Source organism: Spinacia oleracea, chromosome 4 (genome assembly GCF_020520425.1).
Source record: "Spinacia oleracea cultivar Varoflay chromosome 4, BTI_SOV_V1, whole genome shotgun sequence".
Lineage (NCBI taxonomy): Eukaryota > Viridiplantae > Streptophyta > Magnoliopsida > Caryophyllales > Amaranthaceae > Spinacia > Spinacia oleracea.
In genome coordinates, this window is record NC_079490.1 from 48,042,738 (window position 1) to 48,114,826 (window position 72,089).

The following is a 72,089-nucleotide window of genomic DNA, read 5'->3' on the forward strand; positions in this document are numbered from 1 at the left end:
ATGGGTGAATGGTATATATTGTATATATACTGTTTTGCAGGTTATGAAGTGACTAGTATGGCCCAAATAGGATAGAAATATGGTCTGCGTACCATTAATTTGAATGTAATTGGTCTAAAGTACCAAAGTTATTTTTCAATTCAAATATGGTCTGCGTACCATCAAATAGTTGTAATTAGTTATAGCTTATCTTATTTGAAGAAAATGGTGCCTCCCACGGAGATTTTCAAGACAGACTTTGAAGTCAAAGCTTCAAGATGAAGTCGGGCCATACTAGATCACATTTATCTTATGCATGTTTTAAGTTATTTATTGCTTTTAAATATGTCTTAAAATGCATGAGATCAAAAGCTTGATTATGTTGCATGATTAAGGATTTTAGTTCACTTAAAATCTAACCAACATAGTAAGAGCCTTAAGTTCCAAACTTAAAAATTGAGTTAAAAGGTGCCATGCCAAAATATACACTTGCTTGGATATCCTTTACATCAATCTAGTAATAGTTTTCGCTCAGCGAGGTGTTACTTATTGGTCCTAAAGGGGCAAGGTACACAAATAATTGTGAGTACATGTTAGTTTTGGTGAAACTCAACGATATAAGTAAGGAGTCCTTTTATGTCGTGGCAAAATCGATAGGTTTACCTAATAAGTTCTTAGACGTACCTATCAACCAAGAATAGTTTCTAGACTATTAGCAAAAGGCTTTTGCTTACCTAAGATGTTCTAGGATTAAGTTGACAAACTGTGCTTAGTTCTTCAATGATTTTAGGATCTTGGAATCATTTTATTCACACCTGCCGGAACACATAACTTGAATAAAATGCTTAATAAACATTGAATTATGCATGTATGCTAGAATTTAAGTTTATTAAGAGAAACTGTGAATGGTTATTTATTTGTTTATTCTTTTCAATTGTAGTTTTTAATATGGCAAACAACAATTCATTCAACATTCGATCAATTCTCGAAAAGGAGAAGTTGAACGGGAAAAACTTCCTTGACTGGCAAAGGAACTTGCAAATAGTTCTTATGCAGGAAGAAAAGGAGTATGTCCTAGATGAGGCGATGCCCGAAGCCGCAGGCGACGGGGTCACTCAGGCAGCCCTCAATCGTTGGATTGATGCCAACAAGGATGTGAAATGTCTAATGCTCGCCACCATGAGTGCGGATCTGCAGAAAACGTTCATCAACTCAGATGCTTTCACAATCATCAGTGAGTTGAAGAACATGTTCCAAGATCTGGCTCGAGTCGAAAGATTCGAGACTCATAGGCAAATTCTTGAGACCAAGCTTAAGAAAGGCGAGCCCGTAAGTCCACATGTTCTCAAAATGATTGGACTCATTGAGAATATGAGTCGGCTGGATCAGCAATTTTCTCAGGAAATGGCTATAGACACCATCCTCCATTCTCTTCATAGCGGGTATGATCAGTTCAAACTGAACTACAGTATGAATAGTCTGGACAAAACGCTCACTGAGCTTCACGGTATGCTGAAGACCGCTGAAAAGACGCTCAAAAGTGATAAGCAGGATGTGCTTATGGTGCGTGGGGGCAAGTTCAAGAAATCTGGAAAGAAGAGGAATGCTAAGAAAGGTGGCAACAAGGCCAGCCCAACTAAGCAAACTGGCGCCAAATCTGTAAAGAGGAAGGTCAGTCAACCCACTTCTGAATCCGAATGCTTCTACTGCAAGAAGAAAGGGCATTGGAAGAGAGATTGCTTGAAGCTAAAGGAAGATCAGAAGAACGGAACAGTCGTTCCATCTTCAGGTATTTTCGTTATAGACTGTATACTTGCTAATTCAACTTCTTGGGTATTAGATACAGGTTGTGGCTCACACTTATGTTCCAATCCACAGGGACTAAGAAGAAGTAGAAAGTTAAGCAAGGGTGAAGTCGACCTACGAGTGGGAAATGGAGCACGGATTGCTGCATTAGCTGTAGGAACTTACTATTTGTCGTTGCCCTCCGGGCTAGTTTTGGAACTGGAAGAATGTTTCCATGTTCCAAGTCTTACTAAAAACATCATTTCAGTTTCTTGCTTAGATGCTAAGGGATTTTCCTTTTTAATAAAAGACAATAGTTGTTCGTTTTATTTTAAAGAGATGTTTTATGGATCTGCTAGATTAGTCAATGGACTTTATTTATTAGATCACGACAAACAAGTATATAACATAAATACCAAAAAGGCCCAAAAGGATGATTCAGATCTCACCTATCTGTGGCATTGTCGATTAGGCCATATAAACTTGAAACGCTTAGAAAGACTTCAAAAGGAAGGAATTCTAGAACCATTTGACTTAGAGGATTATGGTAAATGCGAATCATGTTTACTTGGCAAAATGACAAAGCAACCTTTCTCTAAAGTTGGAGAAAGAGCAAATGAACTATTGGGTTTAATCCATACAGATGTATGTGGACCAATGAGTACAAATGCTAGAGGTGGTTTCAGCTACTTCATCACTTTCACTGATGACTTCAGTAGGTATGGTTATGTCTACCTAATGAAGCATAAGTCTGAATCCTTTGACAAATTCAAGGAATTTCAGAGTGAAGTAGAGAATCAATTAGGCAAGAAGATTAAGGCACTGCGGTCTGATAGAGGCGGTGAATATCTGAGCTATGAATTTGATGACCATCTGAAAGAATGTGGAATTCTATCAGAATTGACTCCTCCTGGAACACCACAATGGAACGGTGTGTCGGAACGGAGGAACAGAACCTTGCTAGACATGGTCAGGTCAATGATGGGTCAGGCCGAACTTTCATTAGAATTTTGGGGACATGCACTAAATACAGCTGCACTCACTATAAACAGAGCTCCGTCTAAAGCTGTCGAAAAGACTCCATACGAATTATGGTTTGGAAAGTCTCCAAATGTGTCTTTTCTTAAGATTTGGGGATGTGAAGTATACGTCAAACGATTAATTTCATACAAACTTCATCCAAAATCTGACAAATGTATCCTTGTGGGCTATCCAAAGGAAACAAAGGGGTATTACTTCTACAATACATCTGAGAACAAAGTGTTTGTTGCTCGAGATGGTGTCTTTTTGGAGAAAGATCACATTTCCAAAATGACAAGTGGGAGAAAAGTAGACCTCGAAGAAATTCGAGTCGAACAACAAACTCTAGAGAATGCTCAAAATGACATTCAGGATGAAACTCAGAGATCTTTAGAAGAATCTGGTGAGAATCATGATCAATCTAGAAATGTTACCCCGCGTAGATCGCAAAGATATAGATCTCAACCGGAAAGGTACTTAGGTATTTTGACGAACGAGAGCTATGACGTTCTATTACTTGAAAGTGATGAACCTGCGACTTACAAACAAGCTATGACGAGCCCTAGCTCCAAGCAATGGCAAGAAGCCATGCAATCTGAATTAGACTCCATGTCTGAAAACCAAGTATGGGATTTGGTCGATTTTCCAGATGGCTACCAAGCCATTGGAAGCAAATGGGTTTTCAAACTGAAAAAGGACAAGGATGGGAAACTTGAAGTTTTCAAAGCTAGATTGGTTGCAAAAGGTTACAGGCAAGTCCACAGTGTGGACTACGATGAAACCTTTTCACCAGTTGCAATGCTAAAGTCTATTCGGATAATGTTAGCAATCGCTGCATATTACGATTACGAAATATGGCAGATGGATGTCAAAACTGCTTTCTTAAACGGCGTTTTAACAGAAACTGTGTTTATGACACAGCCTGAAGGTTTTGAGGATCCAAAGAATGCTAAAAAGGTATGCAAGCTAAAGAAATCAATCTACGGATTGAAGCAGGCATCCAGGAGCTGGAACATACGCTTTGATGAAGCAGTCAAGGACTTTGATTTCATCAAGAACGCGGACGAATCTTGTGTATAAAAGAAGGTCAGTGGGAGCAAAATTGCTTTCCTAGTATTATATGTCGACGACATATTGCTTATCGGAAATGACATTCCTATGTTGAATTCTGTCAAGATTTGGCTTGGGAAATGTTTTTCGATGAAGGATTTAGGAGAAGCACAGTACATATTGGGCATCAAGATTTACAGAGATAGATCTAAAAGGATGATTGGACTTAGTCAAAGCACTTATATCAATAAGGTGCTTGATAGGTTCAAGATGGCGGACTCCAAGCGAGGCTACCTACCCATGTCTCATGGAATGACTCTAAGCAAGACTCAGTGCCCAAAAACACTTGATGAGCGTAGACGAATGAATGGGATTCCATATGCATCATTGATTGGTTCAATAATGTATGCTATGATATGTACACGCCCGGATGTTGCGTACGCACTCAGTGCTACGAGCAGATACCAGTCAGACCCAGGAGAGGCGCATTGGACTGCTGCCAAGAACATTCTGAAGTACCTGAAAAGGCACAAAGATGACTTCCTGGTCTATGGTGGAGATGATGAATTAATTGTTAAAGGCTATACGGACGCAAGTTTCCAAACCGACAAAGATGATTTCAGATCGCAGTCTGGGTTTGTCTTCTGCCTCAACGGAGGAGCAGTAAGCTGGAAAAGTGCTAAGCAAAGCACCATTGCGGATTCTACAACTGAAGCGGAGTACATTGCTGCACATGAAGCAGCAAAGGAAGCTATATGGCTAAGGAAGTTCATAGGTGAACTTGGTGTAGTCCCCTCCATTAAAGGACCAATAGCCCTGTATTGTGACAATAACGGAGCTATTGCACAGGCAAAAGAGCCTAGACACCACCAGAGAGTCAAGCATGTACTTCGTAGATTTCACCTTCTACGAGAGTTCGTTGAAAGAAAAGAAGTCGAGATAAGCAAAATTGGAACTGATGACAACATATCAGATCCATTAACTAAACCTCTGCCGCAGGCGAAGCACAACTCGCACACTGCAGCTATGGGAATCAAGCATATTGGAGAATGGCTTTGATGTCTCTGTTTAATGTTTTAAAGTTTTAGAGTTTAAATCTTTGTAAATCATTATTGGTTAATCATTCACAATAAATGAAAGAATTCATTTTTCCATTTAATTTGTGATTTATTAAATGATGAGTCCCTTCAATTTGACGATATATTCAAGATAGACTGTCAGGACCAGTCCTGTGACTAAGAAATGTCTATCAAGTGAACTTGAATGTCAAAGGTTGAAAATGGTCCCTAGTCGGAGTTTTCTATAAAATTGGACGCATAGAAAACGTTAGACGACTAGAATGCAAGATGACTAGTAGTTCTGTTTCTTGAACTATGTGGACATGGCAATGTCATAATCATTTGCATAGATACTTACTTTGGGAAGACTAGTATCGGACAAGACCTATGAAACTTTACTGTAAGAGATGAAAGTCTGTCATAAGTAAATTTCATTAAATTATTAGACACTAAATCCTCAATACCTGAGTGATTTGAGATTACTTGTTTGAGAACTGGTTGCTTTGACGTTGACCAACCGTCGCACCGTAAAAGGAGGCTATAAAGGCAACGCTCAGGTAATCACCTATCAAACTAAGTCTAATCTCAAGATCGCAAGATTGGGATTGTCCTCCCATAAATCGGGATGAGATGCTTAAAAGTTGTACAAGGCCACTCGGAGAGCTAGAAACTGTGAAATGCATGGCCGTGCTCGGATGAATCATAGGCTATGATTATCTGTTTATTTGATCAGTTGAACTCTGAAACCGAGGAACACCTCTGGACATAATAAGGATGACAACTCTTACCTTATGTTCAAGAGCAAGCATCGAGCGACAAAGGAATTAGGAAATGCACACTTGTCCCTAAGGACAAGTGGGAGACTGAAGGAAATAATGCCCTTGGTCCAAGTATGCATTCTATGTTAAGTCTAATAAATGCGGTTCAGTATTAATTAATAAGTTAATAATTCAGTGAGATCAAGTGAGCTGAATGCCTAGCTAGAGGCCGTTTCAGTTCAAGTGGAATTAATAATATTAATCCACAGCTTACTCTTGACTGAACCCGTAGGGTCACACAAATAGTACGTAAACGGATCAAGTATTTAATGGCATTAGATACTCCATCTATGGATATTCGGAATCGACGGATCTTGGTTTCAGTGGGAGCTGAGATCGTCACAGGCAAGAAATGAATACTCCGAAAACGATGATATTGCCGAAAACGGAAATATGGATCGTATCGGAAATATAAATATTATCCAAGTCGTAGATGTTGCCGGAAACGGAAACATGGTACGTATCGGAAAATATTATCGGAAATGGAAATATTACCAGAATCGGAAATATTGCCGGAAATGGAAATATTGTCAGAATCGGAAATATTATCGGAATCGGAAAATAATTCTGGAAACGGAAATATTAAATATTTGTTCGAAACGGAAATTGATTCCGGAATCGGAAATATTAAATATTGTTCGTATCGGAAATGAATTCCGGAACCGGGAATTTAATCGGAAGCGTATCGTACGAATTAGCATCGGACGAGGCCTGCCGGACGAAGGCCCAACACGAAGTCGGGCCATCGCCCAGCAAGCCAAACGCGCGCCCAGCCAAGGCAGCGCCCAGGCCCACCGCAAGGCAGGCCCAGCGCGCGCCTAAGGCCACGGGCCTCGCTGCGTGGGCTGCTGCTCGCACGCACGCATGGGCGGCCCTCGTGGCTGCCGTGTGTGTGTGTGAGTTTGTGTTCATGCACGATTCCTAAAACTATTAGAATTAGTATATGATTAAATTCCTATTCCTAAAAGGATAAATTAATTAATTAGAGTTCTTATAGGATTCTAAGTTTAATTAATTCGTATCCTACTAGGATTCCAATTCCCTTTCCATAACTATATAAATACGTGCCTAGGGTCACATATTTTCAGAGATTAATTCAAGTATTCAAAGTGAGAACATTCCTTGCTCAATAGTGCCGAAAATTCTAGTACCTTAAGGGCGATTCTAGTTGGTCAATCTTAAGGCGGATCCAGACGTGCTGTGGACTATCTACGGAGGGACGACACTTGGAGTCCTAAAGACTTGTTCTTGTTCGGTTCGGGCGCAGCTAGGGAAGGCACGCAACAAAGAGTATGCATCTAAATTATGCTATATGATTATGTGTAAATAATATGTATTCCTGGCTTAATGGTTGTTTCCGCATGATTTATGTATTGTCATATGTATCATAACCTAACACACCGAGGCTGCTGTGCCTGACCAAAAGGCCAGGCAACAACTTCAGCGCCCAGCGGAGGGCGTTAGAAATAATGGCGCCCAGCCAGGGGCGTTGAAAATGCGTGCCTGGCTGGTTTTCGTTTTCTGTTTACGTATATTTTTTGTTCATGCGACTTTAATTTTGCGTGCTTGCCTTATAACGCCCTTTACGCGTTGTGCAGCGTTTGTGGGATTCGTTACAGGCCATCCCGAGCGTCGCTTATTTTTGTGGCGATCGTTCGGGTTTGCGGAACACGTATTTTGGTATAACTCTTTGGCCAATTGGTTTATGAATGTTTGGGCAATTTTTAAGGTCGTTGGTTTTCTAACATTGTTTGTCACACACAATCACATATTTCGCTACACATAACTAACATTACATCATGAGGCAATAATATAACGTCATGTAGTTTATGATAGGCTTCTATGGGTAGTATTTGCGCCTGGCTTGGTACCGCTTCTATCGCAGATCCAACACATGCCCCGGTCGAGGTAGTGCCTTCAACAGACGAATTTCGCCCAAGAGGCCAATCACGATGTAAGCCAAGGGGGCATGCACCAATGAGAGGGACCTAGTGGGCGAGCGATTGGGTTTGGGACGGGTGTACTACTAGCGAAAGTGCCGAGTGGACAGCATTCGAAGCGTATGCACCCCCCGGTTGACGATGGGTATCCTTAGTCCCAACTCCCGAGATGAAACATCCAAAGGAGCCAAGATTCGTTATGCGGTTCTGTCCGTTCACATTAATATGCTGATTTCCAGGTCGTCCCAACTTGATGGGGAAATAAACGCGGGGTAGGATCGTTTCACCCTTCGGCTATTTTGATTACCTACGAGCACGAGTATTTCCTTCACTATCCCCAGCGGAGTCGCCACTGTGAGGGGGTCGAAAAAGCACGAGGCTAGTGCGTGACCTTGTCCCTCGTGGGTGTGACATTTCTTTTTGTCAAATCAAGTGTAATTGGATTTCCTGTGAGTTTACACCCAATTGACTAGTAATATAGGAGTCGCCATTCAGTTTTTAACGACAATGAGAAAAACTGACAAAACCCGGTTATCGTGACATAAAGGGAGTGCAATTATGTTTGACCACGACGGCCGTAGGTTCCCTTGTGATCCCTGGTGTGGGGATCTCTCAACATACACCTGCAAGGTAGAGATTGAGGGTTCGGGGGACTGTAACTACCGAGAGGAGTACTCGCTCTTCGATAACTCCAGAGGCAGGATATCCTTACTAGCTCAGCATAAATAATTGAAGGGACATGCGTTAACTATTAAACTAATCTGAGTCGATTTTAACAATATGCAACATATAATACTAGATCGAAAGCGATTATCTGATTTAGATTGTTTTAAGGGACCTAGCATGATAATCCAATTTCCCAACATATTATCTTTATTAGGCGTGATAGAACAATCAGATTTAATTAGTTTAACAGTTCATAAAAGGGCGAGGAAAGCAATTAAACCATGGAAAAGGGACACATTACGACGCACCCTTGAGAGGTGCGTCACGGTTCTCAAAAAACTAACCACTTTGACTTTGCTATTTCTCCTTTTATTTAACGAGTCTCAAATTATAGGACAGGATACGTTCTGTTCGATGTTTGGATCGATTGCGACAGAACGCGTGATCAGTTTTGCAGCGTGAGGCTTAGGCTTAGGGGTTTAGAGTCAATACTCAGAATAATAATTGTGTGTTGTTGTTTTCACGTCGAACTTAGGGCCCTATTTATAGAAAAGAGTTCGTGGAAAGATAGAATTGTAGAACTCTAATCCACGAGGAATTAGGAAAGAACACGTCCCAGGTATTTTCAGCGCCCAGGGCTGGGCGTCAAAGATTTCGGCGCCCAGCTCTGGGCGTTGAAAATAGGATCCAGGCAATTTCAGCGCCCAGGGCTGGGCGTTGAAATTGATGTTTGGGCCGTTTCCTTGTCAGATTCGGACTCTTAGAATCCGGAGTGTATGAGACTTAATCGAGTCTTTTAGTGCGTATTAATTTTATGACGGGATGCGTCTGGGCCCGTTACGAACTCTAGGCTCGTTAGGATTTTAATTTAATACGTAACTCTTATTTTCGAATCGTATTAGGAATAGGATTCTCTCGCAACTTCTATCTCATTTAGGATTTATGTTGGAGTGCAACACCTAATTCTGACAGGTTTCTATCTTTTATGACTTGCCACTTTTAACAACTACCCATTACGGCAGTTACTATTTTTAACAGGTTTCTATAAATAGCAGGTTTCGGGTGAAAAGAAAAGGGGAATTGAGATTCGTTATTTTATAGGAGATGCGTTGTCAAGTGGAGATTTATGTTCTCATCATCGAACCTTCCCTTTCGGGAATGGGGACAAAAGTAGGTGTCTACAGGGTCCGAGAAAGTTATTTCGCCACGGGCATTGTCTGATGAGAATTGTACAGTCTCGTTTCTTATTCATGCTACTAATCGTTGCTGGAGGAATGATGTAGTGGAGGAGCTCTTCTTCCCAATAGATGTGTCTAGAATAAAAGACATCCCGATTAGCTTACGGGTACCGGCGGATGAGAGATGTTGGATTGGGAGTACAGATGGTGTATTTAAAGTACGTGATGCGTACCGATTAGCGATGGACAATGAAAATACCACTACTAGCTCGAGCGGCTCTGACCCACTATGGAAAGTAATCTGAAAACTTAAAAATCCCCCAAAGGTAAGCAACTTCATATGGAGAGCATGTTGGGACATTCTCCCTCAAAACACCAATCTGAGAATGAAAAAGGTAATTGAGGAGGTAGGTTGTGTCAGGTGCAACAAACATGAAACTACATTACATGTTTTGCGTGACTGTGAGTGGGCTGTTACTTTTTGGAATCTGGAGGATAACCCCTGGGTGTGTGGAGCTGCAATGTCTTTTAAAGAGTGGCTTGCGTGGGTTATTGAGAATCACCCAAGGGAAAGACAAGAAGCATTTGCAATGAAATTATGGCAGGTATGGAAAATAGAAATGATATAGTTTTTTAGAAAAATTATATTACTCCTGAGCTAGCAAATGCTAGAGATATTGCCTTGTTACAAGAGTATCGCAGAGTGTGGTCCAGTACTCATAAACCATCAGCTCGTAGGAGTGCTAAGTGGTCTCCCCCAATTAACGGTAGTATAAAGGGGAACTTTGATGCAACCATTAATACTGAATTGGGGCGTGTGGGAATAGGTGTAGTACGTAGAGCGAGAGGTCGACTGTAATGTTGTTGGTGCTATCGCTCGTACTATCATGAACAATTGGAGTGCTGAGCTAGCTGAATGCATGGCTGCTTGTATGGCAACAACAATCGCAAAAGAGCAAGGGTAGAATAATGTTGTTACTGAAGGGGATGCACATGTGGTTATCCATGCCTTGCAGAACGTGGGTACGAGAAGTGGCAATGTTCAACTAATTATTGAAGATGTGTTGGCTTTAATTCCATATTTTGAGAGTTTATTATTTTCTTTCTGCTATAGAGAATGTAATGAGGTAGCTCATCGTCTTGCTAAATGGGTGGTGTCTTCCTTTAGTGATGAGGTTTGAAGGAAATAATGCCCTTGGTCCAATTATGCATTTAATGTTAAGTCTAATAAATGCGGTTCAGTATTAATTAACAAGTTAATAATTCAGTGAGATCAAGTGAGCTGAATGCCTAGCTAGAGGCCGCTTCAGTTCAAGTGGAATTAATGACATTAATCCACAGCTTACTCTTGACTGAACCCGTAGGGTCACACAAATAGTACGTAAACGGATCAAGTATTTAATGGCATTAAATACTCCATCTATGGATATTCGGAATCGACGGATCTTGGTTTCAGTGGGAGCTGAGATCGTCAAAAGCAAGAAATGAATACTCCGGAAACGATGATATTGTCGGAAACGGAAATATGGATCGTATCGGAAATATAAATATTATCTAAGTCGTAAATGTTGCCGGAAACGGAAACATGGTACGTATCGGAAAATATTATTCGAAATGGAAATATTGTCGGAATCGGAAATTTTGCCGGAAACGGAAATATTGTCAGAATCGGAAATATTGTCGAAATCGGAAAATGATTCCGGAAACGGAAATATTAAATATTTGTTCGAAATGAAAATTAATTCAGGAATCGGAAATATTAAATATTGTTCGTATCGGAAATAAATTCCGGAATCGGGAATTTAATCGGAAGCGTATCGTACGAATTAGCATCGGACGAGGCTCGCTAGACGAAGGCCCAACACGAAGCCAGGCCGTCGCCCAGCAAGCCAAGCGCAACAAACCACACGCCAAGCCTCGACCAGGCCCAGCGCAATGCCGGGCCCAGCCAAGGCCTGTGGCGCTCGCGGAGCAGTCGTGGGCTGCGACAGTGGGCTGCGAGCAAGTGCATCTCGCGTGGGCCGCAAGGCTTGCGCGGGCTGTGCTCGTGCTCATGCTCGTGTACGGTTGTGTGCAAAACGAATCCTAAAGCTATTAGAATTTTTCATATGATTAAATCCTAATCCTAATTGATAAAGTTTATTTAATAGAGTCCTAGCAGGATTCGAATTAAACTAAACTAGTATTCTAATAGGATTATAAGTCCTTTTCCATAACTCTATAAATAGGGGCCTAGGGTCACAAATTTATACACAATATTGAAGTATTCAAAGGTAAGATTTTGAAGCAAAAATCAGCCAAACACTTGCAACCTATTTAGCCGAAAATCCTAGGAACCTTAAGGGCGATTCTAGTTGGTCAAGCTTAAGGCGGATCCGGACGTGCTGTGGACTATCTACGGAGGGACGACACTTGGAGTCCTAAAGACTTGTTCTTGTTCGGTTCGGGCGCAGCTAGGGAGGGCACGCTACAAAGTGTATGCATCTGAATTATGCTAAATGATTATGTGTAAACAATATGTTTCCTGACATTAAGGTTTTCCGCATGATTTATGTTTTTTCATATGTATCATAACCTAACAGTGGTATCACGAGCCTCTTATTATTTTCATAATCTAAATTGCATGACATGGTTAAATTTTACAAATTTGCAAAGAATTAAAAGGGGTGATTAATTTTCGTAATTGTTAATTAATTGCAAATTGCGTTTATTTAATTATATGTACGCAGTTTTTCGGCAGTTTATTCGTTACTCATCCAAATCAAGTGATTTTTGTGTCAATTCCGCATGTAAAAGGCATTCTAAAATTTTGACAAAACATTTTTTTTCGGCCGAACCCAGAATTCCCAAATTCGAAGCCTAACTATGACTTTTCGGAGGTTTTAGTTTTTTGAACGCAAAAGTTTGTAAATTTAAGATGTTAAATTGAATATTTGCGATTCTTGTTGATAAATCTTAATTTTTTGATTGACCTACAGTATATGTTTAACAAATTTGAATGCCTAGACTTGTTAATTATACAACCTAATTTGTAATTATGATTAATTTGTTGAAATTTGAATAATTTAGAATTGATTTGTTTTTCATAATTAATTAATAATTTAATTAGGTATCCATGATTAAAATCCACCATAAAAATTGTTAATTTATGTTAAATTTTAAATTTTTATGACCTAGATTTGAATCCATGTTAATCGAAAATTAATTGATTAATAAATTATGAGATTAATATGTTTTATTAATTTGTCATTAATTTTGAATTAAAAATTTTAATTTTTTTGAAAAACGCCCATAAATGTTGCACGCACAAAGCAATGGAAGCTACGTGTTACCCTTAAGGGGTGTTGTATAGTGCGGGCACGCGACGACGAGCAAGGGAGCTCGTCGCCCGTGCGGTACGAATGCAGCGAGCAACCAAGCATATGGCGCGCGCACGAGGCAAGGGAGCCTGGGCGTGTGTGTTGTGTGCTATGGGCGAAGGGCGATGTGCGTGGCACATAACGAGGTGCACGCGCGAGGTCGAGAGCTGGGTCGCCCAGCGATCGCTGCTCTGCGCACAAAGGGGCGCTGCCTCGCCACGAGGGCTTGCTTGCGCCAAGCGAGCGAGCACTCCTTCGGTAGCTGCTGCGATGCATGCGGGCGAGCAGGCTGCGCGCAAGCGTGGCTTGGCTTGCTGCGTTTGCGCGTGGCTGCTGCTGCGATGTGCCATGGGTGTGCGATCGGCCGTGCACACGATGGGGCTTGGGCGCAAGCCCAAGTGCTCGTCGTGTTACGATTGAGTCGTTTTGAATTTTAATTTGAAATTTTCAGTTCGGAAATAATTTTAATTAATTTTAAAATTAATAATTTAAATTTTTTTCTCGGATTTTAATTTTGAATATTATAATTATTATAAATTTTAATTTATACTAATTATTTTACTAAAATTAAATCTTGAATTAATTTAAATTCATTTAATTCAACTGAAAAATAACTTAAATAAATGGATTCGATTATAATTTTATATGAGCTTTAAATTTTAATTAAACTTGTATGTTTCCGGTTAGACTAGAAATACATTTTTTATGTTTAAAATTAGTAAAGCATATAAAGTTATTGGTTTAATTGGGAGCCTTTAGTCATAAACTCTTGATTAGGTCTACAAATCCTTTAAGGTTAAAACAACTTGATTAGAATTAATAAGGACTGAATAATTGATAGATTATTGGTGTCCTTGATTAATTGCTGCAAATATTTTTGTGATGCATACAATGTGTTTTACTAACCAGCTATGTGGGCCATTCATGATAATGAATGGGTGAATGGTATATATTGTATATGTACCGTTTTGCAGTTTATGAAGTGACTAGTATGGCCCAAATAAGATAAAAAAGATGGTCTGAGTACCATTAATTTGAATGTAATTGGTCTAATGCACCAAAGTTTGTTTTTCAATTCAAATATGGTCTGCGTACCATCAAATAGTTGTAATTAGTTTAATTATAGCTTATCCTGTTTGAAGAAAATGGCGCCTCCCACGGTGAAATTCAAGACGAAGTTTCCAACCATTTTCAAGACGGACTTTGAAGTTGAAGCTTCAAGATGAAGTCGGGCCATACTAGATCACACTTATCTTATGCATGCTTTAAGTTATTTATTGCTTTAAATATGTCTTAATTATGCATGAGATAATGGCTTGATTATGTTGCATGATTAAGGATTTTAGTTCACTTAAAATCTAACCAACATAGTAAGAGCCATAAGTTCCAAACTTTAAAATTGAGTTAAAAGGTGCCATGCCAAAATAACACTTACTTGGATAACCTTTACATCAATCTAGTAATAGTTTTACGCTCAGCGAGGTGTTACTTATTGATCCTAAAGGGGTAAGGTACACAAATAATTGTGAGTACATGTTAGTTTTGGTGAAACTCAACGATATAAGTAAGGAGTCCTTTTATGTCGTGGCAAATTCGATAGGTTTTCCTAACAAGTTCTTAGACGTACCTATCAACCAAGAGTAGTTTCTAGACTATTAGCAAAAGGCTTTTGCTTACCTAAAAGATTTTAGAATTGAGTCTAAATACATAATGTGCTTAATTCTTCAATGGTTTTTAGGGTCTTGGAATCATTTTATTCACACCTGCCGGAACAATAAATTCGAATAAAATGCTAATAACTTGTTGGAATTGCATGATTGCTTTAATTTTCAAGTTATTATTCATGATAAATGTTTAGACTTTGCATGCTTCAATGTATGTTTTAATTATTGTTTATAATTAAATATCTTGCACTGTAGTAAATCCTTTTAGAAAGGTAACAGTAAATTTCCTCGATTGGTAATGAATCCAAGAACGATTCACGGAAATGAGAGAAAATGAGCAATTTAAAATGTACGTTTCTTTTAGCGACTTTTATGGTTGTTTTCGAATATCAAAATCGAATGGAGAACCGATTGGTGCTTGTGGATTCAAAAATACAATGTAGTTTTGAGATCATAAAGCATTGAGTTTAAACGCTCAGCTTTACCAATGGTTAACAACCTAATATCTTTGTCCATTTAATTCTCGAATGAGTCTAGTCCCTAGACATTCGAATAGATCGATGCTTAGAGAACTTTAGAAGCTTCTGGTAAGATCATTTAGTTGAAACTTAATATTCAACATAAAATGGTAAGAACCTTGTTGGAGTGACATTGGACATGTCTAACAAAGTATAAAAGTCAACACTAGAGAATTCAATTCTTAAGACTATAAGAAAGGGTACAAGAAATAGGAAAACAAGGAACAAATGAAAGGAATTTACGATTCCGTTTCTACCTATAAGTTTATGTTTAAAGAGAAGTGACCTAGCAATCAAACTTCCTTGGTATCATATACCGCTTGAGGTTTTTACTTCGGTAATAACTCATACAATGGAAGTTAGGCTACACTATTGACCTACAAGTGGGAAATGAAGCATGGCAATGCTACATTAGTTGTAGGGTCATCTAGTTTGTTTTAAGTCCTTTCAAAGGCTGGAACTTAATGGCTATTTTGTTCCATAATCAGCATACCTAAATTTCTGCTTCAAACACAGAAAGACTCACATTCAGAAGAACAAAAACAATGCTTGTTTGTTTATTTATTTGAATGAAATGGTCATTTACGGTTTGAGGTAATATGCTTGTTTAAAAACAAACAACTCTTTAACAATAAAAACTTTACTAGGTTCAAATCAACCCCTGATTTGAGTTCCACTAATCTTTGGCATTGTTGCTTAGACCATATCAACAAGTTAACGTTCTACAGCTTTATTTTGATGGACTTTTGAAAGTTGGTTGATTTCTAGATCAATTCAAGACAAGCTAGTCTTACTTGTTGAAAGTAACAAAGAATATGAACTATTGTTAGAATGCCTAGACAATAGAGTTCAAAGCTAAAGAATGATTTTATGACTTTATTATTTCACATGGATTTGAGTGAATATAGGTTTATTTACTCAATGTGATATAAGTTTGAATCTGTTTGGCTAGTTCAAAGATTCAGAAGTATAAATCCCACTTGGCAAGAAATCATAGAGATCTAGGTTGATGATTACTTAAGTCAAGAATGATCATCAATGATTGTGTGTAGTAAAATTCACAATCTAGCTCCATAAGATATGGCATATCTAAGTTGGAATGATCGAAGTCGATTAGTACTTGATTCGATCAATGATGGATCATAAAGACTTTTCCTATAATTTCTAAAACAAAATGCTCAACTATCACCAAACTAACCAAATTTCGTCAAAGCTATTGAAAAGTAATTTCAAAATATCTTTTCATCATATATCTAAAGAGTTCCTAAAATCAGTGGGAGCTTAGTGTTTGTTATTCAACAAACTAAGGCCCAAGTATAGATATACGTTTCATTGTAATTTATTCAAATGAGACACAAGGGTATTGTTCCTACCACGAATTTTTGAGAACATAATGTTTGTTTGCTCAAAATAATGTTCTTTTGGAGATTCGTTTCCAAAATGACAAGTGGGAGAAAATGGACCTCGAAAGTCTTCGAGGCGAACAACAAACATAAATGGACATTCTAGAGGCTTTTCGAAGTTCTTTAGAAAATCCAAACACTTATTCTTTAAGGACTTTAGAAGTGGCTTTAAAGAATAGACATCTCTTAGAAGACTTTACAAGTGCTTCAAGGAGAACAGAATATTCATAGGACTTTCAAGTGGCTATTGATATTCTATTGTTTGATGTTCTATATCCAAGTAGGCATAGAGTTAAAGTCACTGAAACTATGAGATTCTTCTATTAGATAGTGAAGAAACATGGAGTTTAGGTCACTGAAGCTATGCGATTCTTCTATTAGATAGTGAAGAAACCTACAACTTGCAGTCAAACTATTATCATGAGTTTGTGACCTGTGAGAAAGCTATGACGAAACTTAGATTTCCTAAAATGGTTAGAGGCCATATATAGACTCAAATGTTTTAAATGGTTAGAGGCCATAAAACATACTCAATGTTTTGATGACAAAATTGAAATTTTGTTGATTTGCAAGAATAGTTTCACACCTATTGGTTGCAAGTTTGTTTTAAGGATAAAAACCATCAAACATGGAATTGTGTTCACACACAAAGCTAGATTAGTTGCTAAAGGTTACAAGCAAATTCATGGCATGGATTGTGTTGAAACCTCATGCATAATCATAATGCTCAAGTCTATAAATCAAGCAATGATTGAATACTGGTACATATGGCAATTGGATGACAAAACGTATTCCTCAATCAAATGTTGGAATAAACTATGTACATGGTATGTCATAGGATTTATGGATCCAAATAAATGCTTAAAAAGGAAAGCTAGCTTATGAAATTTAAGTACAGATTTAAGCAAGAAATTGGGAATTGGAAATGTATTTTAGTGAAACTAATAAGTATTTTAGATTCATAAAATGTACATGATTCTTATAGATATATAAGAAGTTTAGTGGGAGTACATAAAAACTTAATTGGTCCTATGTGTATCACACACATATCTCTCTATTGTGAAATAACATTCAAATGTAATGACTTAGATTTGAAATTATTCATCAATGATGGACCATGGCGAAACTTAGTACATACTGGGTATTAAGATCTATTTACAAAGATCTTATAATATTGTTTTAGATTAAGTAATGGCATTTACTAAATCAAACACGAAAGACTCCATTGGAAATATTCGATCCATATGAATAAATCTAAGTAATGAATGTTTGAACTACGTATAAGCATTTACTAAGTTAAACATCAAAGGATCTAAGTGAAGATTCTTAACCTATATTATATGTCAAAGAATCTAGCTGAATTCGGTGTCTACTGAAATTGTATAGCTAAAGTTACATGAATAGAATTCAATTGAGAATAATTCTGCAAAAGAATTTATCATGTATGATATAATATGAGGATCGCCAAAAACGTATCGTATGGCTTTAGGCATGACGAACATATACCAATCTCTATTGATCTAAGTGAAGACCAACTAGATTGAGATCAAGAAAATCTTATGGTACTTGAAAAGGTACATAGGAATAGTTCTTGATTCAAGGAAATAAAGATATGCTAAATATTGATGCTACACGCATAAACACTGGCAAAGGATCAAGCTAGATTCCTTTGGAGTTAACCATTGACAAAGACGAGCTAAAGAGCATCGTGTTTTGAAATGGCAACATGGATCGGAGACCATGAGTTGTTGCGTGGGAAATTAAATATTAATTTCTATGTTCTAAGATACAGCTGGAAGGTCTTCCACATATCTGTGAACTGCTTGGATAAGTAAATCCAAACAAAGCATCACTAGCAAACTAAACAGTTGAAGTAAAAGTACTTATTGCCTAAGAAGCAATAAAACAGAGTTGTTTATATTAATGAGTTCTTCATTGAACTTGGGAAGATCACATGTCAATTGACTTAATGATTCTTAATTGCAAAATGCATAGAACCACTAATGTAGCAAGAAAGACTAGATCACAAAATAAACATACTCAAAAGATTTTATCATCATATCTCGAAGAACATTCGATGAAAAGGATATTAAGATTAGCAAAGCATGATAACTAAACCTATGCAACAAGTGAGAAGCAACACTCACATTGTAGCACTGGAAATCAAAGCATAGCTTTGAATTCCATGAACTGTTTTAAAGATGGGTTTGAGGCCCATGGTTGTAAAACGTTGGGGTTGAACATTTATCATATATGAAATGTATTTTCATATTCCATTTAATCTTGGTTTAGTATTAAATGATGACTCCCTTCAAATTTGACGATATATTCAAGATAGACTGTCAGGACCAGTCTTGTGACTAAGAAATGTCTATCAAGTGAACTTGAATGTCAAAAGTTGAAAATGGTCCCTGGTCGGAGTTTTCTATAAAGATGGACGCATAGAAAACGTTAGACGACTAGAATGCAAGATGACTAGTAGTTCTGTTTCTTGAACTATGTGGACATGGAAATGTCGTAATCATTTGCATAGATACTTACTTTGGGAAGACTAGTATCGGACAGACCTATGAAACTTTACTGTAAGAGATGAAAATCTGTCATAAATAAATTTCATTAAAATTATTAGACACTAATCCTCAATACCTGAGTGATTTGAGATTACTTGTTTGAGAACTGCTTACTTTGACGTTGTCAACCGTCGCACCGTAAAAGGAGGCTATAAAGGCAACGCTCAGGTAATCACCTATCAAACAAAGTCTAATCTCAAGATCGCAAGATTGGGATTGTCCTCCCATAAATCGGGATGAGATGCTGAAAGTTGTACAAGGCCACTCGGAGAGCTAGAAACTGTAAAATGCATGGTCGTGCTCAGATGAATCATAGGCTATGATTATCTGTTTATTTGATCAGTTGAACTCTGAAACCGAGAAACACCTCTGGACGTAATAAGGATGACAAATCTTACCTTATGTTCAAGAGCAAGCATCAAGCGACAAAGAAATTAGGAAATGCACACTTGTCCCTAAGGACAAGTGGGAGACTGAAGGAAATAATGCCCTTGGTCCAAGTATGCATTTAATGTTAAGTCTAATAAATGCGGTTCAGTATTAATTAACAAGTTAATAATTCAGTGAGATCAAGTGAGCTGAATGCCTATCTAGAGTCCGCTTTAGTTCAAGTGGAATTAATGACATTAATCCACATCTTACTCTTGACTGAACCCGTAGGGTCACACAAATAGTACGTAAACGGATCAAGTATTTAATGGCATTAAATACTCCATCTATGGATATTCGGAATCGACGGATCTTGGTTTCAGTGGGAGCTGAGATCGGCAAAAGCAAGAAATGAATACTCCGGAAACGATGATATTGCCGAGAACGGAAATATGGATCGTATCGGAAATATAAATATTATCCAAGTCATAGATGTTTCCGGAGACGGAAACATGGTACGTATCGGAAAATATTATTGGAAATGGAAATATTGCCGGAAACAGAAATATTGTCAGAATCGGAAATATTGTCGAAATCGGAAAATAATTCCGGAAACGGAAATATTAAATATTTGTTCGAAACGAAAATTAATTCCGGAATCGGAAATATTAAATATTGTTCGTATCGGAAATAAAATCCGGAATCGGGAATTTAATCGGAAGCGTATCGTACGAATTAGCATTGGACGAGGCTCGCTAGACGAAGGCCCAACACGAAGCCAGGCCGTCGCCAAGCAAGCCGAGCGCAACAAACCACACGCCAAGCCTCCACCAGGCCCAGCGCAATGCCAGGCCCAGCCAAGGCCTGTGGCGCGCGCGGAGCAGTCGTGGGCTGTGACAGTGAGCTGCGAGCAAGTGCAGCTTGCGTGGGCCGCAAGGCTTGCGCGGGCTGTGCTCGTGCTCATGCTCGTGTACGGTTGTGTGCAAAACGAATCCTAAAGCTATTAAAATTTGTCATATGATTAAATCCTAATCCTAATAGATAAAGTTTATTTAATAGAGTCCTAGCAGGATTCTTATTAAACTAAACTAGTATTCTAATAGGATTATAAGTCCTTTTCCATAACTCTATAAATAGGGGCCTAGGGTCACAAATTTATACACAATATTGAAGTATTCAAAGGTAAGATTTTGAAGCAAAAATCAGCCAAACACTTGCAACCTATTTAGCCGAAAATCCTAGGAACCTTAAGGGAGATTCTAGTTGGTCAAGCTTAAGGCGGATCCGGACGTGCTGTGGACTATCTACGGAGGGACGACACTTGGAGTCCTAAAGACTTGTTCTTGTTCGGTTCGGGCGCAACTAGGGAGGACACGCTACAAAGTGTATGCATCTGAATCATGCTAAATGATTATGTGTAAATAATATGTTTCCTGGCATTAAGATTTTCCGCATGATTTATGTTTTGTCATATGTATCATAACCTAACAAGGCTTGGCTTGACGGGGGTCATTCTTGGTTCTCTTATTTGATTGTATCGGACTTACCGAATATTACTTCTTAATATAGCCTACCTTTTCCATAAAAAAAAAACTTATTAAAAGAAGTAGTTTAGAACGAACCTCCCTTGATATTAAATCAATTATGCGTATTGTATGACATTCTAAATTCTTCAATCAATCCTCCATCACGATATCATGACCACCATTTATCAATCATCTTCTCCAAGACATTACTTTTGACTTTTCTTATCCAGAAAAATCAGGTTCGTTATTGTAGTTGTAAATGGCGATCAAGATCATCAATTGACAATCGGACCGTTGAAAATCTAGCCAAGATGTCTCGGATATTGTGTAAAAATTTAAGGACAATCGGACCACGGATGACTCTTGATCGGGGTCAATATTTGAGACTGCTCCCAGAAAAACGTGAATGAAAACCATCTTTGGAAACCCTCTAAATTCCCTTTATCTTTCACTCAAACTCACTAATATAAAATTTCACACAAATCATAAGAAGTATTTAGCCATTGAAATATATCTCGTTTTCAAATTGTTGTAATAATTGGGTTTTCAAGACAAAATACTAGAATAAGAATAAGAACGTGTTTAGGAATTCATTGCGCCGTGGTAACCAAACCACTGCCTTGAAAACGAGATTCGGTGCAACCGGGGTGCACAATTGTATTCATCGATTCGTTCCCTAAGGTTCACACAACCCTCGTCACACAAAGGCACTTTTGGTGATGAGATGGAGCCACATAAACTTATGCCCAAAAGAAGGAAAAAGAGAAGAGGGAAATAGATAACAAGTGTGTATATTTCTCATGTTTGTGTTTCCAAAATGGAAGATCGTATATATAATACTCCAACAAGAAGTGAAGGAAGCTATAAGGTTTTAGGAAAAAATCAACCACCAAAGGAAGTCCAAAGATCTAAAGAGATCAATGACCATCAAGAGAAATAAAATGACTCATAATAATGAGAGGTTTAATTATCTAAATAAACATGGAGAATAACCACTCATCAAAGTCAGTAAAAGAGAGGTTACATATTACTTAGTGGAGGAATCAAAACAACACAAGGAAGCCAAGGGATTCAAAGGAATCCAATGACCATCATTAATAGACTTAAATATGATTATGAAAATTTTAATAACCTCCTTAATCAAGGGGATCATCAAACAATTTAACTCAACATAATTGGAATAGTTAAGTCACTTAAAATATCAACAAAAGGGTTGTTACAAAAGGAATCCAAAGAGATAATAAAAAAACTAGACACAACCGAAGAGGTGTTCTCAAAACCGGTTCGACCGGTTTCTCTAAACCGGTCGGGCGCGAGTTCAAAAAAAAACCTTCTTAAACTACTTCGTTCTCAAAACCAGTTGGTTTTCGGTGCAATTTAAGAAAAGCCTTTTAACTTCGATATTCCACTTGCGCTCGAAACCTGCCAGCTTTGGAAAACCTGGCATGCAGGTTTTCGGCGCACTTTTCCATTTTTAAATTCCAACACCTGAAATTCCTTTGAAGTCTAACGAATGAGTAGCTTGGATAAGATTAGAAGATCGGAATTAAACCCTAATCTGAAACACCAAAACCCCCAAAAAACCTAAATTTAGATACATAGACCTAAAAAATTCTAAAAATTCTGAAATTGAGGGAAGATAAGAAGAAAAGTACCTGAAATCCTAATATATAAAAACAATTGGAAAACAAACTTCAGCCTCATTACATTGTGTAGACACCTAATCTGTGTCTCTCCTTTGGGATGATGACGATACCATTATCCTGGTTAGGCGATTGGAGTAACTCCAGGCGGAAATCCCAATTGCTAAGAACACCTCCAAAATCCAAGGTCCAAAATCCAATCCCCGAGACCGTTCCCCTCCCGGAACTCGGTACAAAATACAACTTCCAAAATCCAACTTCAAGATTCGAGTACAATCTCAACTAGTGGACCATCCCATTGATCTTACTAGGCCTTTTCCACTCAAAATCATATAAGGCAAGTCAAATTCGGGCGCCGACCCACAAAACCGAGCATGCCGGGCCCCGCCCCGTAAAACCGGAATTCAAAAACCCGAGAAAGGCTTGTTTTTAGACGCAAATTCAAGTCTTAACCTCCACGCAAACACTACACGCCAAACATCGTACTATTCGTACGAAGGTACACCCATTCAAGACAAATCAAGGACGGCATCTTTCCGTCCTTTTGGCGGCATTCAGGCCACCTCAGCAGCGCCCAGCGCTGGCCTGGCGCCAGGCGCTGGCGTGTGCTGGCGTTTTGCACCATTTCCCTTCTATAAATACCCCTCATTTCCATCGAAAAAAGGGGAAGGACAACACATACAACGTCGTAATTTCGACATTACTCCTCACAATACAAATTCCAAAACTCCTCAAAAACACATACAAATTTCCTAAATTCAAAAGCAATTGGGAGCTCGTGCCTAAGCCTAACTAGGTAAATCCGAACCCCATTTCAACCAATCATGCAATTTTGATTTCAAATGATTAGCAAGTTGGTGTTTTTTGCCATAAAAAACACCACTTGCAACAATCATACATGCTTTTTCAAAAATACAAACTTTTTCAAATACAAAATACAAACTTTCAAGATTCAAGGATGTTCAAAGTTGTTTACATTCATCTCTTTGAACTAGAATCACCTTCAAGTGTGGAGTAATCAAAGATGACACCTTTTAGCATTTAAAGGTTTAGTCTTTTGAGATTCAAGACTCCATTTTTCAATATACAAGTTCAAGTTTTCAAATTTCAAAGATCCCACCATGTTTAAGGTTGTTCATAACTACCTCTCTAAAATAGGCTCATTTCAAGTTCAAATTTCAATCATTTCAAGTTCAAGTTTCAATCTTTTCATGTTCAAACCTTTCAATATTCAAGCTTTCAATTTCAAGTTCAATATGAAAAATCTAGGACATTTGGGTTGAGCAACCTCTCCCAAGTTGAGATTTTTGGCTTTGAATTCGTGTCGGGCGCACTTATTTTTAAGGAGCCGCTTGGCGTTCGAATCTCATGTGCCCAAGTACAAATTTTAATTATGCACCTTTCAATATCGCAATTTCAATATCGCACCTTTCAATATCGCACTTTCAATACCGCAATTTCAATACCGCAATTTCAATACCGCAATTTCAATTTCGCACTTTCAATTCCGCACCTTTACTTGCCTAGTCCATTTCTAGGCAATGTGGACCTACTCCCTAGTCCTTTTCTAGGGGGTCTTGTACTTACTAATTCCGCACTTTATTTAGTATTGTGATGTTGCTTTATGTGCTTTATCGCTTTCATCACCAACATGCTAAATACAACAAAATACAAAGGTTAAATCACGCTTAACGAGGATATTTTTGGACAAACCGGCCTTAGGTTCCTTAAATCAATCTTTAAAGCAAAGGGACCACCGTACAATTAGAAATTCTATTTTGCTCTAAATTTCAAACCCACATAGTATAATCTTAGGGTTTATTTTCGAAATAATGTTGTGCCAACGTACTTGAATATTCCTAAAGCTCGCCGAATAAGCATTTTCGTTCCCGAGCCCGGATCTCACCCATCCGTTTCAAGGATTCAAGGCCTTATCCAAAAATAGAGTCATTTTGCGGTCTTCCCAAACGGGACCTAAAATAAAGTTTGGTGGCGACTCCTTCGAGGTGCAAAAACAATTCAACTATTCTCTAAACGAAACCCCGTGTGCCAACCCCCCTTGTAGGAAACGGGAAGTAAAATTTACCCCCTACAATTCTGGCGACTCCGCTGGGGATTTTTCTAATTTCAATTTCGAAAATGAGAGCAGATTTCGAGCAACCAGCCACTGATCTGCCAAAGTACTGGATGCCAGCACTGGCGCCAGGCGCAGCCCCTGCGCCCAACGCCGCTGCCTGCATCCAAGACAGTGGCTCACAGTGGCTTGTCGCCCACTTTTGCTCAACTTTTCGTGTTGGGAGTTAGTCTGTTTTTGCATCTAGAAGGACGCTCCCAAGCCTCGTGAACGAGTGCCGAAAAACGGGCTTTACAAATACAAATTCAAGTACGATTTCAATTTCAATTTCTAGGCATTTCATGCATTTTTCGAAAACCATATTGTGCAAAATGAATTTCTACCTTTGCCCAAGCGAATGTGTTCTACATTCGGGCTAGCCCCGGGGGCAACGAAATGGTGACTCTCCATACGGTTCCCGACCAAAGTGTGTGACCATTTCCGCGCCTACCGAAACTTGGCATTTGCTTGACATTCCCGATGTCAAGTATGGAGGTCGTCTGCCGACACACACTTCCCTTAGGCGGATGTGAATGCATGTCGCCGGATCCGTCTCTTAGCCAAGTACCTTTTTGACACCCAAAGCCGACCACTTGCATCATACAAAAACTTAGACCGACCCTAGGTTGAGAACTTTGCATGTCGCATTCATGTTCATGATTAGTGTGACAACGTGCTACTTGTGCATTGTGTGGGCGTCTTTGCACGCGTGAATGGCTAACCTCGAGTTCTAGCTTACCAAAACCAATTAGCCTCCAACTAGGAAACCAAACCCCTAGGAGCATCATTCAAACCTCATGCATCTAAATCGCCGATTTTAGGGTCTTTAGGAGTGTCACTCCATTTGATTCAAAACCCTTAAACACGCCTCACGCACAAATGCCAAATTCAAGTCCAATCCAACGGCGTCATAATGCCGGATTTTCAAGTCCAAATTCCAAGCTACAAAATCAAAATCAATCCAACGGCGTCATAATGCCGGATTTTCAAGTCCAAATTCCAAGCTACAAAATCAAAATCAATTCAACGGCGTCATAATGCCGGATTTTCAAGTCCAAGCTATAAATTCAAAATTCAATCCAACGGCGTCATAATGCCGGATTTTCCATTTCGAATTCCAACTTTCAAGTTCAAAATTCAATCCAACGGCGTCATAATGCCGGATTTTCTAGTCAAAAAGTTCAAAATGCAATCCAACGGCGTCGTAATGCCGGACTTTCTATTTTAAAAACCTCAAGTTTCCAAGTCAAGTCCAAATCCAACGGCGTCATAATGCCGGATTTTCTAGTCCAAATTCCGAGTTTCAAAGTTCAATCCAAATTTTCTAGTCCAAAACCTCAATTTTCAAGTCCAAATCCAACGGCGCCATAATGCCGGATTTTCCAAACTCAAGCTTCGATTCAACCCAACGGCATCATAATGCCGGATTTCCTAGTCTTCAAGCTTCAAGTTCAAATTCAAACTTTCTAGTCCAAAACTTCAATTTTCAAATACAACCCAACGGCGTCATAATACCGGATTTTCTAGTCTAAATTTCGAGTTTCAAGTTCCAAGTCAAAACTCAATCCAACAGGGCCTTAATGCATGCCGGATTTTCTAGTCCAAATTTCAAGCTTTGAACTTCAAAGTCAAAAACCACAAATCCAACGGCGTCATGCCGGATTTCCTATTTCAAACATTCAAGTCTTCAAGTATCAAAGTCAAGTTGCCAATTCCATGTCTCAAAACCTCAAAGTTCAAATGCCAAAGTTCATGACCGGCGTAATGCCAACTTTTCAACTCCAACTTTCAAACCTCAAATTCCATGTCAATCTTTCGAATTTCAAGTCCTATGCTCAAAACTTCAAATTCCAAATACATGCCGTCGTAATGCCGATTTTCCATTCCGTATTTCAAACCTCAAGCCCGAAGTTCAAAAATTCCAAACCTTCAAATCTCAAATCCTACACTCTAAGACCACGGCGGCATAATTCCGGACTTTCAAGTTCCCAAATTCAATGTCTCAAATCCACGGTGACATAATGCCGGATTTTCCAAATACGAAGCTTCATGTTCTACATACAAAATGCGTCCTTTTCCATTTCAAAATTCAAACTTCGAGTCAAACTCAAATTCCAACGGGTTGAAAATCCTCTGAAATAATACAAATTCCAATGGGTTGAAATTCCCTTCAAATACTCCAATTCCAATGGGTTGAAATTGTTGGGGAATACAGTTAAACATAATAACATGTGCGGAAACAATCCCCAAATCCAGGAAACATGTATAAAGCACAGATTAAGCATACTTACATTTGAAGCGTGTTTTCCACAATAATCTGTCAACGAACACGAACTTAGAACTCCACTTGTCGTTCCTCTACTTGGTTCACCGACATGTTCAGATCCGTCTTGATAATCGTAGCTTAGACAATCATTCAAGAGTTTGTGCTTTTGGGAAGAACACATCCATGGAGGCTGAGAGAGAATTAGGGTTTCTCTCTCCTCCTTAGGGTTTGATGTGTGTGGCTGATTTTTTTGCTTAGAATTAGGAAAAACCGGCCAAGCCAACCGGCCAAGCATAGAGCCCGACCGGCCAGCAAGGCCTACGACCAAACCACTGCACAAGTGCGCAGCACACAACACGCAGTGGGCTGGGCCACGCTGCTGCTGTTGCTGTTGCTTCTCCGTGCATGCACAGCCAAGGCAGCAAGGCCATGGGCCTTTTCTCCTTTCTCTTTGCTCGTGGGCTTGCATTCGCGTTTGCTTTAATTAATTATCATCCGATAATTCATTTATCGTTTCGTACTTGACGATCCATTGTCATACGATACGATTATTCGTTTCGCCTAGCTTACGAATATATGCAATCACGATATACGATTTCACCATCTAATGTTAAATCGTATAATTATGTTTTCCGAACTAATTTCCCGAAAATCTATTAAATGAATTTCCGATTCATTTAATCCGGTGATCTGTTACATGCCATTGGTGTGACCTTGTAGGTTCAGTCAAGAGTAAGTTGTGAGCTTAATATTCATTAGAACTCACTGATCGGAAGCATTGCTCCAGCTAGCTGTTCCGATCACTTGATCTCACTGAATTAATTGTTCGCAATTAATCTGAACCTTGGTATTAGACTAAATGCACCTTGGTTGAAGGACATATTTCCTTTAGTCTCCCACTTGTCATTCAGACAAGTGTGCATTCACATTCCTTAGTCACTTAGTGTTACTTACTGAACATAAGGTAAGATACAAGCCATCCTTATTAGGTCCAGAAGTGTTTCTCGGATTACAAAGTTCAACTGTCAAACTTTTGCAGAAGGTTAAGCCTAACCATTATGAGCACGACCATGCATTTTATAGTATCTAACTCTCCGAGAGGCCTTGTTACACGACAACACCATATCCTATCAAAGATAGGAGGACAATCAATTCTTGCAATCTATGAACACTCACTTTGATTCATAGTACGCCCAATAACTGCTTTTATAGCCTCCTTTTACGGTACGACGTTTAGCTAGTATCAAAGCGAACTAATTCTCAAACGAGCAGACATAATCGCTCATGTTCTGAGGAATGGTTCTAATCACCATTAATGAGAACTACTTATGACATGACTTTAATCTCTTAAAGTGTTCTCATGGTCAATCCGATACAAGATCCAATAAGTATCTATGCAAAAGATTCTGACATCCAGTCACTCTAGTTCAAGAAACAGAACTAAAAATCTACTTGCAATCTAATCTTCATTAGTCATTGGTCGTCCACCTTTCAATGACCTGGATTAGGGATCCTTTTGTGATTTCAATATTCAAGTTCACTTATGGGTGTTTCTTTGTCGAAGAATCCATCTTGACATCCCATTTGAATGATTTGAATCACATGGACTTATCATTTAATACTAAACCAAGATTAAATGAACTATGAAATATAATTTCATAAATGATAAATGTTTAAACCAAATACTTACCAATTTGTGGGCCTCTAACCCAAAATCAAGCATTTAATGTTTTACAGATATAGGCCTTTCACCCAATACTTAAAACATTCATGGAACTCAAACTTGATTCCATATCTGCATATAAATGTTGTGTGTCATTCAATGCAGAGGTTTAGTTTATCATACTTTGCTATCCTTAGCATCTTTTCTATCGAAAGCCTTTCGATGTAAGATGAAAAGATCTTTGAATATGTTTCTAGAATGATCTAGTCTTTCGTTGCTGTTTAGAATGATAATCATATCTAAAATAGAAAATCATCCAGGTAGCAGACTTGTGATCAACCTGAGTTCATTGAAGAACTCCCACTAAAAATAATTCCCTTTCATTGCTTCTTAGGCAACAATGAATTCATTTCAATTATGTAGAATTTCAAATGATGCTTCCTTTTGGAATGCTCCAACCAGTTCACATAGATGTGGGAGATACATATTTCAACAGAGAACTTGGAAACTAATCATTGATTCAGTTTCCCATGCATCACATATGGTTTAGAACCTATGTTACCACCTTTTAATCACGATGCCTAATTGCCCGTGTATGTTTGTGGTTTGCCTAACAACAAGATTCAACTTTTTCTTAGGCAAATGCATGTAGCATCAAAACTTTAGTTATCTTCACTTCCTCTTATCAAGTGCTCATCCTACATATCCAAATGTATTGGATGTTCTTGATACTCTTCCAATGATCTTTGATCCAGATCAATAGAGATTGGTATAAACTCGTCACGATCCAATGTTCACGAGTTATCTTGGCGATCTATATATCACATTATACATGATTGATTGTAATGCAAAAACCATTCGCATTTTAAAATCCATCCATGTAACTTTTAGCTTCATTCTGTTTCAAGAGACACTGAATCTTGCTAAAATCTTGCCATTGCCATGTGATATAAGGTGAAGGCACCTCTTCAAGGTCCTTTATGCTTAACTTTAGTGATAACAGCCTAGCTTTATACTTAGTTAAAGCATTCATAACTTAGACTTACTCATATGGGTTGAGAGTCTCTTTTGAGTCTCTCCATTGTGTTTGATTTAGTAATTACTTTTACAGAATCCAAACAACGATTTAGATCCTATCCAATAGATCTTTAACCCAGTATGTTCTAATTTTCGCCATGGTTCTAATATTGACAAATACTTTCAAATCTAACCATTTAGAATTTGAATGTCATCTTCAATAGAGAGATATGAATCTCATATATATAGAACCAATAAACTTGACTTAGCTCCCACTAAACTCCTCATCTATAAGATGATCCATATTTTCATAAAGCTATGATTCCTCAATAGCCTTTTAGACAAATATGGTCCAATTCCCAGTTGCATGCTTTAATCTACGAATAGATTTCTTAAGCTTGCTCCTTTATCTAGCATCCAAAACTTTTACATTGTGTGATGTAAACAATTCCTTTCTACAAGTCCAATTGAGTAAGGTGTTTCGTTTTCCAATTGCCATATTGCCATATGCAATGATTGCTAGATTTATCCAAAATAGTTCAAGCATTCCGACTTGGTGAAAAAGATTTCAACATTATCAACGCCGTGAAGTTGTTTACAATCTTTAACCACCAATCTAGCTTCTCTTTTGTATGTGTATATAATATCATCTCTGTATGTTTTGAAAACATGTTTGCAACCAATGGGAGTAAACCCTTTATGCAAATCAACGTTGTATGTTTAGAAAACATGTTTGCAACCAATGGGAGTGAACCCTTTATGCAAATCAACCAAATAATAGATTTGATTCTCTAAGATGAAGGTACTTTGGATGAAATGGCCTCAAACCATTTTGTATGGCCTCGAACCATACTTATGTTTCTGATGGCCTCAAACCATACTTGGGAATTTTTAATTCGTCGTAGCTAACCTGTGAGTCGTATGTTTTTGAAGCACTTTCCAAAGTCTTCATAGTTTTCATTCCTCAAGATATCTATGTATCTATCTTGGTTGAATTCTATTCCTTATACGATTTACTTAGGTATTGAACATCAAACGTTAGTGTCTATAAAGACATTACTCAAGTCCTTTGAGTATTAGGATTCTCTTGAAGCACTTCTAAAGTCTTCATGAAGCTCTTCCAAATACTTCTAAGTACGGAGCTTTTCCAAAGACTCCTACGTATCCTACATTAGTTTGTTGCTTGACTCGAAGTCCATCCGAGGTCATTTTTCTCCCACTTGCCTTTTTGGAAATATGATGGTTTCCTAAAAGACATTATCTTAAGCAACAACCATATGTTCTCAGATTTGTGGTAGAATCAATACCTTTTGTTTCTATGAGTCGCTCATAAAGAAACATATATCTATCCTTGAGTTTGTTTGATGTAAACACTAACTCCAACTGGGTTCGACAACCCTAGATATATATGTACTGAACAGATGTACTGAACCGAAGTTCAATCCTTATGACATCTTATCCTTAGCTTTGACAACTTTGTTTAGTGTGAAAGTCACTTGAGAGTGTAATTAGAAACTAAATAGGAAAATAGTCGTGATTATCGTTAATCGAAATAGATTCCGATTTCTCCATTTGGACATACCATATTCTTATGGAGCTTCAATTGTTATAATGCCATATAAACAATCTAGATAATCTCTCTTGGCTCATGCAAACATCACCTTGACCCAGCCTAGATGTTCCAAAATTCTTGCCAAGTTGATTTTATACCCTTTTGTGAATTACATTGAAGCATTTCACACATTTCACTTTGAGTAAATATAGCCATATTTTCTCAAATTCTTGTGAAATAGGTAAGTCATAAAATCCATCTTTGGCCCATGAACTTCATTGTCTAGAAACTTCTAACAATAGTCCATTTCTATGTCATGTTCAACAAGCAAGACCCACGTGTCTTAAATTAACCAACTTTCAGAAATCCATGCCATGGAATCTTAGAATGTTGACTTGTTGATATGGTCGTATGACATTTCCAAAGATATGTGGAACACAAATCAAAGTGTTTGATTTGAACCTTCTGAAGTTTGAGTGTGAGGAGATTCGTTTGTTTATTAATCAATCATATGACTCAACCCTTAAATGACCATTTCATTCAAATAAACACTCAACGAATGTTTTTGTTTACTTTGAATGTGAGTCTTTCCGTTGTCCAAACAGAAATTGATTATGATGATTAATGGAACATAATACCATTAAGTTCCAGCCTTTAGAAGGACTTTAAAACAAATATGATGACCCTACAATCAATGTAGCACAACTTTGCTTCATTTCCCACTTGTAGGTCAATAACCAGACTTAGCTCCCGGAATTTGAGTTCTTAACAAGAGTTTAGAACCTCAAGCGGTAATCTAATACCATAGGAGTTTATTTTCTAAGTCGTTTCTCTTTAACACAAACTTTTAGGTAGAAATTGAATATTGAATTCATTTCTTTTGTTCCCCTTTCCCATCCTTTCTAGCACGTTTTCTTATAGTCCTAAAGATTTTACTCTTTGCTTGATCTTCTTACTTTGTTACGCTTACAAAGTCCCTTTCTTTTGTTCACTTTGAATGACAACATCCAATGAGTCTAATTCATTATCGAATCAAAAGAAATTTGGTTGTTAACCATTGGTTATACATGAGTCGTTAACTCAATACTTCATTATTTCAAAACTACCCAGTATTCTGAATATATGAGCTCCAATTGGTCTACAATTCAAATTCTAGTTTGAAAACAACCATGAAGATCACTATAAGAAAATAGCATTCAAGATACGCTCTCACTCTCCTTTTCTTTGAGAATCGCTCTCAAAATAGTTACCAATCGATCGAGGAAATATCGCAATTCTATTGTCCGAACGCAATAAAGTTGAAGATTTACGATTCTACAAAATGAACTAGCAAAGAAAAACACTTATCATACTTTAATAACTTGAAATAAAAGCATTCACGCAATCATCAAAGCTATTAAACATTTCATTCATGCAAAAAGCAAAAACATGGTCCAAAATGAATGAAACGATTCCAAGACCCCAAAAGTCCTAAATCCTTAAGCAGCTTTAGCATGTCTTAAGTATTTTAAGATTTTAGGTAAGCAAAACCTATTGCTAGTAATCTCCAAATTACTCTTGGTTAATAAATTAATACCATAATTTATCCCATTGCCACAACATAATGCCATTGTTGTTTGAGTTGAAACCACAATCAACGTGCTCCTTTAGGACGCCTTACCACCTAAGTCAACTAAAATAACACCTCGCTTTAGCGTAAACCTACTATCTTAGATCCTTAGATTTTTGTAAGTGCTTGATTTGGAAGGCAATTTTTAAACTCAATATTACTTTGGACCTAGTTGTTTCTATGTTTAGTTCGATTATTTAGTGAACTTAATCTAATCGAGTCATATGAAACAACCTATTCATGCAAAGCATACATACATTCATACATTCAAGCATAATATATGTATTGAAGTGCATAAATAAATGGTGATCTAGTATGGCCGAAAACATCTTATCTTGAAGCATCCATTCTTCATCACCTCCTTGTTAGCTTGGCATCGTCTTGAATCTTCGTTCAAATGTTAACTTAAAGTTCTAAACTTAGAAATACTTGAAAATAATAAAATTACATCAAAAATTTCCATGGTACGCAGACCATATTTAAAACTTTACATTCAAAGATAGAACGGTACGCAGACCGTATTTAACTATCCTAAATGGCCATACTAGTCACTTGGAGTACCTGCATTACATAAAATATATATTCTATGCATTCACCCATTCGTATGCTAAAACGAATGGCCCATATTAATAAGCAAGTATTTACGTGAATTAATTAAAATTCACGTTCACATAAACGCGTCCTAAAAGATTAATCAATTTCCAAATTATTAATCCTTAGACTTTATTCTAATTAAAATTGAATTTAATTAAAATAATGCGACCTACGAAAATAATTAATAATAATTATTTCATTTTAATTTCATTTAGTGGTTCCCACTCAAACCAATAATTATTCCGGATAATTAATTATGAAATATTAAATTAAAACTCCCGGCCCGGCCCAAGTAAATAAAATATTAAAATTAAATATCCCGTTAGCCCAAATTAATGCAAATATACGAAGCCCAACGAAATAAACAATTTTCAACGAAAAAGTCCGATTACGTAGTTGGGCTAGGTTTGCGCCTAGCCCCATGCCTTGCGTGAGACCCAAGAGCGCACGAGCAAGCCTCGCACACCCCCAGCCCCCCCCCCCCCCCCCCCCCGCGCGCATCGCGTCCCCGTAGCTATGCTGCCCCTGCGTGCGTGTTGTGCGTCGTGTGTGTGCTGGAGTCGCATGGCTCGCGCCTTGCTTCGTCGCAGCCCCGCAAGCAATGTTGCCTGCCCCTTTCTCGCCCAGCGCGCACGAGGCACGCAGCGTACCTGCTGCTGCCCGTGTCGCATGCGGCTCGGCCTAAGCACAGCAGCCCGTATGGCTCGACGAGCCATACATCCACCATACTTGTGTTCGTGCTTGGTTCGTGATACGGACCAACTTAATTAAAATTAAATTAAATTTTACGAACTTGCACTAATTTTATTTTTCAAAAAGTTACGATTTTTATTTTCAAAAAACAACGATTTTTAACGATTTAATAAATTCCAACGACAATCCAATTTCGTAAAATTAGTAAATCAAGGGCTAACAATATTCAAACTTTTAAGAACGAACGAATCAACATTAAGGTTTGAACTTTTAATTAACAAAATCCGAAGCTTTAAATCATTCATAAACAATTAAATTTCAGATTTTTAATAATTTGGTTGAAGTGCGATTAAAATTAACGAAACCATTCAAAATTTTAATCCAATAATTTTTAAAATTAGCCACTGACCCATGAAATTATATCCCCTTTCCCAATTAACCGAATTATTAAACCAAAGTTAATTAAAATTCAATTAGGGTTTCAAATTTTACGAATTGGGGAAAGGAAAAATTTTGGTTTATACTTATCGGAAAAATCTGAAATTTTTACCATAGATCAAGAATATACCCAGAAAGATTGTGTCAAAATTTCAATTAATTCCGAGTAGTATAGGTCGACCTTTTAATTGAATTACTGTCCGACACTTTTATTTTTTAATGAAAAATTAACAAAAACGCCCAAAAAACGACACTTCGAGACCTGTTTTTGCAATTCCGTTCTCATGACTTGATCTTAGAAAATCGTTTTCAATCAAATTAGGGTTTTAAAACTCGGAAAAACGAACATTTTTGATTTCGGACCTGATTATTACGCAATTCATCAAATAATTCGTAAAAATTCCGAAAAATCAACAAAAATCCGAAATTTTCGACAGATGCAAAAACAATAATATCATGCTAATTCATGCTTTGAATACATAAGGCTCATGATACCACTGTTGGGGAATACAGTTAAACATAATAACATGTGCGGAAACAATCCCCAAAGCCAGGAAACATGTATAAAGCACAGATTAAGCATACTTACATTTGAAGCGTGTTTTCCACAATAATCTGTCAACGAACACGAACTTAGAACTCCACTTGTCGTTCCTCTACTTGGTTCACCGACATGTTCAGATCCGTCTTGATAATCGTAGCTTAGACAATCATTCAAGAGTTTGTGCTTTTGGGAAAAACACATCCATGGAGGCTGAGAGAGAATTAGGGTTTCTCTCTCCTCCTTAGGGTTTGATGTGTGTTGCTGATTTTTTTGCATTAGAATTAGGAAAAACATAATAGACTAGGTTATATCAATAACCTATTAAGTGAGCCAAGCCAACCGGCCAAGCATAGAGCCCGACCGGCCAGCAAGGCCCACGATCAAACCACTGCACAAGCGCGCAGCACACAACACGCAGTGGGCTGGGCCACGCTGCTGCTGTTGCTGTTGCTGTTGCTTCTCCGTGCATGCACAGCCAAGGCAGCAAGGCCATGGGCCTTTGCTCCTTGCGCTTTGCTCGTGGGCTTGCATTCGTGTTTGCTTTAATTAATTATCATCCGATAATTCATTTATCGTTTCGTACTTGACGATCCATTGTCATACGATACGATTATTCGTTTCGCCTAGCTTACGAATATATGCAATCACGATATACGATTTCACCATCTAATGTTAAATCGTATAATTATGTTTTCCGAACTAATTTCCCGAAAAGCTATTAAATGAATTTCCGATTCATTTAATCCGGTGATCTGTTACATGCCATTGGTGTGACCTTGTAGGTTCAGTCAAGAGTAAGTTGTGAGCTTAATATTCATTAGAACTCACTGATCGGAAGCATTGCTCCAGCTAGCTGTTCCGATCACTTGATCTCACTGAATTAATTTTTCGCAATTAATCTGAACCTTGGTATTAGACTAAATGCACCTTGGTTGAAGGACATATTTCCTTCAGAAATTCCCCTAAAATATTGACGGGTTGAAAATCCCCTAAAATAATACAAACCCCATTCCAAATATTTCCAACGGGTTGAAAATCGCCTGAAATAATACAAGTTCCAATGGGTTGAAATTCCCTTCAAATACTCCAATTTCAATGGGTTGAAATTCCCCTAAAATATTGACGGGTTGAAAATCCCCTAAAATAATACAAAGCCCATTCCAAATATTTCCAACGGGTTGAAAATTCCCAGAAATAATACAAGTCCAATTGTCCAATTGGGTTGAAATTCCCTTCAAATATTCCAAGTCCAATGGGTTGAAACTCCCCTAAAATATTGACGGGTTGAAATTCCCTTTAAATAATATAAAATCAATCCCTTTCAATTGGGTTGAAATTCCCTTCAAATATTCCAAGTCCAATGGGTTGAAACTCCCCTAAAATATTAACGGGTTGAAATTCCCTTTAAATAATACAAAATCAATCCCTTTCAATCGGGTTGAAATTCCCTACAAATATTCCAAGTCCAATGGGTCGAAATTCCCTTGAAAATTCAATTTCCTAGTACAAGTCCAATTTCCAAATCCTAGAGCGGGTTGAAATCCTCTTAAAATAAGTCCAATTTCCAATAGGTTGAAATATTCCTTTTCGATTTCCCAAATTCTAGTACAAAGAGTCAACTTTCACAAAAGAATGAAGGCTCCTCTCAAACATTTCCAACGGGTTGCAAATCCCGAATACAAGTACAAAATCCAAAATCGCGAATCTTCGGAGTGGCACTTAGAGTCAAGTCTAGGTCTCATTCATTGCATGCATATCATATCATGTGTCGGGAAGTCCAAGTTCTACAATTTTCTGGTGTGTCCTAACGAGGAGTCCAAGGATCCTGTGGGTTCGCCGAAGAGGAGAGAGGTCGAAAAGAAGTCCATCAGCCCTAGCCTCTCTCATAGCCGGCATCGAACGAGCAGTCAACTCATCTTCTACAAATCAAGCTTCAAGTCCCTTTCAAGAATCAATTCAAATGATCACTGCCGGTCAAATCACTCAGCTCATGGCTGCCGTAGCCAACCTCAATACCAACCTGGAGAATGTTCAAGATTACTGTGGGCGAAGGATCTATGATGAGCGAGTCCGAGTCTGAGGATGAGTCTGGATCTGAGTCTAGGAATGAGTCTAAGGGTCTAGAACTAGAGTCTTGCATCAATCAAGAGCCTCTAAAGGCCGAGCTACAAGTCAAAACATTCGATGTAATGATTGCTGATTTCAATAACACTTCAATTTCTACTTACTCTCCGAGTCCTAATTCGAAATCAAATCCTAATCCATACAACTTTGCTTCACAAGAAACTGACCTTGAAATTCTAAAAGCTATCGAAAATCATGAAAACAGGACGCCCATAATTGAGGAAACAGAAAAAATCAACCTTTCTAACAACGATGACTCAAAACTAGTTCAGATTGGTTTAACTCTTTCTCAAGCAGAGCGGGACGATCTTATCAAGCTACTTTCAGAGTATCTAGACGTCTTCGCATGGTCCTATCATGATATGCCAGGGGTTGATCCAAGCATTGGTCAACATACAATTCCCCTTATTCCAGGTTCAAAACCCATCAAGCAGAAGCCGGATGAAATCGGATGTTTCCCTCAAAATTCAAGAAGAAGTCTCTAAGCAGCTAGAGACCAGGTTTATTCGAGAGTCCAAGTATCCAGATCATTCAAGGTATTGGGTTCCAAGCAAGTGTCCCAGTTCATTAAAAAAAACATCATATACAGATACAGTGTTCCTCACAAGTTCATCAGTGATCAGGGAATTAACCCATTTCCAAGGTGAATGTGAAGACCCATTCAACAAGTACAAGATTTAAAATTCAAGTTCTATAATCTCTAACCGAGCAAGGTTGTGCCAAGCAAGGCATCTACAATTCCTAAGTACAAAATTCAAGTTCTATAATCTCTAACCGAGCAAGGTTGTGCCAAGAAATTCATCTACAATTCAAAAGTACAAAATTCAAGTTACAAACTCCAAAGGTCCAAGTTCTAGAAACATCTACAAGCCTCAACAGTTCAAACTTCAAAAGGGGGGTACCATACAATCATCAATACAACAATCCCAACTGACCCATGCTCCGGGACATTCAACATCACCGCCCTTCACCTTATCGCCCACAAACCAATGGGGCAGTCGAAGCAGCCAACAAGAATGTCAAAACCATCATCATGAAAATGACTACGAATTACAAGGACTGGCCCCAAAAGCTGCATTTCGCATTGTGGGGATATCGAACTTCAATTCGCACTTCAACTGGTGCAACTCCGTTCTCATTGGTCTATGGAATGGATGCAGTACAACCTATCGAGCTAGAGATACCTTCTATAAGGATAGTCCTCGAAAGCAAAATCCCAGAAGCTGCATGGGTACAAGCCAGATATGACGAACTAGTCATGCTCGATGAGCGACGGCTTCAAGCCGCTCACCATGTACAAGTCTATCAGCGCCGAGTGGCCAGACATTTCAACAAAAGGGTTAGAACCCGAAACATCAAGGAAGGCGAGCTTGTCCTGAAAGCCCTTCGCAAAAGCACCATGGACCCAAGGGGAAAATTCAAACCCAACTGGGCAGGCCCATACATTGTCAAGAAGATCCTCTCTGGGGGAGCAGTCGAACTAACAGACATCGACGGAACAGAATTCAGATCTCTTACCAACCTCGATCAACTCAAGAAGTTCTATGTCTAAGTTCCATGTTCAAATTCAAGAATCCAAATTCAGGTCTTGTAAGGTAGTCAGAACTACGTCCGGCCTGATTCCCTAACGGGACACGTAGGCAACCTCATTTCGAGGCCCGACCACTTTAATACAAAAAAAATCAAAATTTCCTCAATTAAGGGCATCCTAAAAATCAAATCAAATCAAATTTCAAAACTCAAATGTTGTTGTCTTTATTCCAAATGTGCCAATTCAAAGCAAAGCATGTTCAAGCGGAATTTAACACAATAACTTATTTGGGCCCTAAGGCCTTCAAAGCTAATTCAAATACAAAGTCGGGATCAAGTGAAGCAAAGTTCAAAAGCCTTTTCACTTCCTAAACACATTTTCCAAACACATCTTTCTAAACACATCTTCCAAACACATTCTAAACACAATTCCTTCCAATACAATTTCAAACACATTTAGCCTACAAAGATCTAGGGTCGGGCGACTATGCTCTCGAGTCTTGGCACCTTGAGTACTATCCCCTGGCTCCTCTCGCAATCAATCATCAATCTTCCCCTTGCCCAAGCGGCGGGAGAAGGAACTTACAAGCCTTCCAAGACGGGAGGATGACGAACCTCCTTTGGATTCCGAACGGTCAAGCACCGGATGGGCCACACTCCCGTCACCTTCCTCATAGTCAGTTGATGCAGGACGTCTAGCTCTAGAACCTCGGACTCTAGCTGGTCCTGAGAAAGAAATGTCCCTCTGGCTTAGGCCTCTCATCCATACAATGTACCCCGCAGACAGAGTAACTGGCTCAGGTGGGAACTGGATACTCAAGAATGGTTTGGCGACCCAATACCGCCTCCAAACTTCAAGTCGATTTGCATTCAGCGCAACAGGTCTCGGGTTCTCTTCCTTGCAGTCCGGGATCTCCTGTTTCAAGCCATATTGTCTCATCACTCGAGCAGGCGAGTAGAAGACCAACATTGTGAGGCTTGGCACCCTCAAAGAAGAAGAACCAGGGGCATGTCTCATAGAAGCAATTCCCCACCAAGGAACTACCCACCTTATACAAGATTCAATCCCAGAGAGTGCGCATCTCCACTCATCCAATGAAAGCCGGCCATACACCATGGGCCGCACGGTGAATCCTCTTCTATTGTAGCTCGCCATGTTCTCCGGTGGTACCACCAACATGAGCCTCTCCATAAGCCAAACCTTGGGGAGTACACAAGAAACACAATTCAACATTCAAAATTCAAATACAAGTACAAGTTCAACAATACAAAGAAGGCTCCAGATCCTTACTTGGAGTAATACCGGACTTCCCGACGGCAATGAAGAGGGGTCCGACTTCAGCATGTCAAGGCCCATCAATGTTTCGCCAATCACGAGCGGCATTGGGTCCCGACCATTAGCAAACTACTCTACAATCTCAATTAGGGAGGCATTGCCATTTCCAAACCCCTGCTTCGAAAAGAGGAAGCGAGCAAATATACAAAAACTCAAGACTCTCAAGCGGAAAACTTTGGGAACATCAAGCCTAGCAAAGTAGGTGACAAAGAGGGACAAATCCACCCCTCTGCCATATACAACAGCACTCAAAAGTGGGGGCTTCAAGCCCAAATACCTTTCAAAACTCGAGAAAAAGTGTTCTTCAACACTAGGCATGCATGGCTCCAGCATCAAGGGCCACCCCAATATGGCACTAAATTCCTCAAGGAGGGGACATACCTCATTATTTCCAAAGCGGAAGACATGATGATTCGGGTCCCAAGCCTCCAGAGCAGCAAGAATGAAGTGCAAATCCAATTTTACAAACCGGAAAGAGACGAGCACCCCAAGATGCATGCCATCAAGCTACCTTTTCTCCAACTTGCCTAGCGAACCAAGCCACGAGTTCAAGGCACTTTCAAAAGAGGCAGCCATATTTTCTCTTCGTGAGGAAGCAGTATGAAATGATAGCAGGGAAGGATTGATACAAGAAATGATCCGAAATTCTCTCTATTTATACAAGAACTAGCTTGCACGACAGCTCACGGGCGCCAGGCGCCAAGCCCGCGCCAGACGCCGGGAGCCTGCATCAAAGGACAAGGTCACCGTCCTCTCTTATGACTCCGAGTACACACTCTTTAGTGTTTCGGGCAGCGGAGTACAACCTCCATTATTCAAGATTCCAAAACCGCAAGCCGCGCAATTTCAAGCAGTCCGGATCAACACTTCGGGCAGATTTCTGATCAATTTTTCTTTCAAAATTCAAGCATTCTAGTCCTAGATCGGCGTCCTAAGTCGAGTCTGCATGTGCATAAGCAAGAGTTGAATATACTTTGACTTGCGCTTTTCCTAACCAAAAAACCTCAGTCAAAGTGGGGGCTAATAGTGGGTACATACACCCGATAAAATGGGCAAATTTTTTCAAAATTTTTCGCAAAATTATTATGCATGCATATAGCTACAAAATTTCAAGGCACACACTACACATACAATTTCAAGCATTCACACATATAAAAGCCAATCTTCAAATTTTACAAACCAATTCAAGTTCAAAACCATACAAACCATACAAAAATTCAAGTTTCAATCCATACAAACACAATACAATCTAGCCTATACAAAATCAACCCAGGCAAGCTGGAACTCGCTACCATGCAGGGTCAGTCTGAGTCATCCTCAACGGTGATGTCAACTACAGGCCCCTTGTCCCTGTTACGCCTCTTAAGGCGCTCCAGCTCCCAATCCAGCTCCGTCCCAGGGGTACTGGGATTCTCCTCCGAGATACGAAGTGTGCCAGTGGAGGGATGAACTCCTTGCTGAGGAGAGGAATACTAATAAGGCGGCGGCATCGGCATATACGGGTATGACCCAAACATCTGAGCCTGGCGCATCCTCTCCATCTCCGCGTAGCAAGCCCATGAACCCGCACCCCAAGGCTGAGGACCACTTCCTCCGAAGTAGTAGCCGGAAGGAGGAACAAAGGGCCGTGAACCACTAGCACCTCCAAATGAATGCCTGGTGGGATCAACATGTACAAAAGGGGAAGCTCCCCGCTCAGCATTAGAATGCCTCTGATGAGCACGAGCACCGGACCCCTGTCCCATCTCCAAGCTTGGTCCCTCCTGTACCAAGGACGTCTCCGCCTGAGGCTCCGTGTCAACAGAGTCTCTACGGTCTCGACGACGCTCCTATACAAGATACAATTTCAAGAATCAATTTCCTAGTAGGAATTTCCAGTATACAAGTTTCAAGATCAAGTGAGGTACCTCTCTGTTCCGGCCAGAAAGCTTCCGGATCAGCTTGGCGCACTACCTCTTCCAAGAATCAAGCAAGAGCATCCAGCGACGTACTCTCACCCGAGGCGCCTGCATACAAAATTCAAGATCAATTTTCCCATGCAAAGTTATAAACAGTTTCAAAAATGCAACAGTACTTACAGGGGCGTAATGCTCGGGTACAGCATCATATGATTTCCGGTGCGGAGGAGAAGCCCAAGGAATGGTCTCCACCACCTCTTCCCCATCTGAATTCTCATAGCAGAGGATCCTATCAGCATGAGGAATGTCCTCAGGATCAACCTCCTCCTCCTACATACAATCATACAATCATACAATCCTCCAATCAATACAAGAATACAAGAATACAAGAATACAAGAATACAAGAATACAAGATACAAGGTTCAAAGCTCACCGGCAGTACGAAGCGTACTGGTGGGGCCAACCTCCTCAGGAAGTCATCATAGCTACCCTTCCTGTGTACAAACTCCCTCCAAGAGCGGCAAACAGCCTCGCCCCTAGCCTCCGCATATAGCCGGGCCAACTCTTCATCCAACGCCAGCATGGACTCCGGCGCATCCTTGGGGACAAGCCTATCCCCTGAATTGTGCTGAGGGGACACCCGCTCCCCCAGATACCACATATGGCGATACACCCCTGGAAGCAAAACCCGCCGCCCAGACAGGAAATGGGCGCGAGCAGCTAAGGCAGGTACAACTGCATTGGCAAAAGGGCGCCATACCACCTACAAAGTAGACAACTCAGGCAACAGTACAAATACCAATACAAGAGAGCAAAACAGTACAAGAATATTACCCTATCAGCAGGTAAAACTCTCCAAGCTCTGCGAGAAGCCGCCAGGGACGCACCAACGCGCGCCAAAGTCGGAAAGTGCTCATAGATCCAAATCTTTCAAGGAACAAACAAAACATCAGTCAAGTTCAAGATACAAGCATAAAAATACAAAGTACAAAGTACAAGGAGTCTCGAATACCTTCAGCACGCTCCACAGAGCAGCCATGCTCGGGTCACTCCCCAGTGCAGTCCGGGAGGCCCGCCCCATTTCATACAAGAGGTGACTATATGCCAAACCACCCCAGTTATAACTCGAGACAGCTCTCAAGTCCCTCAGAGCGGACAAGAAGCTAATATGCACCCGACTGTTCCTACTCGGGGCAATCACTCTGCTAACCAAGACAAGGAGGAAGAGCCTAACCCTCTGCACCGCGGAAACACCCTCACCACAGATAGCATCCACAAGCACCGTCACAGAAGCCTAAGAGTCGTCCTCTGACAAATCAACAACAGGGCCGAGCAAGTTCCTGGCAGCGGCCGAGCGCCACGTCAGCTCAGAATCAAAGGTCACATTCCTCTCAGAAAAAGGAAGACCTGTAATCATAGCAAACTCAAGAGGGGTAACAGTGATCTCTCCCCATGCCATGTGGAAAGTGTTGGTGGTATCCCACCACAGCTCTAACAAAGCCCACAAACGGTTAATCCCCGTTCTCCTCGGGGAACCTCCCATGGTGCGCCAGAAATCGGCCAGGCCCATCTGCGACCAAATCTCCATAGCCTCTCCATCAGCACAGAGAGCTTTAAAGGCCCTCTGAACCTCCACCAAGGACCAGTAAGTACGGAACGACTTTCCGTCGGCCTACAGGTGAACGAGTTAGCTCAAGACCTATACAAGTACAAAGTACAAACCCAGAACACAGTACAAGACTCACCATGCCAGCGCGAGGCCGCTGAGACAAATGCCAATCCGGCCGAAACACCAGGTCGGAAGGGGTCCAACCAGCACCAGGGAAAGCAGGCGCATCTCGGGGAACCATACCCCCACCTGGCGCATTTATTGCAGCCGCTTCATCATCCGAAGCGTCTTCCTCAGCAGCTCGAACCACAGATGATTCAGCGAGCTTTCTCCGAGTGTGACGAGGCATACTAAATCAAGTAGCATAAAAAGAGTCAAAATTCTAAACTGGGGGCTATCCTATACTAGCCTAAACAAAGTCAAAAAAAAAAAAAAAATTCAAAACAAAATCCCCAGTGGACCTCTAATTCAAGGTACAAGTTCTACACCAACTCCTAGGCTATCCACGCCGAAGCGGGTATTCAAATTCCTACACCAACGCCTAGGCTATCCACGCCGAAGCAGGTATTCAAATTCTTACATCAACGCCTAGGCTATCCATGCCGAAGCAGATACGAGTTCAATTTTTTTTTCAAAAGTACAAGTTCCAACAGTTCAAGTTCAAGTGGCTATCAAACAGTTTTCTACAAGATTCAAAGCTTAAGCATACAAGCATCATTTCAAAGTACGAGAAAATCAAAACTACATGCAATCCTAGAGTTATTTCATAAGAAAAAACATGAAAAACTTACATGGACAAGGCAAGAACAAGACCAAGGGAAGAGCTTAATCAACCTTTGAGAGAAAGAGCAAAAGAATTTCAAGTGAATGTGCCTCAAAATGGCACGGCAAGGGGCACTTATATAGTGCAGCCCCGCGCAGGCACCTCCCCAGCGCCATACGCTGACCTGCCGCATGCGCAAGACTGCAGCGCGCGTGGTCTCCCGTGCTGATTGCACGTCCTTTGCTGCTACGGTCTTCCGCACCAAGCATCAAACGTCGCATCGAACCATCCATCGAAAATACGGGTATACACCTGTAGCTCCAAGTGAAAACAGATGAATATTTCAAGAGTACAAAGTCCAAAAAATACAACGACTCAGGCGCCCAACTCCCAACGGACCCAAGCTCCGGGAAAGTCAGTCAAAGTTCAAAAATTTTAAGGGCCAGTAAAAAGCTCTTATCCCCAGCAAAGCACATCCCAACGGATTAAGTCCGGGTGTCAAAGTTCAAAATTCAAAATTCAAAAATTCAAATTTTCGATGCCAAGCTCCGTCCTGAACTGAAGGCGTAAAAATACAAGTACAAATCGGAGTCATCACCAACCGCACCGAGGTAGACTCTATCCTTTTTCTAACGCCTGTTTTATGCAGGTACCGGTGTACAAAGAGTGGTCTCGATTGCAGAACATCTTGACCATTCTCCGTCCCTTTCGAAATACTTTGACTTGCGCTTTCCTAACCGAACGCTCAGTCAAAGTGGGGGCTTCTGTAGACACCTAATTTGTGTCTCCCCTTTGGGATGATGACCATACCATTATCCTGGTTAGGCGATTGGAGTACCTCCAGGCGAAAATCCCAATTGCTAAGAACACCTCCAAAATCCAAGGTCCAAAATCCAATCCCCGAGACCGTTCCTCTCTCGGAACTCGGTACAAAATACAACTTCCAAAATCTAACTTCAAGATTCGAGTACAATCTCAACTAGTGGACCATCCCATTGGTCTTACTAGGCATTTTCCACTCAAAATCATATAAGGCAAGTCAAATTTGGGCGCCGACCCACAAAACCGAGCATGCCGGGCCCCGCCCCGTAAAACCGGAATTCAAAAACCCGAGAAAGGCTTGTTTTTAGACGCAAATTCAAGTCTTAACCTCCAAGCAAACACTACACGCCAAACATCGTACTATTCGTACGAAGGTACACCCATACAAGACAAATCAAGGACGGCATCTTTCCGTCCTTTTTGGCGGCATTCAGGCCACCTCAGCAGCGCCCAGCGCTGGCCTGGCGCCAGGCGCTGGCGTGTGCTGGCGTTTTGCACCATTTCCCTCCTATAAATACCCCTCATTTCCATCGAAAAAAGGGGGAGGACAACACATACAACGTCATAATTTCGACATTACTCTTCACAATACAAATTCCAAAACTCCTCAAAAACACATACAAATTTCCTAAATTCAAAAGCAATTGGGAGCTCGTGCCTAAGCCTAACTAGGTAAATCCGAACCCCATTTCAATCAATCATGCTATTTTGATTTCAAATGATTAGAAAGTTGGTGTCTTTTGCCATAAAAAACACCACTTGCAACAATCATACATGCTTTTTCAAAAATACAAACTTTTTCAAATACAAAATACAAACTTTCAAGATTCAAGGATGTTCAAAGTTGTTTACATTCATCTCTTTGAACTAGAATCACCTTCAAGTGTGGAGTAATCAAAGATGACACCTTTTAGCATTTAAAGGTTTAGTCTTTTGAGATTCAAGACTCCATTTTTCAATATACAAGTTCAAGTTTTCAAATTTCAAAGATCCCACCATGTTTAGGGTTGTTCATAACTACCTCTCTAAACTAGGATCATTTCAAGTTCAAAATTCAATCATTTCAAGTTCAAGTTTCAATCTTTTCAAGTTCAAACCTTTCAATATTCAAGCTTTCAATTTCAAGTTCAATATGCAAAATCTAGGACATTTGGGTTGAGCAACCTCTCCCGAGTTGAAATTTTTGGCTTTGAATTCGTGTCGGGCGCACTTATTTTTAAGGAGCCGCTTGGCGTTCGAATCTTATGTGCCCAAGTACAAATTTCAATTATGCAACTTTCAATATCGCAATTTCAATATCGCACCTTTCAATATCGCACTTTCAATACCGCAATTTCAATACCGCAATTTCAATACCGCAATTTCAATTCCGCACCTTTACTTGCCTAGTCCATTTCTAGGCAATGTGGACCTACTCCCTAGTCCTTTTCTAGGGGGTCTTGTATTTACTAATTCCGCACTTTATTTAGTATTGTGATGTTGCTTTATGTGCTTTATCGCTTTCATCACAACATGCTAAATACAACAAAATACAAAGGTTACATCACGCTTAACGAAGATATGTTTGGACAAACCGGCCTTAGGTTCCTTAAATCAATCTTTAAAGCAAAGTGACCACCGTACAATTAGAAATTCTATTTTGCTATAAATTTCAAACCCACCTAGTCTAATCTTAGGGTTTATTTTCGAAATAATGTTGTGCCAACGTACTTGAATATTTCTAAAGCTCGCCGAATAAGCATTTTCGTTCCCGAGCCCGGATCTCACCCATCCGTTTCAAGGATTCAAGGCCTTATCCAAAAATAGAGTCATTTTGCGGTCTTCCCAAACGGGACCTGAAATAAAGTTTGGTGGCGACTCCTTCGAGGTGCAAAAACAATTCAACGGTTCTCTAAACGAACCGTCGCATGCCAACCCCCCTTGTAGGAAACGGGAAGAAAAATTTACCCCCTACACATTGGCATCAACTTCAACAGTAGCATAAATTAACGCCATGACCTACAAATTAACATAATCAACCAAAAAAAGTTGTCAAAAACTTGCAAAATTAAGCAAATTAATAGTCTCCGAAGTTCAACCAAAGCACAATAAAAAGAGAAGGGGGGATATTGGAGGAAATAGAAAAATATCGTTTGAACACAGGAAAAATCAAGCTAACGATCTTCGACACGGTCAGTGAGCTTATTGAAATCTGTGAGAATATTTGTCTTGCCTTTCTCATTCCATAATACAAGAATATATACATGAGTATTCTGAGATATTTCAAAACAATCCCCTTGATTGGCATATCAAGTTGCATTCTCATAATTATAAAGAACAAATATACAATCTAAAAATTGCAGGTACAATATATTTGATATTTTAAAAAACTAAAAATAAAAGAAAATAATTTTAATATAAAAAGAGATTGTATATTTAAATTTGAAGATTGTATATTTTGACAATTTATTTAAAAAAATACCCCTTGATATGTTTATTCGCCAATCATGGAGATTGACTGGGCGGAGATCCGAGTATTCTAGGGTTAACTAGGGCTAATATAAGAAATATATAGATAATTAATTTACATTAATTACATAGTCTAACACACCCCCGCAATCGAAGAGGTAGGCTTGCGAACGGTTAGACTGTCAAGAAAATCATCAAATAATACGCGCGGAAGTCCTTTGGTGAAAATATCGACAATCTGATAACGATAAGGAACATGGAGAATACGAACTTTTCCCTGTTTCACCTTTCGCGAACAAAGTGAATGTCCATTTTAATGTACTTGGTACGCTGATGTTGAACCAGATTTCCAGATAAATAAATGGCACTCACGTTGTCACAATGAACCAATGTTGCTTTAGTAATGGGACATTTAAGCTCAAGCAACAGATTTTGAATCCAACAGGATTCAGAAACAACATAAGCAACTCCCCTGTATTCAGCTTCGGCACTAGACTTGGAAAATGTGGGTTGTTGTTTAGATGACCATGAAATAAAATTATCTCCAAAGAATACACAATATTCCGAGGTGGATCGTCGGGTATCCGAGCATCCTCCCCAATCAGCATCTGTATAGCATAAGATTGATTGCAAAGATGATTTATATAAATGTGTACCATAATCAATCGTACCTCGTATGTAGCGAAGGATGTGTTTCAATGCTTCCATGTGTTCAACCTTTGGATCATGCATGAATAAACAAATCTGTTGAACTGCATATGAGATGTCTGGTCTAGTGAAAGTCAAGTATTGGAGAGCACCAGCAAGGCGACGATAATGAGTGGGATCGTCGTATGGTGCGCCGGAAGAAGTATTAAGTTTCCCTTTGGTGTCTACTGGAGTTGGGCAAGGTTTTCAATTTGACATACCTTCCCGATCAAGAATTTCCTCTGCATAAGATTTCTGACACGTGAAAAGACCATTGTTATCCCGGGTGACGGCAATTCCCAGAACGTAGCTCAACGGACCCAAATCTTTCATTGCAATTTCCGTGGCTAGTTTGGATATAATGGTGCATCTAAGAGTGTCTGTTGAAGCAGTAAGAATGATATCATCTAAATATAATAAGATGTAAGCAATACCATGACTATGCGCATAAATGAATAGAGAATTGGCAGATGTACTATGAATAAAACCAATAGATGCAACATAGTCAGCAAATCGTTGATACCAGGCCGAGGGGCTTGTTTTAAGCCATAAAGAGATTTGCGAAGAAGACAAACATGATTAGGTCGGACTGCATCACGGAACCCAAGTGGATGATACATGTACACAGTTTCATTCAAATTACCATGTAAGAACGCATTCTTTACATCAAGATGGTGGATGGGCCATGACTTAGCCAAGGCAATATTGAGAACAACCCTTATAGAGGCCGGTTTGACAACCGAACTGAAAGTTTCAACACAGTCAATACCTTCCCGATGAGACATGCCATCACCTACAAGACGGGCTTTATGCCTCTCAAATGAACCATTAGATTTATTTTTATGCAGAAAAATCCACAAGAAACGAATAATATTAGCATTAGAGGGACGTGGAACTAAATCCCAAGTCTTATTTTCAATGAGAGCATATATTATATTCATCTTGCATGGAATATTTCCAATTCGGGTCAGTAAGTGCACCTACTGGATTCTGGGGTATGGGTGAGATGGAGGTGGTGGAGGAACTCAAAGTGTGATGGTTGTATCTGGGGTTCGGTTTGAAAATGCCACGCTGGCTACGAGTTGTAACACGTGAGCAGGGCGCATAGGTGGAGAAGTTGGGTTGGTGTGCTGCAAGTGAGGAGGCTGGTATGGGCCTGGCCTCACGTATGGGCTGACTGGAGGGGAGAGTGGATCAACGCCAGTGGGTGAGGCTGGTCGCTGGACCGTGGAAGAGGCCTGCTGGGCAGGCGGATTGATTGGAGAAAGAGGACCAGAGGAGTTGGGCCAAGTTGGGGGAGTAGGCTGGATGGTGTGGGCCTGGGTCGAAGGAGATGGACCAGAGTTTGCATCCTGATGAAGGATGTGAATACGAAGTGGTGAAAATTCATGGTCCAAAAAATCATATGATTAGGTGTGTGGTTTGTAATTTTTGAGAATGGAAATGTTGACTCATCAAACCAAACATCTCGAGCTATAATGATTTTACGACTCGAAATATCATAGCATTTGTACCCCCGGTGGTTTGACGGAAATCCCAAGAAGACACACGGATTAGAGTGGGCTTGGAGTTTATTGATTTCTGTGGATGGGAAAAGAGGAAAACATAGACAACCGAAGACCCGAATATGAGAAAAGGATGGAGTCTTTTGAAAGAGAATATGTGTAGGATATTTGTGCCCTAAAAGTTTCGAAGGAAAAATATTCAACAAGTACGTTGCCATGGAAAGGGCATGATGCCAAAAAGGAAGGGGCATAGAGGCATGAGCAAGGAGAGTGTTGTAACACCCTAATAATTCCTTGCCTTTAGAAAACCATATTTCAACTTAAAATAAAGGAATTACTAAAGTATTACCGCCACCGTGATAACGATTAAGGCTAGTACAATAATCACGCAGTGGAAATAACTAACTTTCAAAACATTAAATAATAGTTAATGGCCTCCATACAAATTGGAACCATACGGCCCAAAACCAAATACGTTTAAGTAAACAAAATCCATTAACTAGCAGTTTAAGTAGTCTAGACTAACAAAATAATAGAGTTACATCAATGCAGGAGAACAACAACGCTCAACAAAAATCTCCCTGCTAGATAACTTCTCCGAAAAGTAATCTCTACAAACCCGTTATTTAAAATCTACTCCTCAACAACGCAAATGCAATGGTGGATCATCATAGGGTCATTAAGGCGAAGGCCATGACCAAAAGACATAAAGCACGAAGTCAGCGAAAGCTGAGTACGAACAAGCTAGAATGAAATCCTAGTCTAATATGCTTCACTCATAATAAATAATCCACATGCAAAAACCATATAATAAACAATTAATCATGAAGACAAGACCATACTCTTGACACGACTCTTGACTCATAGATTAATTAAGAATAAGCTTCGAACGGGCCTAAAAGAAATCCATTAAAGGAAGAGTGTTGGGAGCCCACCAAACACCAAAATATATAATAATAAAATAAACCACTTGTCGGACCATGCCGACGGAATTCCAACGCATAAAAGAAATGAAACAACGTCTTGTATCATTAATAGAAGTACAAACCCCTTGGTAAGATACTCCCCCCGTTGTTCATACTCATGGTATATACGTTCAAATAGTTTTAAAGCTTGTTCTGGTTGCACTTTACGTTTATTAATATTTTCTCACAAGGTGAACTCAAGACACGGCACAGACATTTAATAAACAAACAACCAAACAACACTCCTTTTTAATCTATTAGAACTTATGGCCAAACATACAAGATTCAAGTGATATTACTCACATTGTTCCTTCTCAATATACTATCGAGATTCCACTGCATGCCTGTTAACATGCGGATTGTGCACTAGGCATGAAAAATCCTTAATTCAATTCACATAGAGTTCCCAGACATACTCTACAAACGGGGTAGAATAAATAGTGCAACGAGGCACGAATACTTGACTCAAAATATGCTAGACATTACATACAATAGCATCAAAATAATCCCTTGCATGTGAAACACCCATACATGGATATAATACTTGAACAACATGCTTGACATTAAATTCAACGATCATAATTAATCACAACATCCTTGTTCAATAAAACCATAGTTCCACAATAATCCAAACATGCTTGTTCACAACATCAAACATGAATCCATAATAATACAACATGTTTGTTCACCACACCAAACATAAATCCATAATAATCCAAATCATATGAACCACAACAATATAATATCACATGAATCCTCATGAAAACGGTGGTCACCCTAGACATGTACGTACCTTGAATATCTAAGTATGGGGGCCACTTTGTTAATCAAGGCTTTAGATTAGAAATCACCTCCTATCATTAAAATAATGAAATTTAATTGTTATTCATGTTCAATAAATTTCCAGCAAATTTATTAAATTTTAAAACACTTGAATTAATTAGAAATCAATCGTTTATTAATAAAATAATAGTCTCAATTGAACGATTAAAACCCTAGCATGAAATCAATTTATTTCCATGCTAAAAACCAATTAAAATCGACAATTTAAGTCTTTAAAATATTCTGAAAAATATAATTGAGTATCATAACTAAAATAGTCATCTAATTATGCTAATCAATTAGTCATTAGACTTAGATTAAAACCCTAACCCTAAATCACCATTAAAATCAATTTAAACCATAAAAAATCAACACTTTATTTAATATTTCAAATTTGAAAATTATAATATTTCAAACCAAAATATCCTTCAATAATCTAAACACATAAATCCTCATAATTTAGTATTCATAACCAATCCTAGCGGTATAATAAATTATAATTCAATAATAATAATAATAATCCATAATTTAAAATAGATAATTTGAAATAGAATAGACTAGGAATAAGAGAATTATACCAAACCGGCCTATAGCACGGTACGGTCACGAATTGAATGTGACCGGGCGCAAATGGAACAAAATATACGGAGAACGGTGCGCGGCACACACACGAGTGCTTGTGTGTGTGCGGGTGAGGGGCACGGGACGCGAGCAACAAAGGCAGTAAGGGCGCGTACCGCCGAGGGAAAGAGAGAGGGGTGCGAGGGCTGGGCAACAACGCCAAGGGACTAGGCGAGTTCGTTTGTGTGCGAGGGGTGCAACACGTGAGGGGCGAGGGCACGAGTGTGCGAGGCGAAGCAGCAACAACAGTGTGCAACGACGAGAGGGAGCATGAGCAGGGGTGCTCGGCTGGGGCTGTGCGCGGACGAGAAAAAGAGAGATGAGGGGGAGCCGTGTGGTGCAAGAGAGAGAGAGAAATAATGTGACGGTTTAATGAGGGGATCCAATTGAATTAAGAGGGGTATTTATAGGCTTCCCTAATCCCTAGATGGCTAGGCTTATGAGTTTGGGTATTGGGCTTTCATTTAATGATCGGGTTTGAATTAGGAATTTAAATTAAAACCTTTAGTTGGCTTAACCATGAAACTAGTTGGGCTTAGAATTAATTCAAACCATTTTAAAATTAAAACCCAAATAATTTCCCGACTTCGAATATTAAATTCGTTTAAAATAACAAATATTCTAATTAATAAACATACATTTAAATAATATTTAAATGCGATTTAAATTCTAAAAATCATAAAAATTCTTTATAAATATAATAAAATATATTTATAAATATGGAAAAATACGAGGTATTATAGTCTACCCTCCTTAAAAGAAGTTTCGTCCCGAAACTTGGGTTCGGTAACCCAAAACTTGAAACTCAAAACTTGAATCTTTATGAGACTTTATTGCAAAAATTTAAGTTGTTATACTCTTTAAATGGTTCAACATGACAATATGAAGTGCAAATTCAATAGAAAGCACTAAGCTAAGCGTAAAATAAGGGAAAATAAGGTAAAAAGCGCGAAATGTTACCGCACTCCACCCCCCTTAAAAGACACGAGTTACAACCCCGTAACTAAATTAACCTCGAGAAAAATCCCGGGATATTTTTTTCTCATTTCTTCCTCGGCTTCCCATGTAGCTTCTTCTGATTCTTGTTTCGACCATAACACTTTCACAATCTTAACATCCTTAGTTCGTGTACTACGCACTTTACTATCCAGGATTTTGACTGGTCTTTCCTTGAAAGATAAACTTTGGTCTAATTCTATGGTTTTCGGTTGCAACACATGCAATTTATTCGGAATATACTTTCTTAATTGGGATATATGGAACACATTATGTAGCCTATGCAAGTCCATGGGTAAGGCTAGTTTATAGCTACCTTACATATCCGTTCTAGAATCTCATATGGGCCTATGTAATTTTGGCTAAGCTTTCCTTTCTTGTCAAATATCATTACACCCTTCATTTGTGAAACTTTAAGCAACACTTCGTCACCTATTTGAAATTCTTCATCCCTTCGTTTCAAGTCCGCATAGCTCTTTTGGCGATCGTGCGTTGCTTGAATTTTGGATTGAATAGTTCTAACTTGGTTCTTTGTGTCCTCTATCATCTGAGTTCCTAACACACGGTTTCACTAATGTCATTCCAACATAGTGGACTTCTACATTTTCGTCCATACAAGGCCTTGAATGGTGCAATTCCTATACTGGCATTATAGCTATTATTGTATGAAAACTCAATCAAATCTAAACTATCTTCCCATCCTCCTTGAAAGCCTATCACACATGCTCGAAGCATTAATATATCCACAAGTGTTTGTATGGTCCTTTCAGTCTGTCCATTTGTGGCTGGATGGAACGTTGTACTCATTTTCAATGTCGTACCAAAGTTCTTCTGCACACTTTTTCAGAAGTTTGAAAGAAACCTTGTGTAGGGGAATACGGTTAAACATACATAACATGTGCGGAACATCCCCAAAGACAGGAAACATGTATAAAGCACAGATTAAGCATACTTACATTTGAAGGGTGTTTTCCCGAGTTTAGTATCAACGAACACGAACAAAGAACTCCAACTGTCGTTCCTCTATTTGGTTCACCGACACATTCAGATCCGCCTTGATTATTGTAGCTTCGTACAAGAGAGTTTGCTTTTTCGGGAAGAACAGTTTTGAGTAGAGAGCAAAGCTGAACTACGTAATTTAGAAATAGGTTTAGGTTAGGGAAAAACTAATTGTGTGTGTGTGTGTGAAAATATAACCTAAATTATATTTTAAGTGTAACCGGCCAAGACACAAGGCCTTGACCAGCCACACATCACACACCGCACGCACAACCCATGCGCACAACACACACCGCAGGCCGAAGCCCACAGCGCAGAAGAGAAGCATGGGTCGTGGGCCTTTGCTTGCTCGCTGCTATGTTGCTGTGATTTGTGCGCGCTGCCTTGGACACGACGGGCTGGCTTGCTTGCTGCGTCGCAAGCTCGCTGGCTCGTGGGGTCTTGCGCGCATGCGCGCTTGGCTCGACGGGCCGACAGCTCCGATGCGGCTCGTATTCGCGACGAACGCCTTACGGCTATTATTTATCGTATCGTATACGACGAATCAGCGTCGTACAATATGATTATTTGTTACGCCCAGCTTAAGAATATTCACGATACGATATACGATTCTGATGCAAGGTCGTATCGTATAATACGTTTTTCCAAACTAATTCCCGAAAAGCTATTAAATGAATTTCCGATTCATTTAATCTGATGATCTGTTACATGTTATTGGTGTGACCTTATAGGTTCAGTCAAGAGTAAGTTGTGAGCCTAATATGGATTAGAACTCACTGATCAAAAGCATTGCTCCAGCTAGCTGTTCCGATCACTTGATCTTACTGAATTTTTTGTTCGCAATTAATCTGAACCTTGGTATTAGACTTAATGCACCTTGGGTGAAGGACATATTTCCTTCAGTCTCCCACTTGTCATTCAGACAAGTGTGCATTCACATTCCTTTGTCGCTTAGTGTTACTTGTTGGACATAAGGTAAGATCCAAGCCATCCTTATTAGGTCCAGAAGTGTTGCTCAGATTACAGAGCTCAACTGTTAAACTTTTACAGAAGGATAAGCCTTAACTATTCTGAGCACGACCATTCATTTTCACAGTATCTAACTCTCCGAGAGGCCTTCTTACACAACAACACCATATCCTATCAAAGATATGAGGACAATCCATTCTTGCAATCTATGAACACTCACTTTGATTCATAGTACGCCTAATAACTGCTTTATAGCCTCCTTTTACGGTGCGACGTTTAGCTAGCATTAGAGCGAATTAAATCTCAAACGAGCAGACATAATCACTCATGTTCTGAGGAATGGTTCTAATCACCATTAATGAGAACTACTTATGACATGACTTTAATCTGTTAAAGTGTTCTCATGGTCAATCCGATACAAGATCCAATAAGTATCTATGCAAAAGATTGTGACATCCAGTCAATCTAGTTCAAGAAACCGAACTACTAATCTACTTGCAATCTAATCTTCATTAATCATTGGTCGTCCACCTTTCAATGACCTGGATTAGGGATCCTTTGCGACTTCAATATTCAAGTTCACTTATGGGTGTTTCTTTGTCGAAGAATCCATCTTGACATCCCATTTGAATGTTTTGAATCACATGGACTTATCATTTAATACTAAACCAAATTAAATGAATATGAAATAATAAATTTCATAAATATGAAATGGTTAAACCAATTGTTTTAAACACAGATCTAACAGATGTTCCAAAACAAAACTTAGAAAATCAAAGCCATTCTCCAATATACTTGGTTCCCATGGTTGCTACATGTGCGTTGTGCTTCGCTTGTGGCAACGTTTTAGTCAATGGATCCGCGACGTTGTCGTCAGTTCCAACCTTGCAAATCTCGATTTCTTTCCTTTCAACGATTTCTCGAAGTATATGAAATCGCCGCAGTACGTGCTTGGACTTCTGGTGGCTCCTAAGCTCTTTTGCCTGGGCAATGGCTCCGCTATTATCGCAATACAAAGCCATTGGTCCTTTAATGGAGGGGACAACCCCAAGTTCTTTGATGAACTTCCGAATCCAAACAGCTACATACAAGACTAGGAATGAAATTTTACTCCCACTGACCTTCTTGTATACACAAGATTCGTCCCGATTCTTGATGAAGCCAAACTTATTGACTGCTTCATTAAATCGTTTATTCCAACTCCTTGATGCCTGCTTTAATCCATAGATGGATTTCTTAAGCTTGCATACCTTTCCTTGATTCTTTTGATCGAAAAAACCCACCGGCTGTGTGAGGGGGTCGAAAAAGCACGAGGCTAATGCGTGACCTCATCCCTCGTGGGTGTGACGATTCTTTTTATTCAATCAAGTGTAATTGGATTTCCTGTGAGTTTACACCCAATTGACTAGTAATATAGGAGTCGCCATTCAGTTTTTAATGACAATGAGAAAAACTGACAAAACCCGGTTATCGTGACATAAAGGGAGTGCAATTATGTTTGACCACCACGGCCGTAGGTTCCCTTGTGATCCCTGGTGTGGGGATCTCTCAACATACACCCGCAAGGTAGAGATTGAGGGTTCGGGGGACTGTAACTACCGAGAGGAGTACTTCGCTCGTCGATAACTCCAGAGGCAGGATATCCTTACTAGCTCAGCATAAATAATTGAAGGGACATGCGTTAACTACTAAACTAATCTGAGTTGATTTTAGCAATATGCAACATATAATACTAGATCGATCGTGATTATCTGATTTAAATAGTATTAAGGGACCTAGCATGATAATCCAATTTCCCAAAAATATTATATTTGTTAGGCGTGATAGAACAATCAGATTTAGTTAGTTTAACAATTCATAAAAAGGGCGAGGAAAGCAATTAAATCATCGAAAAGGGACACATTACGACGCACCCTTGAGAGGTGCGTCACGGTTCTCAGAAAACTAACCACTTTGACTTTGCTATTTCTCCTTTTTATTTAACGAATCTCAATTATGGGACAGGATACGTCCTGTTCGATTTATGGATCGATTGCGACATAACGCGTGAACAATTTCGCAGCGAGAGGCTTAGGCTAAGGGTTGGAGTCAATACTCAGAATATGAATTGTGTGTTGTGTGTGTGTTCTTTTCCCGTCGAATTTGGGCTGTATTTATAGGGGAGAGTTTGTGGAAAGATAGAATTGCAGAGTTCTAATCCACAAAGAATTAGAAAAAAACACGTACCCAGGTATTTTCAGCGCCCAGGCCTGGGCGCCGAAGATTTCGGCGCCCAGAGCCAGGCGTTGAAAATAGGGTATGGGCTGTTTTCTTAGTCAGATTCGGATTCCTGAAATCCGTAGTGTTTGAGACTTAATCGAGTCTTTTAGTGCGTATCAATTTCATGACGGAATGCGTCTAGGCCCGTTACGAACTCTAGGCTCGTTAGGATTTTAATTAATACGTAACTCTTATTTCCGAATCATATTAGGAATAGGATTCTCGCAGTTTTCTATCTCATTTAGGATTTATGTTGGAGTGCAACACCTAATTCTAACAGGTTTCTATCTTTTATGACTTGCCACTTTTAGAAACTACCCTTTACGGAAGTTACTATTTTTAGCAGGTTTCCATAAATAGCAGGTTTCTATAAATAGCAGGTTTCGGGTGAAATGAAAAGGGGAATTGAGATTCGTTTATTTTATAAGAGATGCGTTGTCAAGTGGAGATTTATGTTTTCATCATCGAACCTTCCCTTTCGGGAATGGGGACAAATGTAGGTGTCTACAGTTAGCCCCCACTTAGACTGCGTCTTGGAGTAAGACGATGGTCAAAGTATTAGACGGAGTGCGTCATACAAGCCATGGTGACCTGTTTTGACGAGGGTCTCACGAGCCCCCGAGTGATAACATTTGACTTAAGGGTCATCACTTGAAGTGTCGACATATTCCTCACGTGTCATTGGGATTTGTCAACTGATAGTATAGAAACTTCCTCACTTTGTCATTGGAAGGATCTAAAGGTGCGTAGAAACTCCCTCACTTTGTCATTGGGAGTAGCTACAGATGTTTTCGAAATCAAAGCTATAAAGTGTAATTGGGCCTGGCCAAGCCCAATCACGAGGTAAAAATGTTTTTAAAGATTCTTATTTTCAGGGCTAGCTAAACGAGAAAACCCCTTGTTTTTATGGGACGTAAAACGAAGGAAAATCCAGCTCATCGCTCTTTTTTGGAAAAAACGGAAAACCAATCCTTTATCGCTGCATCGACTAAGGACCTGCGCGGTTAGTGGCGCAGACCCCGCCGGCTAAAGATGGCGAGCCTGTCCGCTAAGGGTGGACACCCCGTCCGATAGAAGTGGACGAATCCGTTTTTGAAATTTGAAAATAAAGACCTACGCGGTTTGTGACGTAGACCCCGCCGGCTAAAGATGGCGAACCTGTCCGCTAAGGGTGGACACCCCGTCCGATAGAAGTGGACGAATCTGTTTTTTGAAATTTGAAAATAAGGACATACGCGGCTTGTGACGTAGACCCCGCCGGCTAAAGATGGCGAGCCTGTTTCATTTTGTTTTTTGAAGATTCTATTTTTCGAAAACTGAGGACCTGCGCGGCTAGTGACGCAGACCCCGCCCGCTGAAGGTGGGCGAGCCCTGTCCGCTAAGGGTGGACGCCCCGCTCGCTGGAGGTGAGCGAACCTGAATTCGTCTTTTTGATTTGGGACTCGCGTGGTTCGTGGCGCGATCTTGCCAACTGAAGATGGGCAAGTTCCTATTTCTTTGGTTCTTTGTGATTTCTTTTGAGAATTTCTTTTTATTCATTCTTGCAAGAGCGAATTCTTTCAAGGGATGCTCGAATTTAGTTGTAACCTGAACGTGGGTCGACAACGTGCTTAGACGGGCCATTTGTCTTGTGGTCATCATCTTTTTATGGTTTTGAGCTAGTCTTTACGGCTCAATTTTTCCACTACTTGGGTCTTTGATCAGAGGACCACGTACAAGGATCAACGGCGACCTTTGTCTTGAGGTCGTAAACTGGTTTTATTTTTTGAGACATCCAAACACGGGACTTCGTACAGCGTAGTCCGGGAATATTATTTTAACTCTTCATACTCTCTTTTGAAATATATATTTTCTTTCGAGCCCCCAAGCATTCTTGCTTGACGGTCATTTCTCGTCAAAGAGGTTCCTTGGGGATACGCATTCTGTAATGTCCTTGATCGTGTTTGGGATTGTGCTCGTAAATGCGAGAGATTTTTGTAGTGGTGTGCTACTCTTAACAAAGCCGTGAGGTGCGACTTTCAGTAAAGAAATCGGCAATTTTCAAGTCGAATGAATATGGCAGGGCCCTATAGAAGTCAGGGGCGTTTTTGGGCCTGGGATCATTTTCGGCGCCCTTGCCTGGGCGTTAAAGATTTCGGCGCCCAGCGCTGGGCGCTGAAAATGATTTATGGCGAGGTTTCTTGGTGACACAGTTGGCCTCTTGTTCGTTCGCTTTCTTTTTCCTTTTCGTTTAGAGATTCTTTTTTTGGAACGAATCGTTCATTTGAGATCACCATTGATTGGTGAAAAATTATTTCTCGAGAAACCGTAGCCTAATAGTGGAACAACGGTGTTTATTATTTCCTTATTCGTTCGCCATTTCTTAGCTTAGAACGATTGTGGGATTAATCTTCAACGCCCAAAGTCAGGCGTGGGTTTTGGCGTCGGAGTTGATTATTGGGCAGATCTGCCTCTTTTTCGCTCGCTTATTTCACTTGGAGATTCTACGTATTCTCTTCTCTTTTGTTTTTCTTTATTTTTGGAACGTAGAATTTTATTAGAGATCACAATGAGCTGAGTGATCGTGATGATTTCTCGAGAAGCCGTAGCCGATTGGTGGACTACGGTGTTTATCGCTTTGGGGCGATTATTTAAAGGCACTGTTGCTCTTAAGGTGTGCAGTTATTGCGATAGTCGGGCGAGTCTATATGGCCCGAGGAACATACCTTGAGGTGTAAGACTTTGATCGCTCTTATATTTTTTTGAACGTGTTCGTGAATGATGATATGTATGTGCGAACGAGCGTTCATAGAATGGCCGTTGTGTGCGGTCCATTAATCAGTTCGCTTGAATCAATTTTTTTTGAGCAATGACTGATTTTGAATAGTTTGCTTAGAAGCTTGATAGGGGTCAGGCCCATTCATGAAGTGGGCTCAAGCATCGTGCCCTTTCGATTATTCAAACATTTTCTTCGAGATTTTTTATTTTGCTATGGTCGTTTCGTAGCTTGGAGCCCCCAAGTATGCACATTGGGATGCTTCCTTTTGGCGTACGATTTTTGTAGGTTCTTTTGAGAAAGATGCCTTGGGGTTCCGCTCGTGTAGGTGCGAGCTATCCCTTCCGTGGTAGGTAATGTTTTGCTACTTTTAATCCTTAATGTAGAAGTAGTGTGGCTTGCATGTTTTGCCTCTTTTACGCATGCTCTTGGTCGTGCCTACATTAGTGCAATATGCCTTACTCTCCTTTTTTAAACTTGTACCGAGGGATGGTTGAACTTATGGTGCGACGTAGGCTTGTGTGGCCTAACATCGTGTCTTAGAACACTCTTCCAGGCGTTGGGATATCATTATTATTTTTTGCATTGGAGTACTTCATCACGCCTTGTTCAGGTCCTCGAACAAGTGTAGCACCTTCTGTGTGGGTGTGCACGGCTTATTACTTCGTTCGATGCGAGGATTCATAGGTGTTTCTTTCTTATTTTTATATCTGGGCAAAACTTTGGCTAGCAGAAAGATTCAGCGCCCAGGCTGGGGCGTCAAAGATATAGGCGCCCAGCTCTGGGCGTTGAAATTGATTTCTGGGTATATTTTGACAGTTCTTATCCTTGATTTTTTTTTCTTTCGCTTTTGCTTTGGAACGAGGTAGACTGTGTAACTAGCGCTTGTAGGGCGAGCGTTATGTGCAGTAGTTTGATCGGAGTTTTGGTGACTCGCGATTTTCAGTTACCCTTGTTAGTGGGGTGACTTTATATATTCTAAGTAGTGCTTTAGAATTTGGGAGGGCTTATAGCCATTCTAAGGTTCGTTTTACACGATTAAAGCTTAGGATTGTGCCCCTGTGATGTATGTATAGCATTAGCGTCGAGAATTTGCGATAAAATCGTCATATTTCACATTTTTAGAGTGTTTTTCTCAAGCCCCCAATTGTAGCTAAGGGATTGGCTTGGTGCTATAATGCTTTGCATACGTCTTTATGCATTCATGGTGACATGGATCATGAATAGTTTGAACCAGACTCGTTTAGTGCGAGGTACGTTCGAGTAGTGATCTGCTACTTCTCTTGTAAATGTCGTATTATGCGACATCGCCATGGTCAAGGTAGTAACATGTGGAAGTGTTCCTTGACCAAAAGTTAGGTGCCTTTCTTTATCCATAATCATATTTAGAAATCTTTTTGACTCTCTTGCAACATTGAGATAAACGCATACTTAGCTTAAACCAACGACACTTCATTATGTTCGAAAAAGTCTTTGAAAATTATTTGAAAATTATTTAAAATCCGAATCCTACTGCGTACAGTCCGAGGTGTCCTAAGTAAGTTGACTTATAGAAGGGTTCGTACAGGATTACATGAGTGAATCAAAATACTGTTACGATTTTTGGAATGCTGCCTAAGGATTTGCTGGAAGCCAGGGTGCAGGCGTCAAGATATACTTGTGCCCGTTTGGCATATGCTTTAGGCTTTTAGGGCCGTCCTTTCCAGTATTGCGGGAATATAAACCGTTTTCAAATTGACTTAGATTTACTTGGTGTATGTCCGTACAAAAGGTCAAGGTATACTTAGTTCTTTCCCAAGCTCTGTCATTTCAACTTTTTAGCCCCCAGTTGCTGTTATGTCTTCCCATTAATGATGCTTTCAGATTTCGATTTTAGATGCCCGTGTCATATGTCTGAGTAGGGTGAGCCTTGGTTAAGTGCCAAGTCCTATTGACAATTTCTGATTTTTTTTCCAAAGGGGATTAGCAAGCATTTGAATTACCATGAACGGGTGCCCTGAGTTCGAAGGAACGATGGGGCGATGCCGTAGAACAATCTTTTCCATTGCAAGCTTACTGCCTTTACTATTTGTTGGCGATTATGACTGTGTCTAGTGGTGAAAGAAGGTCTTTAAGCGAACGACTATGTCTAGTGGTGAAAGGAGGTCTTTAGGTGAGTTAGTCCGCTTTAGGGAGGGTCAAGTCGAGTACTTTAGAGGTCATGGACGCTTGCGCTAGCCCCCATTCAATTGAGGCAAAGCGGTCTTTTGAGTCTTGGCTAAGTGCCTAGGAGTGTGAGTGCTCCTTCTGGCAAGGGTACGTGCCCTTTATTATTTTCCGATGTGTGCTCGTTAATTTTGGCATCTTGGTGCCTTGGATTCTTCCTTTGACTTAAATTTTTCTTTGGACTTGGATTGCAAGTAATTAAATTTCAATAAGGGACTTTATTTTTTATTCTTGTTATTCTATAGGCTTTATCATTTTTGCAAATTGGTTGGACCGAATCATGGATTGCCTACGTATCCGCCTTAAATAGATTTAATTTGGAATCAGGTCTTGCGTAGTTCTTAGCCTAGAAAATGGTTTCTTAGAATGCCGATTTTAAACAAGTATGTTCTGAGGTGGAAACATATTATTTGAAACGGTAGAATAAGTGAAGTTTATTATTATTTAGATCTGCCGCTTTGCCGTAAGCCAAAAATTTGTTTTATATATTTTTTTGAGTACATGTATTTTTGGTGGTACGTATATCTGAATACGTGCTGTACCCCTCCAAGTGTTCGTTATTTTTCCGTGTATGTGCGGATAAAATGACGAGCACTTCTGGACAAATTTTAGCAAGCAGAGAGATTCAGCGCCCAGGCTGGGGCGTTAAAGATTTCGACGCCCAGTTGTGGGCGCTGGAAATTATTTCTGGGCAGATCTTTTTTGGTGCGCTAAATGCTTCTTTTTCTTTTTAGACTAACTTCAGAGGCGCTTTGCAAAATTTCCTTTTTTATTATTTATTATTATTTATTTATTTTTACGTTAAGCGTAGAATGTACTTTTCATTTGTCTTTTTTATTTGTGACTCAAGACGGCTTGAAAGATGGGTTGAATGAGATAGGGTAATTTGTATAGGTATTGGTCATGCATAAGGATTACATCTGCTAGGATTCATATTTTACGGCCTCAGGCTAGTGTCACGAGTTTACATCAATCAAGGCCAATGAGTAGTATAGGGACGGCTCAAGGGTATATCAACAGGACGTATCCAAACAAGTTATATGGTCATTATGCTAATGGTGGTGTAAGAGCAGGTTTTGACTTTGGAAATGATGGGCATGACGCACGTGTCAATGGCCGTGCGTGGTTTGCGGTTGATAACAAGTTCAAAAACAAGAGTTGAGGTAATGGTTTCTTGGGTTATGGCAATGAGAACATGGATGGGTTAAATAAGCTGAACAGGGACCCCAGAGCGAAGGCGTCTAAGTGCATAAGGATTGGAAAGGGTAGACATCGTAGAATTTTATGATTTGGATTGGTTGATTCAATTCTTTTCCTTCGTTTACTCGGGTAGATTTCGCACTTTTGGGAGGTACGGGCTAAGTATTTCATGGCTCTTTTCGCTCTTTTCGCTTTCCCTTTTCTCTTTCTCTTTTTTCTTTCTTTGCTCGGAATTTCTCCCCAACATAAATCCTTCAATTAATTTTTTATTTGGGCTAAAAGGTAGATGGTTGTGGTCTTTGAGTCACGAGGCGAGACTGAGTGAGCCTCGTTTGGTAGGCCTATGGTGGACCTTTAATTTTAGTAGGCCTAGGGTGGACCTTTTACTTTTTGTGAAGGAAATAATGCCCTTGGTCCAAGTATGCATTCTATGTTAAGTCTAATAAATGCGGTTCAGTATTAATTAACAAGTTAATAATTCAGTGAGATCAAGTGAGCTGAATGCCTAGCTAGAGGCCGCTTCAGTTCAAGTGGAATTAATGATATTAATCCACAGCTTACTCTTGACTGAACCCGTAGGGTCACACAAATAGTACGTAAACGGATCAAGTATTTAATGGCATTAAATACTCCATCTATGAATATTCGGAACCGACGGATCTTGGTTTCAGTGGGAGCTAAGATCGTCACAGGCAAGAAATGAATACTCCGGAAACGATGATATTGCCGGAAACGGAAATATGGATCGTATCGGAAATATGAATATTATCCAAGTCGTAGATGTTGCCGGAAACGGAAACATGGTACGTATCGGAAAATATTGTTGGAAATGGAAATATTACCAGAATCGGAAATATTGCCGGAAACGGAAATATTGTCAGAATCGGAAATATTACCGGAATCGGAAAATAATTCCGGAAACGGAAATATTAAATATTTGTTCGAAACGGAAATTAATTCCGGAATCGGAAATATTAAATATTGTTCGTATCGGAAATAGATTCCGGAAATGGAAATTTAATCGGAAGCGTATCGTACGAATTAGCATCGGACGAGGCCTGCCGGACGAAGGCCCAGCACGAAGCCAGGCCGTCGCCCAGCAAGCACGCACGCCACAAGCCCAGCGCGCGCCAAGGCCACGGATGCGTGGGCCTTGCTGCGTGGGCTGCAGCTCGCACGCATGGGCAGTCCTTGTGGCTGCCGTGTGTGTGTGAGTTTGAGCTCATGCGAGATTCCTGAATCTGCAAGAGTCAGTGTATGATTAAATGTCTATTCCTATTGGATAAATTGATTAAGTAGAATTCATGTAGAATTCTAATTCCAATTAATTCGCATCCTACTAGGATTACGATTCCTTTTCCATAACTCTATAAATAAAGGCCTAGGGGTCATAATTTATACACAAGTTTCAAAGTATTCAAAAGTGAGTTTTTTGAGAGAAAATTCAAACACCCATCTTGCCCCAAAAGTGCCGAATTTTCTGAGTACCTTAAGGGCGATTCTAGTTGGTCAATCTTAAGGCGGATCCGGACGTGCTGTGGACTTTCTACGGAGGGACGACACTTGGAGTCCTAAAAGACTTGTTCTTGTTCGGTTCGGGCGCAGCTAGGGAAGGCACGCAACAAAGAGTATGCATCTAATTATGCTATATGATTATGTGTAAATAATATGTTTCCTGGGTTAATGGTTGTTTCCGCATGATCTATGTAAATGTCATATGTATCATAACCTAACAGTGGTATCACGAGCCCCTTATTATTTTCATAATCTAAATTGCATGAACATGGTTAAATATTACAAATTTGCAAGAATTAAAAGGGGTGATTAATTTTCGTAATTGTTAATTAATTGCAAATTGCGTTTATTTAATTATATGTACGCAGTTTTTCGGCAGTTTCTTCATTACTCATCCGAATTGAGTGATTTTTGTGTCAATTCCGCATGTAAAAGGCATTCTAAAATTTTGACAAAAATAGTATTTTTCTGCCGAACCCAGAATTCTCAAATTCGAAGCCTAACTATGACTTTTCGAAGGTTTTAGTTTTTCGGATGCAAAATTTCGTAAATTTAAGATGTTAAATTAAATATTTGCGATTCCTGTTGATAAATCTTGAATTTTTGATTGACCTACTGCATATGTTTAACAAGTTTGAATGCCTAGTCTTGTTAATTATGCAATCTAATTTGTAATTATGATTAATTTGTTGAAAATTAGAATAATTTAGAATTAATTTGATTTTCATAATTAATTGTAATTTAATTAGAAACCTATGATTAAAAACCACCATAAAAATTGTAAATTTACGATAAATTTTAAATTTTTATGACCTAGACTTGAATCCATATCAATCGGAAATCAATTGGATAATAAATTTTCGATTTTTTCGCCCTAAAATTATGAAATTAATAATATTTATTAATTTGTCATTAATTTTAAATATAAATTTTAAATTTTTATGCGATTCGTTCAAATAACTTGCACGCACGAAGCAATGGACGCTTCGTGTTACCCTTAAGGGGTGTTGTATAATGCGGGCATGCGACGACGAGCAAGGGAGCTCGTCGCCCGTGCGGCACGAATGCAATGAGCAAGGGCGTAGTGCACGAGCACAAGGCAGCAGCCCTGCCTTGTGTCGTGTGCCACGAGCAATGAACGGATGGGCATGGGCGAGGGGCGAGCCAAGGCAGTCGCGTGTGGGCAGCAAGCGAGCTGCGCCACAGCGCGCGCTGCCTCGCATAACAGCGCGCAGCCTCGTGCGCAGCGAGCGCAAGCTCGCGTGCCACGAGCGCTGCGCACAGCATCACTCGCGCGCACCAGCGAGCGATCTCGCGCGCCAGCGAGCGATGGCTCGCGCGCACCAGCGAGCGATATCGCGCGCCAGCGAGCGATGCAGCGCCCCAGCGAGCGATGGCTCGCGCGCACCAGCGAGCGATCTCGCGCACCAGCGAGCGCGGTTGCGCGCGCGCGCTGCGAGCGATAGCTCGCGTGCGGTGGGCGCTGTGCGGAGGCTTGCGGATAGGACAGCAGCAGCTATGCGACGAGCGCATGGGGTGCGCGCACATGGCCAGCAATGGCTGTGTGCGTACAGCCCATGGGCGTGCAACGCGTAGGGTGTTTGCGTTTCGATTAGATCGTTTTGAATGTTTAATTTGAAAATTTCAGTTCACGTAATTTTAATTAATTTTTAAAATTAATAATTTAAATTAATTTCTTGGATTTTAATTTTGAATATTATAATTATAATAAATGGAATTTATTCTAATTATTTTACTAAAATTAAAATCATGAATTAATTTAAATGCGACTGAAATTAAATTAAATTTTGGATTCAATTATAGATTTATATGAGCTTTAAATTTTAATTAAATTTGTATGTTTCCGGTTAGACTAGAAATACAATTTTATGTTTAAAATTAGTAAAGCATATGAATTTATTGGTTTGAGTGGGAGCACTTTTTAGTCATAAACTCTTGATTAGGTCTACAAATCCTTAAGGTTAAAACAACTCGATTAGAATTAATAAGGACTGAATAATTGGTAGATTATTGGTGCCCTTGATTAATTGCTGCAAATGTTTACGTGATGCATAATGTGTTTAACTAACCAGCTATGTGGGCCATTCATGATAATGAATGGGTGAATGGTATATATTGTATATGTACTGTTTTGCAGGTTATGAAGTGACTAGTATGGCCCAAATAGGATAGAAAATATGGTCTGCGTACCATTAATTTGAATGTAATTGGTCTAAAGTACCAAAGTTGTTTTTCAATTCAAATATGGTCTGCGTACCATCAAATAGTTGTAATTAGTTATAACTTATCCTATTTGAAGAAAATGGTGCCTCCCACGGAGATTTTCAAGACGGACTTTGAAGTCAAAGCTTCAAGATGAAGTCGGGCCATACTAGATCACAAATATCTTATGCATGTTTTAAGTTATTTATTGCTTTAAATATGTCTTAAAATGCATGAGATCAAAAGCTTGATTATGTTGCATGATTAAGGATTTTAGTTCACTTAAAATCTAACCAACATAGTAAGAGCCTTAAAGTTCCAAACTTAAAAATTGAGTTAAAAGGTGCCATGCCAAAATATACACTTGCTTGGATATCCTTTACATCAATCTAGTAATAGTTTTCGCTCAGCGAGGTGTTACTTATTGGTCCTAAAGGGGCAAGGTACACAAATAATTGTGAGTACATGTTAGTTTTGGTGAAACTCAACGATATAAGTAAGGAGTCCTTTTATGTCGTGGCAAATTCGATAGGTTTACCTAATAAGTTCTTAGACGTACCTATCAACCAAGAATAGTTTCTAGACTATTAGCAAAAGGCTTTTGCTTACCTAAGATGTTCTAGGATTAAGTCGACAAACTGTGCTTAGTTCTTCAATGATTTTAGGATCTTGGAATCATTTTATTCACACCTGCCGGAACACATAACTTGAATAAAATGCTTAATAAACATTGAATTATGCATGTATGCTAGAATTTAAGTTTATTAAGAGAAACTGTGAATGGTTATTTATTTGTTTATTCTTTTCAATTGTAGTTTTTAATATGGCAAACAACAATTCATTCAACATTCGATCAATTCTCGAAAAGGAGAAGTTGAACGGGAAAAACTTCCTTGACTGGCAAAGGAACTTGCAAATAGTTCTTATGCAGGAAGAAAAGGAGTATGTCCTAGATGAGGCGATGCCCGAAGCTCCAGGCGACGGGATCACTCAGGCAGCCCTCAATCGTTGGATTGATGCCAACAAGGATGTAAAATGTCTAATGCTCGCCACCATGAGTGCGGATCTGCAGAAAACGTTCATCAACTCAGATGCTTTCACAATCATCAGTGAGTTGAAGAACATGTTCCAAGATCTGGCTCGAGTCGAAAGATTCGAGACTCATAGGCAAATTCTTGAGACCAAGCTTAAGAAAGGCGAGCCCGTAAGTCCACATGTTCTCAAAATGATTGGACTCATTGAGAATATGAGTCGGCTGGATCAGCAATTTTCTCAGGAAATGGCTATAGACACCATCCTCCATTCTCTTCATAGCGGGTATGATCAGTTCAAACTGAACTACAGTATGAATAGTCTGGACAAAACGCTCACTGAGCTTCACGGTATGCTGAAGACCGCTGAAAAGACGCTCAAAAGTGATAAGCAAGATGTGCTTATGGTGCGTGGGGGCAAGTTCAAGAAATCTGGAAAGAAGAGGAATGCTAAGAAAGGTGGCAACAAGGCCAGCCCAACTAAGCAAACTGGCGCCAAATCTGCAAAGAGGAAGGTCAGTCAACCCACTTCTGAATCCGAATGCTTCTACTGCAAAAAGAAAGGGCATTGGAAGAGAGATTGCTTGAAGCTAAAGGAAGATCAGAAGAACGGAACAGTCGTTCCATCTTCAGGTATTTTCGTTATAGACTGTATACTTGCTAATTCAACTTCTTGGGTATTAGATACTGGTTGTGGCTCACACTTATGTTCCAATCCACAGGGACTAAGAAGAAGTAGAAAGTTAAGCAAGGGTGAAGTCGACCTACGAGTGGGAAATGGAGCACGGATTGCTGCATTAGCCGTAGGAACTTACTATTTGTCGTTGCCCTCCGGGCTAGTTTTGGAACTGGAAGAATGTTTCCATGTTCCAAGTCTTACTAAAAACATCATTTCAGTTTCTTGCTTAGATGCTAAGGGATTTTCCTTTATAATAAAAGACAATAGTTGTTCGTTTTATTTTAAAGAGATGTTTTATGGATCTGCTAGATTAGTCAATGGACTTTATTTATTAGATCACGACAAACAAGTATATAACATAAATACCAAAAAGGCCAAAAAGGATGATTCAGATCTCACCTATCTGTGGCATTGTCGATTAGGCCATATAAACTTGAAACGCTTAGAAAGACTTCAAAGGGAAGGAATTCTAGAACCATTTGACTTAGAGGATTATGGTAAATGCGAATCATGTTTACTTGGCAAAATGACAAAGCAACCTTTCTCTAAAGTTGGAGAAAGAGCAAATGAACTATTGGGTTTAATCCATACAGATGTATGTGGACCAATGAGTACAAATGCTAGAGGTGGTTTCAGCTACTTTATCACTTTCACTGATGACTTCAGTAGGTATGGTTATGTCTACCTAATGAAGCATAAGTCTGAATCCTTTGACAAATTCAAGGAATTTCAGAGTGAAGTAGAGAATCAATTAGGCAAGAAGATCAAGGCACTGCGGTCTGATAGAGGCGGTGAATATCTGAGCTATGAATTTGATGACCATCTGAAAGAATGTGGAATTCTATCAGAATTGACTCCTCCTGGAACACCACAATGGAACGGTGTGTCAGAACGGAGGAACAGAACCTTGCTAGACATGGTCAGGTCAATGATGGGTCAGGCCGAACTTCCATTAGAATTTTGGGGACATGCACTAAATACAGCTGCACTCACTATAAATAGAGCTCCGTCTAAAGCTGTCGAAAAGACTCCATACGAATTATGGTTTGGAAAGCCTCCAAATGTGTCTTTTCTTAAGATTTGGGGATGTGAAGTATACGTCAAACGATTAATTTCAGACAAACTTCATCCAAAATCTGACAAATGTATCCTTGTGGGCTATCCAAAGGAAACAAAGGGGTATTACTTCTACAATACATCTGAGAACAAAGTGTTTGTTGCTCGAGATGGTGTCTTTTTGGAGAAAGATCACATTTCCAAAATGACAAGTGGGAGAAAAGTAGACCTCGAAGAAATTCGAGTCGAACAACAAACTCTAGAGAATGCTCAAGATGACATTCAGGATGAAACTCAGAGATCTTTAGAAGAATCTGGTGAGAATCATGGTCAATCTAGAAATGTTACCCCGCGTAGATCGCAAAGATATAGATCTCAACCGGAAAGGTACTTAGGTATTTTGACGAACGAGAGCTATGACGTTCTATTACTTGAAAGTGATGAACCTGCGACTTACAAGCAAGCTATGACGAGCCCTAGCTCCAAGCAATGGCAAGAAGCCATGCAATCTGAATTAGACTCCATGTCTGAAAACCAAGTATGGGATTTGGTCGATTTGCCAGATGGCTACCAAGCCATTGGAAGCAAATGGGTTTTCAAACTGAAAAAGGACAAGGATGGGAAACTTGAAGTTTTCAAAGCTAGATTGGTTGCGAAAGGTTACAGGCAAGTCCACGGTGTGGATTACGATGAAACCTTTTCACCAGTTGCAATGCTAAAGTCTATTCGAATAATGTTAGCAATCGCTGCATATTACGATTACGAAATATGGCAGATGGATGTCAAAACTGCTTTCTTAAACGGCGTTTTAACAGAAACTGTGTTTATGACACAGCCTGAAGGTTTTGAGGATCCAAAGAATGCTAAAAAGGTATGCAAGCTAAAGAAATCAATCTACGGATTGAAGCAGGCATCCAGGAGCTGGAATATACGTTTTGATGAAGCGGTCAGTGACTTTGGTTTCATCAAGAACGCGGACGAATCTTGTGTATACAAGAAGGTCAGTGGGAGCAAAATTGCTTTCCTAGTATTATATGTCGACGACATATTGCTTATCGGAAATGACATTCCTATGTTGAACTCTGTCAAGATTTGGCTTGGGAAATGTTTTTCGATGAAGGATCTAGGGGAAGCACAGTACATATTGGGCATCAAGATTTACAGAGATAGATCTAAAAAGATGATTGGACTTAGTCAAAGCACTTATATCAATAAGGTGCTTGATAGGTTCAAAGTGGCGGACTCCAAGCGAGGCTACCTACCCATGTCTCATGGAATGACTCTAAGCAAGACTCAGTGCCCAAAAACACTTGATGAGCGTAGACGAATGAATGGGATTCCATATGCATCATTGATTGGTTCAATAATGTATGCTATGATATGTACACGCCCGGATGTTGCGTACGCACTCAGTGCTACGAGCAGATACCAGTCAGACCCAGGAGAGGCGCATTGGACTGCTGCCAAGAATATTCTGAAGTACCTGAAAAGGCACAAAGATGACTTCCTGGTCTATGGTGGAGATGATGAATTAATTGTTAAAGGCTATACGGACGCAAGTTTCCAAACCGACAAAGATGATTTCAGATCACAGTCTGGGTTTGTCTTCTGCCTCAACGGAGGAGCAGTAAGCTGGAAAAGTGCTAAGCAAAGCACCATTGCGGATTCTACAACTGAAGCGGAGTACATTGCTGCACATGAAGCAGCAAAGGAAGCTATATGGCTAAGGAAGTTCATAGGAGAACTTGGTGTAGTCCCCTCCATTAAAGGACCAATAGCCCTGTATTGTGATAATAACGGAGCTATTGCACAGGCAAAAGAGCCTAGACACCACCAGAGAGTCAAGCATGTACTTCGTAGATTTCACCTTCTACGAGAGTTCGTTGAAAGAAAAGAAGTCGAGATAAGCAAAATTGGAACTGATGACAACATATCAGATCCATTAACTAAACCTCTGCCGCAAGCGAAGCACAACTCGCACACTGCAGCTATGGGAATCAAGCATATTGGAGAATGGCTTTGATGTCTCTGTTTAA